This window comes from Mus caroli, unplaced genomic scaffold (genome assembly GCF_978045245.1).
Source record: "Mus caroli unplaced genomic scaffold, Mus_caroli_1 scaffold_2, whole genome shotgun sequence".
Taxonomy (NCBI): domain Eukaryota; kingdom Metazoa; phylum Chordata; class Mammalia; order Rodentia; family Muridae; genus Mus; species Mus caroli.
The window spans coordinates 156,532,120-156,596,705 of NW_028227257.1; the positions used below are offsets into that span (position 1 = coordinate 156,532,120).

Sequence of the window (64,586 nt, forward strand, 5' to 3'; positions counted from 1 at the left end):
TCAGCCCAAACTACCCTTTTCTAAGGCAGAGGATGAAGTGAAATCTAAGCTGTAAGGCTTCCTTTAAACTCATCTTTCAAGGTCCTCACTGCAAAGAATGAGAACAAGAACTGAATTGATGCCTGTGTGTGTTTGAGAAGAGAGAAAAGTCCCTATGGCCTTAGTAGTAGCCAACCGCTTTCCTTACTCTAGTCCTGGCTAAGCCTCTATGGCCCAAAGAAAATGGTTTGGTGTTAATCTGCTCTAGAGAGGGTCACATCAGCAAGTAAAGCCATCTTGCTGCAGCCTCATGGGCAAAGACCCACACCCTCAGACCAAAGTTCTCACTCAGAAAAGAAAAGGTCCCTTTCCCATGAGCAGGGGAAGAGAAGGGTTGCAGGTTGTCATAGAGTGACCTTGAGCTCACTCTGGTGGTCAGCGATCCAAGAGTTTCCAGAGAACCACATCCCCAGACCCCAGGCTTTCATCTCCCACTCCCCAGTACTTCCTGGCCTGCTGAGTTAGGATTCTGTGGCCGCCCTCTCTTCCCTCCTCCAGAAACAGAAGCTCCAGCGAATGTTTCTAACTCCTGAGTCCACTCAGCCATGTCCCCCTTGCAAAATCCTCCCCTTCCCTCACCCCCCTGCACCCAGCCAGCCAATCCGAGGCCTGAGAGCCTCGCCAGACACATCTCCCAGGGCCTCGGCGGGATAAAACTGGCTGGCGATGCCAGGTGGATGGGAGCAAACTTCAGAAGGAAGAGACGCCTGGGCCTTGGGCACCCTCAGGGGCAGACCCAGGCAGAAAGGGCCTGAGGCCAGCCGGCCAGGTATGTCACCTAGGGGCTAGAAGGGAGCTGGTCGGGAAACAGCTGGGTAAGAAAGGAGATGGTCCTAAGAAGACTAGCAGCCTTTTTCCTCTCAAGTTAAGTGGGATGAGGCAGGATCTATGGAGGGACAGGGCTGGAGTTTGGGGCTTCCTTGGTGCACCCCTAACCGTGGATCCTCCCAACAGGCACATTTGCTAGGCCAGGCTGAGGTTGGCCTCACTTCACCTCACTCTGGACACTCAGTGGGAGTCAAAAGACCTGGCTTGGGGAGGGGATGTGGGTTTGAGGCCTCGATTCTCATGCCCTTCGCCCTGGGTCTATATGCAGGGTAGCTGCGTGGCAGCCCGAGCTGCCAGGACCTGCGTAGGAAAGCTGCGAGTGTCCCTCAGTCTGTGAGCGACTCCCGGCGATGCCTCACAACTCGATCAGATCCGGTAAGGACCGCGGAGGGGTCAGGACCCCCGAGCCCTCTCGCCACCCGTGCATTGCTGTGCTGTGTGCGCTTGGGCGGGTAGGGTGAGAGAACTCTAAGCTGGCAGGACCCACCTGTGTGGGGACATAGTTGGGGGTGCCTAGGGCCTGGATCTCCATTGCCTCGCTGCTCTCCAGTTCTTGGGTCCCCCTCTGTTCGACTGAGCTGTCCTTTTCCGGCCTTGGCTTCTGAGAACTACAGGAAGCAGTGAGGGATTATTTGTGGGGTCACAGGGCTGTCCTTTTGCACCCCCAAACATTTTGCACAGTCTATTAGGGTGAACATCTTGTACGCTCACGGGCCTTAGGCCAAGTAGATTCTAGACTTGCCGCGACCAGAGACCAGAGATCTCTGGGTGCTCTTAGTTCTTCCCAGGACTCCCCTACGGCTCCATATACCGCCCTCCACCTCCTTTCATCTCTACCCAAGGGAAAAGGAGTCTGGGGTCTGTGGATCTGGGGATGTGGGATCGGTGGCGCACTAGATTCTTTCCTACCTGGTTTGAGCCAGGCGGGGGCCCAAGATCAGGGCTTCCACTAGCACAGATTAGTCGCGAAAAGATCCCCATTTTCCTCCCCACCTGCGCCCCAGCTCTGGGCCTTCAGAGCTCCTGAGCTTCCTGCAGCGGTGCCCGATCTGCTCACTCGCGGCCCGGGCCGGGGTGTACCGAGGGAAGGACTTCTAGAGTGCGAGTGCGGCGGACGCCCGCCACAAAGTCGCACGGTCAGGGAGGACAGCGGGCGGAGGCGCGCCTCGGCCTGCCGGTGATGGATGGAGCCAGGTCGGGCGCGAGGAAAGCGATTTATGGGGCCAGGGCGCATCGTGATCGATTTGGGCCGGCCGAGTGAGAGGAAATCAATATTTCAGATGAATTCTCTGCAAATATGAAGTCGCGCTTAGCAAACGGGACATTTGTTATAATAAGGAGGGTCGGATCCCGCGCGCCGCTTGGCTGAGATCTCTATTTAGCCTCCAGGGTCGGACTGTGTGGAGCAGTCTCCGTTTGGAGGGCCCACACCGCACTGGAAGGGACACCGGCAATCCCCCTACCCTCAAGGGCGCGGAAAGGTTTCCTAACCATTTCTCTGTAAAGAAGTGGTAAAGCAGTGGGGGGTTCAGCAGGATGCTCACTCCCCAGGAAAGTGGAATCCCAGCGGTCTTAGCTCCTGGCTGACTTGGGGCTTTAGGGACTGCGACGTGGAGAAGTCCCAGCTCTTCCCTGGTGCCACCAATGAAGCTGCCCGGTACTCCTGTTCTGGCAGGTCCTAGCGCGCCCCTGTGCCACTTTCTAAGGGCAGGGCAAATTTTTAGCCCTTTAGTCAAACTAGCACATGCATCGCCCGGCCCCAGGAGCTGGGAGGTTTTCCAGTGAGGTCCATAACTTCCCTAGCTAGGCTCCCTTCGTCCCCAACCTCCCCCCCACCCCCGGTGTTACTCTGCTTTGACCTCCTCTTGAGAGGAGTGGGAACTCACAGACCTTAAAATCATGAGAATGAGCGAGATTCTTCTTAAATGCTGCTAAAGAAAAAAAAGAGTGTCAGAATTTCTCCTGACTGGCTTGTTTTCGTTCTAAAAACACTCATTAGAATAATAAAAAATAAAAGACTAAAGGCACAGTGTACTTATATTCTTAATCAACAACTGCCCCAGTTGCTGAAAGAAAGGCACTTTTTCCTACCAGCTCGGACGAGATCACTCTTGGGGTTGAGTGGCTCCTCGGCTGTCTCCTGCCCTGCCAGGTAATTTTCTGTCTGAAGAAGCTGAAGGAGTCTCTTCTCCCTCCTCCTAACAAAAGAAGAAATAAAACCGCAAAAGAGGAGAAGAGGGACTTTCTACATCCATACACTGATTTTAAAAAGGATGAAAATACCTAAAGGAATCCCTATAGTTCAAATCTGTCCCGCATTTCTCTCCTGGTCCCTGTGTTGAGCTGGAGATGCTCTGACTTTCTATTTATTTGATGCCCTGTCCCATATTTAGAGAGGAATTCGTAGCTAGCCCCTCTTGGTTTTTTGTTTGTTTGTTTGTTGTTGTTGTTTTGAAAACCCATTCTTTGAGTTCACAGACTGGTCCACAAGTCCGTTGTCATCCCAATTTCTGTAGTGATGCCACATGGAGTGTGCGGGTGTAAGTTTTCTGTGGCGCATATACCAGAGTGTCCTCTCGGGTTTTCGCCAAAGCCAGGCCGCCTAGTATCCCCTGGTACAGCCATCCCAGCCGCCCCAGCAAAAGTTTCCTTTGCACTGGGGCCTGGGCGGAGGCAGCTCACCCTTCACCTTCCAACCTTCCACCCATCCCCGGGTTAATCTAGTCTTGTAGAAAGGTCTGAACATCTTTACAGCTTTATTCTCAAGAATGGTTCGTGTTTGAGTGAATTATTTTGACATCTGTAGGTCAGCGTTGGGCTGAGCGGTCTGTAAACCAGCAGATTTTTTTTTTTTTTTTTTGTTGCACCGGGGACAAACTTCTCTAAAAGCAGAAATTTAAAAAAAATTTTTTTTAAAGATGCGTGAGAATTTATTGGTGCCACTTAAATATTAAAATGTAAATAATACTGTTTCTATGACGAAGAGAGTATGGCAAAAAGCAAGCAGATTGTCATTAACAGTAACACTGAAAAACCTGCGGAGAACCTGTCTCTCCATACATTCTGAAAAACCTGTCATTCTAGCAGCCGATGAGAAGATCAAAGAACGCATTTGATTTGCCTGCCATCAAACACCTAAAACCGGGTGCCTCCTGAGAAAGAGGGGGAAGTTCAGCTGGAAAAGATCTATTTCTTGCCAGGTTCCTTGCTCGGCTTTGAGGGGTTGAGGAGGAGAGGCTCTTGGGAGGCGAACTGGTGTCCAGAAATATAAAGAGGTATTGGGGTTCCTCAATTCATCTTTGTTTCAGGACAGTCTCTCTTCCCACCGTCTGCAAGTTAATTAGGAGATAATTTAGTTGCCTTGTGAATTAGTTTTAAGATAAGTATCTTTTCAGGCGTTGTCACTTTAATTGCCCCGCTGATTGATAAGAAGTAATTATTTCTAATTGACACTTTTTTGATGTCTATTGGAAGCATTTATTTGAGACCTTTTTAAAATAAAAGGAAAGTTAATTAATTTTATCAATCTATATCCAAAAGGACTTTGCCATTTTTTTTTCTGAACAGAACAAAGGAAATAAATGAAACAAAATAAAAAATCAATACCATGGAATTTTAATTATTAAGAATTATTTTGGTTCAAAGGAGATCATCTAATACTACAGCAAATCAAAACATTTTATGACAGCCCCAAATCTCCAACTTCAGCAAGTGTATCTATTTAGGGCACACACTTTCCATGAATATATTCATTAGCCTGTTCTGCATCCACTTCATTTGGGTCAGGTTCCCTCTGCTTGGTAGTTGTGGGTTTGCTGTTGTTGTTGTTGCTGTTGTTGTTGTTTTGTAAAATCAATGAAACTTGGAATGCTCTGAACAGATAAAATCAGTTTTTTTTTCTGTTGTTGTTAAGAGCCAATTTAAGTATGATTTACTATCAGTCGTTCTTGCTCTCTGTAACTGTTGACGGAGCTGGGTGTAAAGGTGAAACTTTACTTATGGTGGGTGACAATGCTTTCTCATACCTAAACCTTTGGAGTAAACAGTTTATTTATTGACCATCAGACTATTTTACTGTGAGAGAGAAAGAGGCAGGAAAGAAGAAAAGGAAATGAAAGTGAAAAGAAAAGGGGATGGGGTGGAGGGGAGGAGAAGGGGAGAATAGTACAGCAGTTACCTGGGAAAGAAGGGGATGGGGGGGGATAGAAGTTCCGCATTTACTCAGAAAAGAAGGGGATGGGAGCAGAGGGGAGGAGGAGGCTAGGGAAGAAGGCATTTGCTTGGGAAAGAAGGCAGCCCAGTGCGGTGGGGGTCTAGGATCTTTGAGTTAAAAAAATGGAAATCCTAATTTCAGAACACATTCTTTTGAACATGACATCTCCACCACAGCCCCTGAGCCATCCCGTGACACCAGCTTAAGTTCCCCTTTTTCTTAAAAAGAAGCAAACTCTGGGAAGCCAACCTGTTAGGATGCTGGGCATCTAGTTATCAAAGTTTTCATTTGAAAAAAAAATCTATGAAAAGAAATCAGTAAAATATAGCCTGTTTTCTAGGGAAATACAAAAAGATTGGATGCTGTTTTTATTTTGTTCTTAAAGCCCCATCTGTTTGGCTACGAGCACATCTCATGGGCACACTTGTGACTTATTGACATAAGAAGATATTCCTGAATAAACCCAACACACTCTTTCCCTTCCTTCCTCCCTCCCCCTCACACACACACACACACACACACCACTCGTGCGCAAACACACATGCACACACAATTGTGCACTTCAGGAAGAGAGGAACTGATTATAATCATGTAAAATATGCTCATGTCAAGTTAACTTCAGCCAGTATCTTTTTCAATAATTTATATAAAAAAATCAAATCTTGTCTACTTTTAATTCCGTTTTTCCAAGATTATGTCTAGCTGCAAGAATGAGGAAATGTTTCAAATGAAAATGAAATCTACAACGTTCAAACAGCAGATAATATCACATACCAACCCTACTATTAGTGAAACTGGAAAAATATATAAATAATGCAAAAAAAATCAGCCAGGGAGAGTTTAGTAATGGAAAATTCCCGTGCAATTAAATGAAACAGTAATTTAGTGGAGATATGCTTGAATGGATTAGCATTTATTAATTGGCTTTCATAAAAACAATGTGTGTGTGCGTTCACACATGCACACACACAAGGTAGTGTAGAAATTATAGATTCCCTGCAGGAAAAGTTGCTCAAATGTTCATATCAAATTATGTCCTTATCACATTTTCTCTTTTGTGTGTGTGAAAAATTTCAGTTCTTTTGCTGGCAAGTTTCACCTGCACATACAGAGCTTGCAGTACACAGAGCACATAGAGAGCTTGTAGTAAGGGGAACGAAGCTGCTCACCCTCTTTTTATTAGTACATTTCTAAACATGAAACCATGTGTAGTTGATTTCACTTTGCTTAGGGACATGGGAACCAGGTCTAAAAAGGTGACCTGCCTACTGAGGTGGGGGTGGGGCTGAGGGTGGGATAGCTAACCAAGGTAGAGAAGGTCGCTTTGTGGTTTTGGTCCTCACCCAGACTGCCTGAGCATCCTCCCTGGCTCTCAGGCAGGAACAATAATTTGTAATATCAAGGAGTTTGCCAGTGTTGACTGGCACAGTGTTTACTTTCTTTCTTTCACCAGTTGCTCTGTCTTCATTCAGGGCTGAGCATTTTAAAGCCACTCAGTCCAAGGAAGGCTGGAGCTCTCAGCTGAGCTTTGAGGCTTTGAGTTTTGAGAATCTGAGAATAAGAGAGCCAAAAGAAAGGACACACACACACACACACACACACACACACACACACACACACACACGTTGGGGTGAGAGAGAGGGAGGGAGGGAGAGAGGGAGAGAGAGAGAGAGAGAGAGAGAGAGAGTGTGTTTTAAAAGGAGGAAGCAGGGAATGAATCCCTATTCAAGGCTGAGGAATATTTTGCCCTTAGTTGATACACTGGTCTAAGCTTCCCCACCTGAGCTCTGAGCGTCTCCTTCCTTCAGAGGTAGAACTTCAGGGTCTAAAGCATGTACCCCACATACCACGGATGTTTCTTTCTGGAGTCAGGTGGTAATGCCTTACTTAACCCAGGTTCCTTTGGGAGAAGGGAGTCTAAAGCATACAAAACTGTTCAAAGGCTGTTTCTAAGGCAATGCTAGATGGGTCATCTTGAGGTGAAAAGTACAAAGAGCAGCTGTCCGAGGGTTCTGGGATCTGGAAAGCTGAGCCAATCCCATCTTACTCAGCCCACTAGAGCAATCCTGGAATGGACTACCTGAAGCCAAGCAGGTGGGAGGAGGCTTTAAACCTTTTGGTTTTTTTTAATCTGCACTAACTTTCAAGTACATCTGTGAGGAGAGATGATTATTTTTTCATGTACACAAGCTAGTAGGCCTTCTTGACTTTCCAAAAGCCCTTCAGTCCACTCCCATGGCTTCATAGGGACCTGAAAATAAAATTTTTATCTTACAGAGGTCAGAAAACAAAATTTTTTCATGTCAAGGTATTTGGGTAAACTGTCCATTCATGTCACTGAGCACCAGCTTTGCCTGGACTGAAGATCCTGAATGATCTGGGTGGAAACCAGCAAGCATCTTTGTTCCAAGATAATGGTAGAGAAGTTCAGGTGTTCCTCAGGAACTCTCAGGTTAATTTCTAAGGATCTTACTCCATAATCCCCAGTGGCATGTAAGATGCCAAGTATGTCTAGGCCTGTCCTTGCCTCCCTAACCCTCCCCTGTCCAGCAATGCTGCTTTTAGGGCCAAAGAAGAACCAGACCCAAGAGCCAAGCTCACCCTGGCACTTCCTGCCAGGAAGCTGAGATTCTCATCTCTGAGGGCTGTTATAGGTGTGGTATTGTACTGCCAGCAGGCACATCCATCACTTAACTCTCCGGACTTGGCCTGACTGGCATGCATGGATGTTTCTATAGAAATGAAAGGAATTCAGCCAAAGAGGCAAACCTCAATCACTCCCTTTCCACCCTAAATGGAGCTCATCAGAACTCAGTAGTACTAGATGGATGGTTCACACTTGCACACTTGATAGAAACTCAACCAGCAGGCTGAGTAAGAAGGCTGCAGTGCCTGTGCCCGCGGGCACTGCTAGAGCCTTCACTCTGTCAGCTTGTTCTCCTCATCCCCCAGTCTCTAGGAATTAAATAAAATGTGTTTGTCTGCAGCATGGTTGTATGTCTTTCCATTTGTGAAGAGAGGCCAGTGTTTTATTTCTCTGGGCATCTCTTGAGAGTTGCTGTAGGGAGAAGGAGGTATCAAACATTAGCCAATACAAAGGGAGGGGCCTTTAAAAACATTTCTCCAAAACTATCACCACACCTCCATCCATACCAGAAGAAGTGCCATCCTTTGGCACCTTAGAAAGTTCAAAACTCACAGAAAAGTTAATTCCCTTCCTTGGCATCTCAAAACCACATTTAGTCTGAGTGCTTGGGTTTATTTCAGAAATAACAAGCAAGTGCATGGAATAGAAATAGCTTTGGTGTATCCAGGAAGGCTTCCCTATTTTGCCAGGGGCCAGTACTAGCTATCCAATCTCCTGGTCATGTAAAAGCCAGGGGTGGTGGAGGTGCTGGGATGCTGGGTGCCTGGACACTGGGCTCTAGAATGCTGGGTGCCAGGCACTTTCTCCAAGTTTAGTTTTTCTTCCTCTGCAGCTTCCTCAGGGTCTGACTCTCAGGGGATCAAAGCCAGACTTCAGCTCCTTTGAAGCCTCTACAGAGGTTCCCTTATAAGTCAGCTCAAAATGGGGTTCATTTTAGGGTCCTCATTTAGCTGCTGAGCTGGCTATGAAAAAACATAGTGAGGGTTTGGCTTAAGCAGAGAAACTGAAAGAAAGTATATCCTCCATTTTTTAGCTCCTACCCTTTCTCTCCCCCTCTCTCCTCCTCCCACCCACTCTTACTGTCTTCAGCCACAATGAAGGGTTTTCTCTTTTTCACTTGTTTTTCTAAGTGGCCTTGGAGTGACCTGGCAGTTAGTGTTAATTACTCTGCTGGGACATATTGTCACTGTCAGAATAGGACAGGAGACTGGTCTGGCTGAATGATGCATCTAAGAAGGAAATGGCTTAATCTGCTGTCATCCTGTGAATTGTGTGTTTGGACACACCCAGCCTCTGTTTGTGTTGTAATTTTTATTTTTAGTGTCCCTAACATCTGAGGAAGACCAGCAGAACTATTATCCCTGGGATAAGCTCAGGGCCTGAGAGGTGTCAAGAGGGTGAGGGACTTCCAAAATGGCTGTGAAGCCAGTGTTATATCCCAGCATGGACCACCAAAGACCCTGTTCTGCAAGCAGAAGGAGGGGGCTAAGCCCTGGAAGCTTTGTTCTTGACCTGGGGCTGGTTGTTGTTTTCTGTCTGTGTGACCTTAGACAAGTCAGTTGTCTCTTTGGGGTTGATTATTTTATCTGTATGAACTGTGGGATACTCCAGGGCTTCTAGAAAACAGTGTATGTAAAACTAGTGTCCAAATGAATATACATCTATATATTTTCAAAAGAAATTATTATCCTCACTATGGCACTTAGTGGCTACTCAAGATCTTTCTCTCTCTCTCTCTCTCTCTCTCTCTCTCTTTCTTTCTTTCTTTCTTTCTTTCTTTCTTTCTTCCTTCCTTCCTTCCTTCCTTCCTTCCTTCCTTCCTTCCTTTCTCTCTCTCTCTCTCTTTCTTTCCTTCTTTCCTTCTTTCTCTTTTACTTTATGTTTTAAGGGACTTAAGTAGCCCAGGTAACAGAGGATAGCATAAACTTCTCTATCTCTTGCCTCTACTTCCTGAATGTTAAAACTGTAACCATGATCCTGAATTATAAGGTGCTGGGGATCAAACCTGAGGATTCCTGCATGCCAGGCAAACATTCTAAAACTAGAACTGTATCATTAGCCTAGTTTTAAAAAAAACAACAACAAAAAACAACAAAACAAAACAACAACAACAACAAAAACTCTTCCATATTATGGTCACCAGGGGATGGAGTATCCAGGACACATTTCCAGATATCCTATTGTCTCAGAAGATTATCCAGAGCTGAAACTTTGTTTTTTGTAGATTTAGGAGAGACCTTTTCATATTGCAAGTAGACAAAGCTCATCCCACAGCTGCTGAGATAAGTAAAAGAAAACTTGGGAAATGTCCACTAAGGTCCCCACAGTCACTGTGAGCTGTTAGACTGTCCTAGCTAAAAACCTATTTCACAACAGAACCCAGTAGTAGCAGGAACAGTAAGCTTTTAATAGAATGAATGTGGACTTTAGGTCGGAATCCAGAACATTCAAGGGCAGTGGTTTTCAACCTGTGGGTCCCAACCCCTTCGGAAAACCCCTGTCTCCAAAAATATTTGCATTACAATTCATAGCAGTAGAAAAATTACAGTTATGAAGTAGCAACACAAGTAATTTTATGGTTGGGGGTCACCACAACATGAGGGACTGTGTTAAAGGGTCGCAGCATGAGGAAGGTGGAGAACAGCTGCTGTAGGACTTAATGAATCTGCCAGAGCGCTCTTGTGGGTTTGCAGTTGCACTGTGTATGCAGCTAAGACAGGACATGTAAACACTTGCCATAGAAATTCGTTTTTAAATTCAGATCCATACCACTTAGTTTTTACCAGTGAAAAATCACCGGTTTTCTGATTTCTTCTCTTCTTTCCCTCTCTCCTTCTCTCTTTACCCCTGTCTTCCATTTCCCTGCTTTGTGTACTAATAACTCAGTATCAGCCTGATGGCAAAGCCTGGTTGACATTTCAGTCGTGGTAACTGAGCACTAATTGCAGACTTCAGCTCAGCTTTGCTCCTTCATCCTAATGCTGACTTGATTCTTGAGAAGTCTCAAAATGGAGGTGGCCATTGTGGGTGACCTCTCCATACTCACAGACTCATCTTAACATGAGTGTCTGTTTTGATTCTGAGGTAGAAGCAAGGGGGAGACTGTAGGCAAGAAACAATGCTAGAGTCAATCTAGAAGCAGCTGGAATCTGAGAGGCAGTAGTTTATTTCAGCTTAACTAGCCTACATGAAGTGCCACCTACCATATTCAGGGCACCACGCCAGGGATGCTAACACTTGTGGCCAGAACAAAAAAAGGTGAGTGGCTGGGCTTCCATCATGAAGAGTTGAGAGGCACCAGCTCAGGGCAGGAAAGTGGATTCCTGTGTATCCTTTTAAAGGGACCAGACCCAGAGTAACAGCACTGGCAATGAGCGGACAAAACAGTTCCGGGGCAGGATGAAGACAAACACAGACAGACAGGTCATTTGGGAGCACCAGGAAGCTGAGGTCATTTGCCTTGAACCGCTACTAGAAAGAAACCACATCATCATGGCTGACATATAAACCTCCTGTGGCCATCTGTGGTCTGGTGGATCCTAGAAGCATTCTGCTCCAGAGAGATATCCTGGGATTCTGGATAGGAACGGCAATCTCCTGGAGATTCATCTCCATATGGCTGGACAACTCAAAATGAGGCAGAATTATAGGTGTCAGTATCATGAACAGATGCACATTTCTGCAGAGCTGAAATGCTAGGCTCCATCAGATGGAAGGGGTCCTCTGCCTGGGAATACCCGAGGCTCAGCAGCACATCAGCGCCAGCCCAGGATGTACTGTTTGGATTCCATCTCTCTAGGAGTTGTTCTCTGTATCATGCAGTGTAGACACAATTGTCTCAGCCTTTCACTGTTTGCAGACTACTTTTTTCTGTTTGTCGATCTGCCCCACATAGACAGCATCCACCTTGAGCCCAGAGAACCTAAGGTTCCCGTTGGTAGAGGATTAAAAGGGGGTCTTGAAAGGCTGCCTTTAGGATCATGCACGCCCAGCTCTGAAGCTCTTCTGACTGTTTATACTGTGTGAGTTCAGGAGCTGTTGATTTTGTCAGTGGTTGGGACTCACTGGTCCTGCCTCAAAGCGTTGATGTCATGTGTGTGAAGCGCTTGCTGCCTGTATCGGAACTATTCTCAGCAGACCCACCCATCTCTTGTAAAGTTTTCTACCTTTTCCTCTTCCTCGTTTTCTCAAGAAATCTTACTGCTGTGATTTTATGGCTGTTTGTAGTCTACTTGCATAGGGGTATTTATCTTTATAGCTCCTATACTCTAGGCTTGAGCTATGTATGGGTCTGTCAGGATACTCAAACACAAACACCAAGAGCCTCTTCGTATTTAATAACACTAAATAGTCTAACTGTCCCAGAAGTGTTAAGGTCAAGGGGAGTCGCAGATGAGGCCCTGTCATCACACCGTACTGACAGGAGACTGGGAGTTTGCACATCTGGATCCAGGTCTTGCAGTTCTGTGTTAGACCAGGGACGTCTTCTTAAAAACCAGAGCTTTCTCAGTCACTTTGTGGTACATCCCAAAGTGTGGGGAGGGTAGATTAAGAAGCTCTAAGATGAGAGAGAGAGAGAGAGAGAGAGAGAGAGAGAGAGAGAGAGAGAGAGAGAGAGAGAGATGTCTGTGGTCTTTTCTGAATGTGCAGGATTTAGAAAATGGAAGAAAAGGCCTCCTTCACAGGCTAAAGTCCACTGAGAGCTGCTGCTGAGACACACCTAGATGCACACACATCAACACACACGCACACACACACACACACACACATGGCTGAAACTAGAGAGAAGTATAAAGGTTCTTGTGAGCTCATGCAAGAGCATGGCCAGTTCTGAGAATGAGTGAGTGGCTTCTTAAATTTTATAGTCTGGACACCTGGCCATTTTCAGTTTAGTTCTCTATCTCATACATATACCACATATACTGGCAGACATAAGTTTGCATACACTACCTTCTTACACTCATAAACACACTGGGAATAAAGCTTTCACTGCTTTGAAATTGCCCTGGAACTAGAGGTGATAAATGGGAAGAGAAGCCCCTCTGTTCCCAGAGACTCCTAGAGACTCAGGTAGGAAGTTACAGGTGTGACTGGTTGAATCCACAGTTGCAAGAAAGTGATAATAGACCTAGTGGGGATGTAGAAACCAAGCTCCCTGGGTCTCTGCTCCAGATTGTGAGATCATTTTTGAATGGGGAAACAGCCCATACCATCTTGGTTTTGTAGCGTATGGTTTCAGATCTGAATAAGGGAATATGCTGTATCCAGCCATGCCCTGTTTCCCTGACCCCAGGACCTTATAAAATCAAAGAACATGGATGGTCATGGAGGTTCATTAGACATTCTTGGGTCCAGCATTGTTCTCATAAGCTGAGGCACAGGGACAGGTGATCATTTGCTAGTAGCTGCGTCAAATATTACTGGGTCCCTGGAGGTCATGGTGGATCTTCCTTGAGCTGGGTAGTTACTAGTGGCAATTTTAAGGACTTATTCCTCCCAGAGTTCAGCCTTTTGTATCCTGAGGATGAGACATTGAGGGCACATTATTCAGGCAGGACCCACTGCTCAGAAGACAATGCCATCCCTCCCATTCTGCTCTGCTTTAGAATTTTGGAGCAATTCTTCTCCTTGGGGCCTTTGGCATCTGTCCCAAGCTACCTCCAATCTTACACAGGTGTCTATTGGCCAAAACCTGAAGGGAACAGGGAGAGTTGACAAAACCCATGAATATATGAAGCCATGCTTGTTTCAACACCCACAAGAATGGTGTTTATGGTTATTGTAAACAATATGGTTTATTCAGTGACCAAATAGTTACCAATCTCAAAAGTCTGTGATTCTCAAACACCATTGTCTTGTAGGTGAGCAGAGGTGCACAGCCATACAGCAAAGTCTGAAGTGCTAGTAGGAAACAGGGCATTTATAGACAAAATGCCTTCAAGTTGATGCTGTAAGCTTTTCTACTTATGACCTTCTATGTCTGCTCTTTGGGACCCAGGACCTAGGATCTGATTCGGTAGTCCATTAAACTCACTGCTCCAAGATGTTTGTTGCAGAGCAATCTGACCATTCTGGCCTAATAATACATGTCAGAAAGGCTGGTATTGCTGCAAAGGGGCACTGTCTGATGTCCACACAGACATGCTTCTCTAGTAACATGAAATAATGGGATCACATGCCTTCCTCCATCAGAGGGCATCTCTCAGATTTGATTTAACTTTTCCTAATTGTGCCTCTTCTTTCCACATACATGATATAGTTCATGTATGTTCATGTATGTTGGACACTTATGGCACCCAGATGCTTTGAAGCAGTGTGGTGGCTAGTGGAGCAGGCATCCCATTGCTCAGCTTTCCAGGCATGCACACACTCAACTATTATTATATCTGTCCAAGCTGCTGTGGTCTCATTTTCTCATCTCCCTTGGTAAATACCTGTTTTAGCTTCCTTTCCCTTAACTGTGATAAAATATCCTGATGAAAGCAACTTAAAGGAGAAAGGGTTTGTTTGCCTCACATTCTATTGCAGGGAGATCAAGGTGGCCGTTGCTTGATGCTGTAAGTCACATGACACTCACAGGCAAGAGCAAAGAGCGATGAACGCCTGTTACTATGTAGCCTACATTCTCTACTCATACAATCCAGAATCCAGGCAATGGTGCCACTTGTACTGGGTGGGTGTTCCCACCTCAATTAGTGTAATCAAGATACTGGAATCCTTTCACAAACACAAGGCCACTGTGCTAGACATTCCTTATTGAAGCTCTCTTCCCAAGTGATTCTGCATTGTGTCAAGTTGACAAATTCAAACTGATCGTCACAATTCCCGAGGTTAGGACGCCTCTCCTCGAGATTTCCTCTGAAGGTCTTGCTATCCCTGAAGATAACCGTCTAGAAACCCATAGATATGGTTTCTTTTGCTACCCTCTGTAATGCACACATTTCTCTGGGAAGGCTCCTAGTCCCAGCCCTCCATTCTCCCATAGTGGCCTCTCACTGGCTCATTTCTCTGCCAGTTCTTATAAAAGCATCTCCACGCCTCTTCACTCTCTAACTCTGACTCCTTTTCCCTCTGCATTGTTCCCTCGGCCGCCCATGGCAAGCTTGCATCCATCAGCATCATCTGTTGGTTGCCTTTACCTGATTTTTATATTCCCTGGCTAAGCAAGTCCTAGGTTTTAATTCTAAATTATTTTAAGCAGGATTAGCATTAACTGGTCAGTTAAATAAGTAAATACTTACTACTAAGCCCTTCAGTGTGGTGGGCAATGAAGTTGGGCTTAATGGCCCTTGCTGGGTCAGGACAAAGCTATGGGGAACAGCAACAGCAGCAGGCCTCATCCTTTCCATGAAGCATTGGGGACAGAGAGTCTCAGGGCCACCACAGGCAATATTCTTAAGCCTGGTTACCTCTGCCATTATGCTGACATTCCAGAGGCAGAAAAGCAAAGTGGACTTTCACCTACAGCCAAAGAAAGGAGAAACTTCAGTCAAAGCAGATGCAAAATGCTAAGCAAGGAGGGAGGGCGGGGCTGTGACTTGTAGGTGTAGCTAAACAAGGAAGGAGGGCGGGGCTTGGGCTTGTGGGTGTAGCTGAGGAAGGGCTGAAGGTGAAGTCTCACTAGGTAGCCCAAGCAGCTGTGGGGGATTCTATGACGTGTGCCCTCCTGAAGGAGCTAGCAATGAGAAGAGGAAAGAGGGATGAGGTCCTGCGAGGCTGTGGGGAACTTAACAAAGCCTGGCTGAGATAGTCGTTCTAGGCCGCTTTCAGACAATCTGCATACAGAGCTTGTGCCTGACCTGTTCGCAGAGCTTCCGTCCTGCCTGGTTGACTTCGTGCTTCTGTGTTTGCCACTTTTCATGTACTTTTTCTTCTCTCTTGCCAGAGTCTGTCAGACTTTGTGATGTTTTTATTGAGGGAACAGCTATGGCAGTAAGTTTTGATAGCTCGATTATTCACATTATCAAAATGTTTTGATTTCTCTCCTCTCCTGGCCCCATTCCAGAAAAAACTTAGCCTGGTGATTTTCCAAAATTATCTCGGATTCTTGTGTGGGCTTCCTTTTAATCCAATCATTAACAGTTTTCTGTTTAAGTCAAGTGCTGTGTGAGTTGAGGACTCCCCAACACTGTTTCTGTACACAAGCCCAGGTTTCAGCAAATTAGTTACTGTTTACAAAACAGGCACGTGTACATTCCCACTTGGGGACCTTTGCCCATTTGGTGCCAGACTCTGGTCACCATCCCACCTCCCACAACCTTGCTCAAGTTCCACCCCTTTCAATGACACTCTCTCAGATACCTGAAAGCTTTAGTGACCATCGAATCTAGCTTCCCTCTCTTCAGGACTCAGCGCCCTCCCTCCCCCATTACTAATATCTTTTAACTTTTTATTATAGTGTCCTCTCTCTGAGATAGATAAAAGTTAAAATCCCTTCAAAGCCCAGTGCATTGTCCAGAATCCTCTGAGGAGTGAGACCCAGTAGGTAACAGCTGTGCGGGTCACTTCTGCTTACTTCACCAATAACATGTTTTATTGTTTGAGTAACTGACTGAAGTTTCTCCAGTGTGAAGCACACCTGATTCTTTCCACATGATATGATGTAATTACATCTCAATTTTCTTTATTATAAATGACAACCAGGACCCTGAAGAAACAAGGAGTGTAGCCTTCTGGAGAACCTGTGGCAGCTACCAAAGATGGCTCTGCCCCAATGGCATGCCTCCCCAGTCCTGGGAATGTCAAATGCTGGGTAACCAGGTTGGACTACAAATCCAACTACAAGTTGCAAACATGGTCAGACATGGGTAGTTCTGACCTAGGGATCAGCCTGGTGGACACAGGCTGCTTGGCCAGATGGCTGGTTAAAGACCAGCACTTCTGTGAGAATAGAGGTTTTCTAGATTCTTGCAAGCTAAGACTAAAAAAAACTAACCAACCAACCAACCAAACAAAAAAACCCTCCAGTTGATACCCAGCACAGAGATGTGTATCAATTGCTAACAAGAATTTTTCAAGAAGCTGCACCCTCCTTCTTTTCCCTCCTCCTCTCCTTCCCCCTCCTCCCTTTTTCCTCCTCCCACGTCCTTCCCTTCCCTTCCCTCCTCTTCCTTCCTCCTTCTCCTCTTCCTGTCTCCTCCCTTTCTCTCTTCCTCATCTTCCTTTTTCCCTCCTCCCTTTTCTCAATCCCTTTCCTTCCATTCTCCTCATCTCTGTGTCCTGTGGACACAGTATGGTCAGACACCTCAGATCCCTGCCTTCTTCACCATGATGGATTATAGCTTCTAACTGTGAGCCAAAATAAACTCTTCTCCTTCTCTGTCTCCTCTCTTTTTCCTCCTCCTCCTCTCTTCTCTTCCTCTTCCTCCTTTGTCCTCACAGCAATTGTGCTCACAGCGATGAAAAAATAAGTAATACAATCCCAAGTATAATGGCATTGCATACTGATAGAACCATTGGAGATGGAGCCTAAGGGCAGTAATTAGCTCATATATGCCCATCCATGCTTGTGTTAGAATAGTGGGTTAGTGTTTCAAGAATGGCTTGCTTATATGATAGCTGTTACAGCCGGAGACTATTCTATGAGTTTGGCAACTTCCATATGTACACTGACAGGGACCCTGTCTAATGCAAAGCACAGGAAGAGAGGCATACTGGGGCTTTGCTGTGCCCTGGTACTCTTCTGTGAATTAAAGAGATCCCACCACAAGAGGGAAGGATTGAAATGAAGAACAGAGTGCTGGCTTGACAGGGAGATATCGTTGGCAGGAGATATGGGTGTCATGTTTAAAGGAGTTTTCCCTCAAGAGTCTTGCTTGAACCTGCCTTGTACTGGAGGGCCCTTTAGAGGGAAGCCACAAGACAGGCAAACATCTCTGAAGAGTATATCAGCCTTCCCATCTGCTGTGTAGCTCAAAACCCACTAAAGAGGCTGGACAAATGGCTCAGCAGTGGAGAGAACTAGCTTCTAGAGGACACAGATTCCATTCCTAAGACCTGCATGATGGCTCACAACCTTCTGTAACTTCAGCTTCAAGGCAAATGTCACCCTCTTCTGGACTCAGCAAGCACAAGGCACACACATGGTGCACAGAAATACCTTCAGGCAAAATCCATCTATAATCCCAGCACTCAGGATGCTGAGACAAGAGGAGTTCAAGGCTGGCCTGAGTCACATAGCAAGACACACACATACCTATACACACTCAGACTAAGCAAGAACAAAACAATAAGCTCCTAGTAGTTTGTGTACTAGTTTTCTAGGGCTTTGGTGACAAAATACACAGGCAAGATGGCATAGACATCATACATTTCTCAGAGTTCTAGAGGCCAGAAATAATTTCAGACCTAGGAAGTCAGAGTTACCTCCAGTGTGTGGGCAATCTCTGCCACCCCTTGGCTCATGCAATCTCCACATTGTTTTCCTGTCTACCTATCCCTTCATCCTACATTATACTTTTGTCTATATCATGGATGTACGAGATTAGGGCCCATCCCAGTGACCTCATTTCAACCTCACTATCTACAAAGATCTCGTTTCCAAATAAAGCCACACTCTGAAACATTGAGGGTTAGGACCTCAGCATATGGGTTTGATGAGTGGGACACATTTCAACTCTTAACAATATAAGCACGATGTGTGGGCTTGCTTGCTCAGCACCCCTTCTCTAACCTCAGCTTCACCTGTAGCTAAGTAGAGTCCTTGTGACACCAAGCACAGGAATCCAGGTTTGAGACTGATGGAGTAGGGTAAATTAATGCCTGTTGTCTAAAATCTTTTTAGACACTAGAGTGGAAGGGATTTCATCCTTGATGCCCAGCACTGAACTTCTTATGAGGGTACAGATTTAAACTAAAAAAGATGGAAACGGCAAGCAAACAAGCTGATTAGAGAAGATACAGTCTTTCAGGGCACTCCTTGGTTCTGAGTACATTCTACCCAAACTCTGGTCTCTCTCTCTCTTCTCTATTGAAACAGCACCAATGATCTCAAAGGGCTTCCAGCAATAGAAAATGAACAAGTCAGAAAACATCAGTTCTGTCCTGGCTCTGCAAGAAAGAGTGTGGACATCAGGTCATCTCTTCTTTGCTGCCAGCTACACTCTGAGTGCCCTGCACAGACACATGTCCCCTTCCACAGAGTGATGGTCACAGTAGCCTACTCCATCGCCATGGAAGCTACACAGGAGCTCTTGTAGTCCTCGATGTACCATTTTTCATCTTACAGCAGCCTCAGAATCACTGTGCTGGTGTGCTATGGAGGGGGTTCAACCTTTTTATTCTTCTGGGGAGCCTTCTGCCCTCAGGCCTCCCACTTTCTTCTGCAACCTTGAGTCAGGCCTTAGAGCAAATAATTCCCTTCAGAATAGTGCCAGGTGGTGGAAACCACAGATGGGAATTTTGTTGAAGATTTTGCTGGGTATGCTGCACTTAGAAAGATGGATCTTCATGTGTTCCTCCCTGTGCAGCACAGAGTGACCACGCCTCCTATGTCCTGCCTTGAGGATCCAATTCCAATCTTCTTTTCTCTCCCTTTCCCTCTCTCCCCCTCCCCCTCTCCCTCTCTCTCCCATCCCCCCTCACCCTCTCCCTTTCCTTCTCTCTCTCCCTCTCCCCCCTCTCTCTCTCTGCCCCCCCACATATACATAGTTTCTAATTGTGTCTCTGATTCTTACTCTAGCCAAAGCATACCCTCTCCTCCTCTCTAAGCTTGTCAATCATATCTTATCTTAGTTAAGAACCAAACAACAAAGAAACCTAGAGCTGCAGAGAAGCAGCGGTGGTTTAGTTAGGGAAGCATAGCTTTTTCCTACTTTGTGATTGCATTCTATTAAAGACTCACTCACCTGTCCTCTGAGTCACTAAAGTTACACCAACTACAGTTGTTTGTCCCCCCCCCCCCCCACCTCCTGCTGTCCTCTCCCTCTCCTCTCATGACTTTGTCTGTCTCTACTAGAGGTTCTTCTAGCCTATATCTCTATTTCCCTTATTACCCATCTTAAAGTAATTTTTAAATGAGTGTTCATTAAACTCAGATATATATAACCTCATAGCAGAGCTACAGAACCTAGTGCTTGAGCACTAGGTGACTAACTTGGATTGTTTACTATGCACTAGCCCCAAACAGAGGCATACACACACACACACACACACACACACACACACACACACACACACACATCCCACACATACATGTGGATCTCCTACAGAACTTCTTGGAGGAAGAAAGGTGAATCATAACCTACAGTGATTGGATCAAAAAGCCTTAAGGTTTGGTAACATAGTAAAAGTTATTAACGTGTGTGCTTCTCAAGGCAAAGCCTAGCATCTCTTCAGAAGCCACCTCGTCATGTTACATGTCTCCCAGAATTGAATATTGTTTTACTATCAACCCATTTTCTTAAAAAGCAGCATTAATAACCTCTGATCCTAGGGGAAACGTGGGGTGACTTGGGAGGGAACTAGAAGTCAAAACGTATACTTAGCAGATATATTCACCTGCAGGAAGACAGACCTCTGACTCCTGGTGTGGATATTTCTACTACCCTCAGGCAGTTTTGTAGCAGAAATCTGCCGGCCTCTGGAAGCTCAGGGGGAGGAGCCAGAAGAAAGACCTCTCGCATACCTTCTAGGACCTGGGGAGGCTTCTCTAACATACCTTCCAGGACCCGGGAGTTGCAAGTTTATGTTTAATCAACTAATTAATAGTTTGGGTTCATAGTTATTTCAGTTTTACAGAGTGGCTATAAAGTCTAAGAAATCACCAGAAGATCTTTTTAAGGATCCAGGAGCAGGGACATTATGCTGAAATCTTTTCTTGAAGCTGTAATAAGTGAAAAGTGCCAGGCTTCTCAAGGTAGTCTAGTGAGCATTTAGGTAGGAAGTACTCTGCTCTCCAGAAAGGAGCTTACACAGTCAGAGGAAGAGTTACAGCTGCCTCTGAGGTCTTGGTATCCAGGAAGAAATCTACATCATGAGAGACAGACAGAGGCCTCTGGACAGGCAAGGCTGGCGAGAAAGAGAAAGTTTCTGAACCTTGCTCCTGGTAGGCCTCTTTCCTTAGGTTTATGGAAGCCAGGGTGCAGGGTGTACACCAGTCACACTCAGAGCCCAGCCACAGAGGGCCTTTAGATAGGAAAAACGAGGGCATGGTAGCTTTCAGGTTCAACACAGCTCATGTGACCCAGGTTTGCAGCACTCTGGTCTCTGTAGGTTCTGGAAACCTACTGACTGGCTTTAGGAAATAACCTGATGTTAAGATCACCAGTGCCTTCCCCCAGACATTTAGAGGCTTATTGACATTTACAGCAGCTTCATCCTTGAAAATACAGACATTGGGGTCCCTTTTTGGGAGGGAGGTGACAGGGTTAATCTAAGGGCTGAGGGAGACAGAGAGAAAAGGCCTTGGAACAACAGTGAAGCCAACCAGATTAATAGAGGAAGAGAGAGGGGGGTACACCATTAGGAAGACAAAGAGAAAATCATGCTGGAGCAATAGAAAGGGAAATCTAATATCAACCAGGGAAAAATAAATGGAGATTAGGGCAAACAAATTAGCTTTAATGGGTTCAATGCTAATACAAGGATAACAGCAGAGCTGTGAATGCCTTTGAGGGAAGATGGGATACAGAACTTGGGCAGTCATGCAGGCAGTGGAGATTATGCAGGGGGTGGCCAAAGGGGCCAGGGGAGGGGGAGAGAGGAGAGACAGAGGTGAGGAAGCACAAGGGAAAGGGGGCCTAGAAGGGCCTGCTGTCTTTGATAGGAAGGGGCTGGGGCACTAGTGACAGTAGGGTCAGAGGAATAATTAACACTGGGTAGAAATAAGGGAAAACGGCTGAAGGAGACAGAGGACAGGGGGACCTACAGCTCGACAGACAGAAGGAAAGAAGTACAAGCAGACTTAAGAACAGAGGAAAACAAACCAATATGGAAGAGTAGGGGACAGAAAAAAATTGCATTTTTTTCTCACTAAAAAGAAAATCAAATAGTGAAGACATAGATAGACACTGATCTATGGGAAACCTGGGAATAATTTTAAATTGGGTTTGGGAACCACATACACTTGGTAGATGGTGTTGAAGTCATGGTCACTCTTAGATAGGGTCCGACTAAATGTGGGATGACCATCTTACTGCCAGGGGTGGCAGAGGTCACAAAGTGCAGAGTATTTGTGTAGGTGTTGCATGTAGAGACTCCAGCTTGAGGGTCAATTTGAGCCCTGCTGTACTGTGCAGCCTTGGGCGAATTCCTTACAATTTCTGCTCCCCACCCTGCTGTATGTAAAATGGAGGTGAGGTGCTTTCTACCTCAAGGGCTGTGAAGCTAATTTAATGAAAAGATGCACTTCTGCTTGGCTCAGGAAGAAGCATGTTTCTTGATGTTGCTTGCAGCCATAATTCCTAAGCAGTAACTAACTCAGGAAAGGGGGTGGATACAGAACACAACCCACCTCCCTTCTTCCTTCTAAAAGGAGAAAAGCTCCTTTTAAAGGCCAATACTGGTAAAACACGGGTCACCTTTGGTTCATGTTCAGTTATTACCCTTTTGTCCACCATTTGTCTCCTGCATCTGCATTTATGTCACCCCCTCCATACCAGAGATGAAGATAGTACTAACCCTTCTCGGCCACACCACTCTCTGGGCTAATCTCAGCAAGGGCATCTTCCCCTGCTTCTAGGCGAAGCCTTCTACTCCTATAAGGAGATAATATTTGATCTGGCTGAGCTTCAGACCATAGGAGATCTAGAATTGCTGCTGGTTCTCCCAACTGCCTTAACGCTTATGGAGAAGCAGAGCAGGCCAGATCAGAGGATGGCATCCGAAAGAATTCCCAGGAGTCAATGAGTAACCACCCAGTCATGCAATTCAGGAGGGAAAGGAGCACGGTGGTTATTCTTGACCCCCACGGCATCCAGAACCAAGCTTCTCTCATCACTAAGGATTGTAAAATACTAACATCCAAAAACAGCCCAGACAGGAGGCCCAGAGTTGCAGGAGGATTTGCTATTTGCTGAGATGTGAAAAATTAAATTGGAACCATTTCAGGAAGAACCATCCATGAATCCATAACCCCAAAAGGATGGATATCAAGACGGATACAGTAATGGTAAATGGGCCTACTGAGCCCAGGTTCCATGCTAAGTTCATAGGTGTCTCATATCAAAACAACATACCTACACAGAGGGCAGTGAAGGTCATAACTTAGAGGTCAAGTACAAGTTTTCTGGCCTCCACCCTATTCAGCTTCAGAGAAGGAGGTTCGTATATTCATTAACATATGAATCACTGCCAAAACACATGAGATGAAGCTGCTTCTCCACTGGAGTGTCTATGGTGAACTACTAAATGGAGAAGTCAGGTCAGGAACATTTTTACTTGTTGGTACTAAAGAAGTTTTGGTTTTTGAAAAAATCTTCATATTTTGGAAATTTGGATTAGCGATGACCAACCCAGATCTCAGTGACTCTCAAATTCTTCCTTTGTGCTTTTATATTCTTTGACACCCAGGAAATTTTGTTTAAATCCAGCTGCTGAAATTCCTAGGAACAGGTTTACATCTTCTGACCACACTCCAAGTGATGCTACCGGAAGAACTCCAAGGAAACAAGGTTCTAGGATTTGGATCGATTTAGTCATGGTACTTGAAGGTAGTATTGTGCTTCTAGGCAGTGAGTTGCAGGAAGCAGTTTCATTTCTTTTTACGGAATGAACTATGAAAGACACAAAGTGGCACTGCCCACGCAGTCATGGGTCAAAAATTTCTTCTCAAGCTGGTGTCTGAGCTCTCAGGAAAGGCAACTTCTACTACTAATCCTATCTCCCTAGCTTGAGCTGGGACTCACGGGTCTTCTCCCCAACAGAACTGCAAGCTTCCCAAGGCCAGAGCTGTGTAGTCACTCCAACATTCTTCATGAAAACTTTGTGACCAGAGTTAGCAGTAAAAGGTTTCATAGCTAGGAATTTTAACACCCACACTGATGACAATTTCCTCATTGGTGGAAAACTGTAACAATAAAACAGCACTTCTTTTTCCATAAGTTCCTCATAACATGTGGCCACATTCATGCATAAAGCTGGCTCCTCACAGAGGTATGAAGCCCAGGAGGGCTCATCCACTTAATGGGACCATCTGAGGCTTGGGTACGCGCCAGCAGAAAGGCCACTGCATCCATTCTGTGCGTTCTTCAGAAGCAATGCAAACCTCTTTTTTCCTGGGCTGTTATATGTGGACCTCCTTCTTTAAATACTTACATCTAAGAATGTGGGAAATAGAATTCTCCTGAAGGCAAAATATATGTAGCTTCCTCTCAGCCTCCTCGGGCCTTCTTTCCTCCATCTTTGTCTTTGAACTTCCTGCCTTCCCTCACTTTCTCTTTTCCCTCCTTCCATTTACATTCCTTCTTTCCTTCCAATTTAGTGTCACAGTGTTCCAAGCACTACTTTGGATGCTAGGGTTTCAGTAAATCACAACAACAACAATAACAGCAACAACAGCAACAACCAACAACAACAACAACTGTTAAACCCAGTTTCTTGAGGGGTTCCTCAAGAAGTTTATCCATCTCAATAGTTGGACACTTATAGCCTGATAAATGTGGTAGTAGAGCCTGGGAATTGACTTCTTTAGGTGAAAGAACCAGAGGGAGCAGGCAAGAAAAAAATTTGGAGGACTTCCTGTAAGAGGCTAACTTTTAAGATATAAATGAAATGAAAATAAAGTAATGGTATTCCAGGCATAGGTGAGGACCCACGACAGGACTTAGGCACTTTGACAAAAATGGTACTAAAGTAGTGATTTTAAGGCACAGATGGTAGAAATGAGTCAAGAGAGAAAAGAAAGGTCATGGTGGGTCTTGTCTGCTAAATTTAGATGCTTGGACTTACCATGAATAAAAGGATGCCGTGTCTTTCTTTAAACATTATTTACCATGGGGGCGTTACATCCAGATACAGGTTTGGATGCACTTATTTCCAGCTGCAAAACAAAGAGTTACATGGGGAAGGTTACATGGGGGGCTGGGGGGGAGGCGCTCAGTGAGTTCAGGGAACCACTCCTACCTGTCTAGATTCTGTTACCTCTGGGGGTTTCCTCTTGTCCTTCTTGAAAGGATTCTACTTCTCTTGTCCCCCATCAGTACTCTAATTCCACATCCATTGTCTCCTTGTAGAGATGTTAACTATTAAGCATTCATTTGAGTCTTGATTTGCCGAATGTGTAACTCCTCCTAGACTGTCACTGGAATAAAAGCTCCAGGGAGGTGAAGATCAGATTTGTGTACTCACTTCTGCTAAAGGATTTGGTATGTCATAGTGCATAAGAAAATGTTGAGTACATGGGTTTTTAAATGCTGAAGACAGTTAGAAGATATTGGTATAAACGTTTAGAGATAGAAATGATGTGTGGTCTGCTGAATATAGGAGAATGGAAGATGCTAGAAGTGGTTGGCTAATTCATATGGGATATATTTATTTAACGTGTTACATAATTTAACCGAAAGTGAACAAATATTTTTGACCTCACATGGCTTCAATCTGATAACAGACAAAACCCCAGACACCCTTCTCCGAGTTCATATTTTTTCCTGACTATGAAAATTTCCCTTCTTATTTTCAAACAAGTTTCTCAAAAACAGCCATACTTGTTGCTAGGGAGAGCATAGATGAATTTTATTTCATTTTATACCCCGAGTGTGGGCCTAGTAGAAAGTGAGTGGTAAAAATTAATTTTTGAAATAGGACAACAAATTATATAGTGAGTTTCAAGAACATTCTAAACATGAGCAGTATATGAGAAGTGAATGAGAAAGGTAAACAGTCGCTTTCAAAGGTAAAGATAGACACTGTCTCTTCTGGAGCCTCCCTTAGTAGGACAAGTAGTCAGCACAAAGACACCAAAGGTCATGAAGAGAGGCTGGGGGCGGTGGCGGGAGGGGGAGGCAGAGTGGATCCGTGATGCAGCTCTCCAGAGGGACATCTCAGGATGCGATGAGCTCACAGATTGAAGTGATCTGCTCTACTGACGTGAGACAGTGATAGTCCATGGTCCCAGAACACTTTCTTTAGGCACAGTTTGAGACAAAGTCCTTGGATTTTTGTTCCATAAAGGTATAAAGTCAAGATGGAGATGTTGCAAGGTTGTGGGCATTGCAGACGTGAAAGCCAGTGTCCTAGGGAAAGGCAACACTAGAGTGAGAGCCCCAAGACATTAGCGTTAGCAAGGCTTATTCTTTACAGAAGAGGGGAGATAGCATGATTTGAAGGGCACCTCAAGGCAGTCACTGCACATCTAACTATACCTTGCCAAGGGTTGCCCACTCTTGGAGCAAAAACAAAAACCAAAAATCCATGGATAGTAAAATTTAGTTTTGTTTTGTTTTTACAGCACAGCATGGCACACTGAGCAATTGTTATTTGGGGCTGAGCTTTAAGGAATCAAGAAGATGAGAAAAGAAAAAAGAGTACTGTGGAATGGGATGTGAGGGTCCCACAGTAGGGACTCTGAGTTGGGTGCTAAGACTTGACCTCTCCCCTCGAGGAATCCATAAAGGGGACCAAATAGATAATGTTGTTGGTTAAAGTCATTGACATGATAGTGCTACAGAAGATCGTGGGGTAGCAGAAAAGGTGTGCTTCTATCTTAAATGTTTGTGTGATGAGTTTTAAGTGATGTCTCTGTCTCATTCTTTCATCCTTACTTCTCAGAAAGTTCTGAGTGGAGAAGAAATTACCAAACAATATCTTTGGGTCTCCCACAGTGGTCATTTCCCCCAAAGGATGCTTCTAGACAGCAAACATCACCTAAAGCTTTACAGACCTGCAAATTCATTTCACCTAAGTCCTCCCTGCCCTGTATAACTTGCATTTCCCCATCTGAAGAGTCATACTCAAGAACTTCCTTTTATCCGGCCAGGATTCCTCTTACATCACCACCTGTCTCCACCCACAGCTCTCTAGACAAGGTCTTTTGAGACCTTTGCTTATGAAGCTTCAAACCTCTTCCTGATTTACATTTTCCCCAGCCCTACCTCTGGACCAAGTATAGAGCTCCTACTGATCACTGGCTTCCGGCCGTAAGGCCCACCTGCCCATAAAGTACAAAGCAGCACGGAGACAGTGGCCATCAGTCCCTTGCAGAGGGCAGGAAGGAAGCCTGCACCCACCTCTGGGCATTTGGTGGTGAATCACCTAGAGAAGTCCACTCCCCCACACCGGACACAGAAACTCAAAAGCCCTTCCATCACAGAACTCAGTTCAGCCCATAGAGGCCATTCTCATAAGCAGCCATTTGGCCTTTCCCAATCTTTCATACATAATCTATAGAGGCAGTAAATAGCATTCAATTTGGTCAAGACTTTATGCAAGGAATTTTTTACTTCCTACAGCTTCTTTCTTTCTTTCTTTCTTTCTTTCTTTCTTTCTTTCTTTCTTTCTTTCTTTCTTTCTTTCTTTCTATCTTCCTTCCTTCCTTCCTTCCTTTCCTTCCATCTTTCTTTCTTTCTTTCTTTCTTTCCATCTTTCTTTCTTTCTTTCTTTCTTTCTTTCTTTCTTTCCATCTTTCTTTCTTTCTTTCTTTCTTTTCATCTTTCTTTCTTTCTTTCTTTCCATCTTTCTTTCTTTCTTTCTTTCTTTCTTTCTTTCTTTCTTTCTCTTTCTTTCTTTCCATCTTTCTTTCTTTCTTTCTTTCTTTCTTTCTTTCTTTCTTTCTTTCTTTCTTTCTTTCTTTCTTCCTTCCTTCCTTCCTTCCTTCCTTCCTTCCTTCCTTCCTTCCTTCCTTCCTTTCTTTCTTTCTTTCTTTCTTTCTTTCTTTCTTTCTTTCTCCATCCATCCATCCATCCATCCATCCATCCATCCATCCATTCCACTCATTCTTATTTGATTTCTCTTTGACTGCCTGTATGCTTCTCCAAGCGACTTCTACCTTGACATGAAGATTTTCAATTAATCTGGCTGTGTCTCCGAAAAGGATTTAAACATTCATTTCTTGTTCCAGGTTACATACCCAATGCTTTGTGCTTGAGTCACTATTAGCATTTTGTTAATATGTGTGGAATTGAAATGAAAGTCATTAAATACACATAATAATTATAACTCTTGAAAAATGATTGGAGAAAGAAAGATATCATCTTGTTCGTTTGTTTTGCCAGCCATTACTCAACACACATCCTAAACCAGTGGTTCCAAAGTCATACAATCTAGAAGGTTCTCCAAAACAAACTTTTAAAACAGCTTTTGTTAATTCTTTGAGAATTTCCTACAATGTATTTGATCATATTCATCCATCCCCCCCAACTCTTCACAGATCATCCTCCACCTCCCTATCCACTGAATCCCCCCACCTTGTGTGTGTGTGGCGGGGTGTACACACACACACACACACACACATTAATCCATGGAGTCAAGTTTTTGTTGGCCCACTACTTCTGAGAGTAGAACCAGATGTTGCACCATTAAAGAACTAACATTTCCTTTCTTATCAGCAATCAAATACCAATAGATCCTCAGCTTCAAGTGCTTTTCTGTTTTCCACGATGGGCTCTTGCCTGGCATGAGCTTGTGCAGGTCTTGTGCATACTGTCACAGTCCTTGTAAGCTTGCATGTGCACCTGCTTTGTTGTGCCCCCAAACACTGTGTCCTTGAATTCACCCACCACCTCTGGCTCTTATAATCTTCTTACCCCCTTTTCTACGTAGTCCTCTGACCTTGAGGGGAGGATGTAATATTTATATTCCATTTAGGGCTAAGCATTCCAAAGTCACTTCCTCTCTTCACAGTGAATGGCTATGGGACTCTGACAAACAAATATTTTTGGTTCCATCCTAGATTAACTGATTTAAAAACTTAAGGTATTGTACTCAATAGGTCTTTATTCAATAAACCCTACAATTGCCCCTGGTGTGTATTTCAATTTGAGAACTCCTTGGTCTTAGGGCCAAGTCAGAGTTACCACCATGTTATATCAACCACATTATTGCTACAATGGAAATCTTTACATTTATATCAAGACTTTTAGCTAATGAGACGATTCTTTTATCTTCATCCCAACATTGCTGTTGCTATTGTCAGTAGCAGGTACAATTAAAAATGCTGTCAAACTCTATGTCATGCCTACAGCTAGAAGCAACCAAATCTACTCAAATGATATAGCTAAAACACATAGAATCAAGGCAGAAATATGACCCAAGCTCTTCCCCAATAAAATAATACCTTAGAGAACTCAGAGTTCAGGGTCCAGAGTTGTGATTGTCTGCTGTGTATGTAGTGAGCTTCAGTAGGGTTCTGAGCATGCGGATATCCAAGGATTTTGAGTCAGCCCTTAGGATAATTTAGTACTCTAGTTTGTACCATCTCTATTGGAGAACCACATGAGTAAATTGTGCTTTTTGGTTTTGTTTTGTTTTCAGGAAAAATGTTCAATTTGTGCCACCTCTATAACTAACTAACTAACTAACTAACTAACTAACTAACTAACACACACACACACACACACACACACACACACACACACACACACACAATCTGACTTCTAGATAGACTCTAGCACAAAGATCTATACTCCATGCAGCAAAGGTTCTGGAAAATAGTGACAAAGTAGAGCTGCCTAATGTCTTGTACATTTGGATAGCCATCTGATGTGCCTCGGTGTTCAGAGTGTAGATCCCAAAGAATCAAAAGGCAACCATGAGAAAGTGGGAGGTAATTTTTCCACAAAGAGTAGCATGGCCAGTGAGGGGTCAGAGGAAATGAGTTTAAAGAGCCACATTGGTTATCGCCTGTGCTGGACTGAAAGTCCCTGAGACATCATCTAACTCATGGAAAAACATTCATCAGGACAGGTGATGTAGAACAGGACAGCAGAAGCTGTCCTGGAAGATGGACCATCCTGTCCCTCATACTTGGTGCATAGCCAGTGGGTTTTTCCTCCTAACTTATTGCTCAGGAGAGAGGCTGATGACCTTGTTCGTTCATTTTAAGGGAAATTATCTGTTCTGTTGAAGACATCTTGGGCCCCAAGGAGAATTGGGAGGTGGTTCTGAATGTGCTAAGTCAGTGGGGATAATGGGTACAGTGTGTCCTGCAAAGGCGCTTCCCACCCTTGCCCATTAATATTGTTAATTGGTCACAATGGCCTGGTATTAACTTTCCCTTCTTACTGGCTGATTCTCTACGACTCCCACCTCATGTACAATCCTGGCTGCTATGCAGTAAGTTTCAGGACGGTCCTAAGTGTTTGAGATCAGACCATTCTGTTCCCCACCCTAAGCTAGATCACCAGATTCAGTTCTTGGTGTGAAAAGATGCTAGTCATGCCTAGGCAATGACACTGTCATCACAAGTTCGAATTGACAGGATCCTCTCCAGCCATCAATCAAGGGCCCACAAAGAAGCAGCAATCATTGGATCCCTAGCCATTGTTTGGATCCTGGCTGCTCTTCACAAGAGCTGAGTCATTTGAGTGAAGCCACAGAAATGCTCTTTATGGTCTTCTCTTTGGAAATTGTATATCTCAGACCTGAAATTAACACACACATTAATTGAAAAGCAGTTGCAAGTAGTGCAAATCTAAGAGACACCTACCCTCTTAACCCCCAAACCTTTGCATGTACTATTCCCATGGCTCACACAGGATCCCCTTTCTCTCATCTAGCACTTCTTTGCTTTGAGTCTCAGCTTGCACTTTAAAAAGAACTCTTCTGTGCTTCTCTGACCAGGGGCAGGTCTACTGATTCAATAATTACCTGTCTAAGTCTGAGATTCCAGAAAAGATCATGAGGGATGCTAATTAGCTGGCTTAGGCTCCTACTGCGATAAGCCCTGTGAGGTGGGTGCAAGTATGCAGGTGGCTTTATTCACCTTGGGGCTTCAGAACCTGGGAAAACACCTGACATGTACTAGGCACTCAGCAGGTATGGGTCTGACTAGATATGTATGGTCAGAATGAAGTACAGAATCAGTCCAGAGGGTCAAGTCAGGGAAGCAGCTAAGGCTTGGTTTGTCATACACTGTACTGTACTGTACTGTACTGTACTGTACTGTACTGTACTGTACTGTACCACTCTGTCCCCAGTCTGAAACAGTGCTACAAAACTCATGGGCTGTCTCCTAGTTAATTCTCAGCCTGGTATTTTAGTTCTCTAATCTGTCAAAAAGAGATACGAATTTGGGATTGCTTAGGCAAGACAGCCGCAGACAGGGCTCAGCCCATTCTGACCTACCTCAACCAGAGGCTCTCCTTCCCTTCTTTGGTGTTTGTGTTATAAAATATGGTTCTGTGGTTTAAGTGGAGCAAGACAAATGGAAAGACCACCCGTCTCATCTTGTACCTTCATGTCAATGAGAAGAAAAGAAAGTCCAGGGGGTAGGGAGATATTTTCTTCTCTGTCACTCAGCTCAGTTTCAGCTTAAGAAAACCCTGACTTCTCCACTCCACTATGTCTGCATATGGAAGGAAATGGGGAAATGGAGGCATTGATGTTATGTGGCATAAAGGGCTGGGCTCCCGAATGTGATGGAACAGATATAAAGGGCTCTCAGATAGCCATGTATATCTTTCGAACGCTCACATAGACAGATGGGCTGAGCAGTTTATATTACTTGTGCCAACCTCCTAGGGGAGTGTTTCTGATAAGACAGGGTGCAAGTAGAGGGATCACTGAAAGACCTGACCATGGAGTATCCTGCCATGCCCTCAGACCTACTCATACTCAAGACTAATTCTCACCTGACATTTATCTCCTGGTTCTGACACTTGTCCCTGACAATTCTGTCTTTTTTTTTTTTTAGGCCATGGAGGGCTGAATCAACTAGGAGGGGCCTTTGTGAATGGCAGGCCTCTGCCGGAAGTTGTACGTCAACGCATTGTGGACTTGGCCCACCAGGGCGTGAGGCCCTGTGATATTTCTCGACAGCTCCGTGTCAGCCATGGCTGTGTAAGCAAGATCCTTGGCAGGTAAGCACGAAATTCACCATATACCACTTTTCCCTGCAAGGTTTGTCTTCTGTCATCAACCTCATAGCTGCTGGCCCATGTACCATCAGATTTTGTGTTTTTCAAGGCAAAACTTTCAGAATTATCCTTTACAAGAAGCAATTAAAGTGTTTGATGAAATCCATAGCCCCACTGAACAAACCTCTCAGGTAGACCTGTGGCTCTTGTAGGATGACCAGGAAGCATGAAACTCAGACACACGGAGGACTGAGAACCGCCCATCTGTAAGACTCAACGTGGTGGTTCACTGCCCTGGCTGTGCCAGGAAACTCTAAACAATCAATCAGAGGGCCAGGATCTAGGCTCCAGCACAAGCCAATAAAAGGGAGTGGACTCGAATTTATGGACATCATTGGCCTCCACCTCACTGAAGTGATTTTGATTATATCAGTCGGTTGGGGCTGAGAGCTGCAGGGCACAGGTTCAGAAGGACAAGGCACACAAAGCCTCTGACATGTCCATCAGAAATATTATTTAAGTAGAGAGTTTGAAAATCCCAGAGTTCCATGTCCTGTCCACCTTACTCTCCAACCCACCACACAGACCCACATGTAGGTTCAAGGTTTCCCTTGAAGGGGCTGCTCTGCAAAGAAGGATAGAGAACCCTGGCTCTGCCTGAAATCGCTAGAGGGAAAGTGGCCTTTTCTTAGGGCCAAGGAAAGAAGAGTATTGTTAAGAAAATTGTAGAGTCCCAGAGAGAAGAACTTTGAATGGCAAAGACAATGGCCTTTTAAAAGACTCATGCTTTGTTTTATTCATTGGTGGAAGAGACCAGAGGAGACAAGGAAGACCAGAGTCTTGATCAAGCCACTCATCTGTCAGCTAGTTGTGGGTTAGATGGGCTCTGAAGGAGGGAGCTCATGTTTAGGGGTTGACTCAGGTCAGGGATTCTAAGTGAGGCTGGACTTCAGAAGCAGCTTTAACTTGGACCATGGAACTTGGTAGAAAACCAGAGAGCAAAGGGTGAAGGAGATGGCTCAGATTTGGACAAGGCAAAGGTGACGCAGCAAGACAGCAGCTGGCTTTCCTGAGTTAGGCCGGGAGAACAAAGCAGGGGAGTCAGGGAGTCAGTCATGCTAAGGGAAGGTGGATGAGAGAAACAGTCACTGCAAGCCTGAGATTCCCCAGCGTCAATACTGAAACATCCTTTCTCACAAAGGAGATCTTTGTGGGCTTTCTGGTGCAAATACAGAGAGTTGGTCTGGGGAGAAGCCTTTGCAGAGGGGTCTTGCTTTGGCAGTAGCATAAATCTACCCAAATAAATGAATTGTTGGAGAGAAATCCAGTGTTAAGATGAGCAGGAGTCAGGGGAGGGACATGTCTCAGTTCCACACCTCTCCTCAGGAGACTCAGAGGGGACAGAGGCTCTGGCCAGGTCCATGTTCAAAGGCCCCACCTGCTTATTGGGTAATTTTGGGGGGTTCTCTATTGGAGTAGGTACTACGAGACTGGCAGCATCCGGCCTGGAGTGATAGGGGGCTCCAAGCCCAAGGTGGCCACCCCCAAGGTGGTGGAGAAGATAGGAGACTACAAGCGGCAGAACCCTACCATGTTTGCTTGGGAGATCCGGGACCGGCTCCTGGCAGAAGGCGTTTGTGACAATGACACTGTCCCCAGTGTCAGCTCCATCAACAGGTGAGAGACAGCAGTTTATGGCACCCTCCTGGGCCCTAGGGTTCTGGAAGAGTCCTGTAAGGAACACGAAGGGCCTGGCCTGGGTGGAGTATCGTTATTTGGATGAGGCTTTAATTTGAAGAATCAGGCAGGAGTTCCTCGGCCTGGCACAGGCCACCCCTTCCAGCCTTCTCTTGTTCCTGCTGTGGCACCTCCCTCTCTCCCCACACTGTGTTGTGCTTCCTCAGACACCACATGCTCTTTCATTCTGTGAAAGAAGTTCCTGGCCCCCATTGACTGACTACATGGTCACATGTGCACTTTTGCTCACTACCTTTTCATCACAGTTGCTCACTCATTCATTCACACATCATTCATTCACTTATTTTGTATTAGTTCCCAGAACACAGAATCCCTGTCCTTGTAGAATTCACAGTCTAACGGTAACACAGATACAGAGTACCCACAAAGACGGGAAAATGCAGCTACTGGTCCTGCTGAGGCTAGGAGTCTGAAAACAGCAGGGGTAGCCTATGGTAACTTGTCTTAAGGAAGTCATGAAAGCTTTTCCTTAAGTAAGAAGCAGTGAATGGGAATTAGATGAAGAGGGATACCACGGAATTTTGACATAGCATATAAAGGCCCTGTGGTTAATGAGAGTTTGCACAAGGAGAGGAAAGAGAATCATTTGGGAGACAAGAAAGGCCTGAGTACACTGACTATAAGATGCCAGAAGAAACTACCCCCAAGAAGCCTGTGGGCACTGGAACATATTCCTGCCTTTGATGACTGTGCAGCAGGCAGCCATTAGAGCCATTAGAGTATGTTCGGCAGGAAGCTGATTTGTATTTGAAAACACTTAGTCGGGCTGAAAAGGGCAGAATCAATTAAAGTAAGTGGGGTTCAGGAAGGGCCACTTGAGGAGCAGAGCAGCTGGTGGGTGGCACACATTCAGATGTTAACAGTGAGATACAAAGCAGGATCAATCCTGGGGTCTAGCAAAGTTAAATCTACAGATCCCTGTTAATCTGCAGCTAGCTATATTTGTGCCTTGAGACAGCCATGTTTCTAGTCTTGATATGGGACTTGAGCAATCAGGTATGAGAACGAGGTAAGGCCAGTTTGATAGTAAACTCAGTGAGTTGAAGACACATTTAAGATCTCCAAGTGGGTTGTCATGAAGGTGAGTGGACTCAGGGCAACCACAGCTCCTGTTTCATCTTCTTTCTCTAACAGTCCTTCTGCTTCCTCACAGAATCATCCGGACCAAAGTGCAGCAGCCATTCAACCTCCCCATGGATAGCTGTGTGGCCACCAAGTCTCTGAGCCCAGGACACACACTGAGTGAGTGTTTAGGGATTTGGCTGTCTCCATACCTTTGAATGTAAACCCGATCTACACAGCCATACAGACATAGACATCGCCACATACAGACACAGCCACACAGAGCATATGACTGCTCATATGCCTGTACATGGACTGAGCTTTTACCCTGAGGCACAGTCTATTTCAATGCTCATGGGATACTCATAGGAACATGGTGAAATGGATACACGTCAGACAAATGTCATTCTAGGAAGCCTTCCTACCAGCAGGTCCTTGAAGGGCTGTAGCTCTCCAGGGCCTCTGTCCACAGCATAGCCTGCTGCTCTGCATCCATGGTGGTGATAGTGGCTATGTAGAGTATCACACCTATTTCTGATCCTCTCCTTATTCCTTTGCAGTCCCCAGCTCAGCTGTAACACCCCCAGAGTCACCCCAGTCGGATTCCTTGGGCTCTACCTACTCTATCAACGGGCTCCTAGGAATTGCTCAGCCTGGCAATGACAACAAGAGAAAGATGGATGATAGTGAGTGCTCAGGGGACCTGTGGGTGGCATGAGACACAGGAGAGCACTTGGCTCAAGCTTTGATAGGAAGACAAACCTTTCCTTCCATGGCCCTGGCTTAGTAGGGCTCTGAGACTCCCTTTCACAGGAGCCTTGGTCCTTTCCCTTAGCTTGTTCTGCCCCAACCTCTTCAGCCCATCTGCTCCTCTGCTTTGGAGCACTTTGGCCTGGTGGCTTGGTTGAGGAGTCTCCTGAAAGTTTTCTTCCTGCCTGGGGGCACTAGGTGACCAGGACAGCTGTCGGCTAAGCATCGACTCACAGAGCAGCAGCAGTGGTCCTCGAAAGCACCTTCGTACGGACACCTTCAGCCAGCACCATCTCGAGGCCCTTGAGTGCCCGTTTGAGCGGCAGCATTACCCGGAGGCCTATGCCTCCCCCAGCCACACCAAAGGGGAGCAGGTAAGAAGCTGGGGTACAAGAGATAGATAGGGTAGGCAAGCGCCAGAGCAAAACATGTCCTCTAGCCATCAAAACAACTTCAAATTGCTCCCACAGGCTTCACGCACACACTTTCCAGCTTCACGCATGCGTGCCTTACTCACCATATGCCTCCATACCTCTCTCTTCTCACAACCCATATCTGAACTTTGAACCTAGTTTTGCTTTCAGGGCCATCCTTTTTCCTTCAGTGGCTTTCTCCAACAATAGAATTGGGCTCACAATTGTAGTTAAAGCTCACACCCTTCTTATGATGACCTCAACACCATTCCTAGCCCTTTGCATAATCTAGGATTCTGTGTGACTCATGTGCTCAAGCTCACCAGCCTCATTCACACCCCTCTGCCCTTGTACATCATGTGCCCTCCTTGTAGAATGCCTTTCTTCTCACTATTCTGCCTGGAAAAATACCAGCTGGCTGTGACTCAGGTCAGTCACACACTCTACGAATTTGTCCCTGCCCCTCACCTACGATTCACTCCTTGGGACCCTGTCATCCTTCCTGTCTCACACATGATTTCTATTGACTTCTCACAGTATTTCCTAATAATCTAATGGGGTTGGGTGGGGGGTAAAGGCAACCGACTTAGGGGCAAGGTGGCCTCTTGAGACACCTCCCCCATCTCTAGACTCTTATTACTATTATTACCTACTACCTTATTATTATTATTATTATTACTACTACTACTTTTTGTGGTGATGGAAGTTCAAACCTAGGGTTTCACACACACACTAGACAAGCCCTCTCCCTTTGAAGACTATCCCAAGCCCAGTATTTTAATAGCTTTTCAATGAAGGTATATTGAATGAATGAACCAATGACTCAGTTGAGAAATCAAGAATGATAAGATACAACCTACAGGGAGATTTCCTCTCCAGACCTTAGGAAAGGCGAAAGAAATAGGTTGGGGCTGGTGAGATGGCTCAGTGGGTAAGAGCACCCGACTGCTCTTCCAAAGGTCCAGAGTTCAAATCCCAGCAACCACATGGTGGCTCACAACCATCCGTAACGAGATCTGGCGCCCTCTTCTGGAGTGTCTGAAGACAGCTACAGTGTACTTACATATAATAAATAAATAAATCTTAAAAAAAAAAAAAGAAATAGGTTATAATGGAATGGCTTCTGTAAAAAGCAGGCAATGAACATTCCCCTACTGAGGTTGACAAATATCCCAAAATGCAAACAACTACTAAGTGACATTTTCTATGATCTGTCAATGGTCCCAGTGTCTGCCTCTTTTATTCCATCTAGTCAAACACTCCAGGAAACTCTTTGGGGTATGGCCAGCCTATCACTGCTCTTGGCTTGAGGCAAGCCTATAGGTACACCTTGAAGCCCTGAGGGAGACAATGATGATGATGATGCTAACGAGCAGCTGAAACATTGCCAGCAAATGGCTGGGCTCCTGGCCTTGTGCCAACCCCCACAACTGGGCAGGCAATATGCGTCAGTGATTTTTATCAGCTTTGGCCATGATAGCTGTGAATGTTGTAGACAAAGTTGGCTATTAGCAGACCCAGGGAGAGGCCTGGGCATACTTCTGATAGTCAGAGCATGGTTCCAGAAGGCAAGGGTTGAGTCTGCAGAAAGCTTATTCTATGGTAGCATGCAAAATGCAATATGCATATACTAGCTATCCTTAGAGAATAATGAATCCCTTCTGAGGAGACCCTGGGCATCTGCTGGGTCCCAGAGCCATTTACTGGCTTCATCCGTAAGTCCTCCAACAGACCTTGTTTGGTTAGAGAGAGCCCCTGTGCTATGCTGGAGGATATGCAAGGAGGATGTTAGGATGGGAGACTTTAGAACTATAGGAGACTTGGTGGCCACCTTTTCAATTTGTATAAGGATAACTCAGTGCCTGGAGCATGGGAGGACTTGGAAACAGATGTTGCAGAGTTTATGGCTGCCAGCTCTAGTTTTATTCACAAGGATCATTCCACCCTTGCCTATTTTTGACATGGCGATCCCATGGATTTTTTTTTTTTTTTTTTTGGCAGGGGGAGTCCAGACATGGTTTCTGTGTGTAGCCTTAGCTGTTCTAAAAGTCACTTTGTAGACCTGGTTGGCCTAGAAATCACAGAGATCCATCTGCCTCTGCCTCCCAGTGCTGGGATTAAAGGAGTAGCTCAGGACATTCTTATATAAAAACTAAATGAAACCAGAATACTTGAAAATCATTAAGCTTCTCCAACCCTCAACCTAGAGGAGTAAGCTGTCCCCCAGCTATTCCTTCCCCCATTCAGTCATCAGGATGGGTTGTGAGCAGCAGATAATCCTACCTTGAACCTTGCTCTTCTGCCTACTATGTCTGATTGTGCCACCCAAAAGGAACATGTCCTCCTGTCCAGGCACAGAGGCTTGGCGTCTTTGGGAGGCAAGATAAAACAGATATTTATACAAGATCTTAGCATGGAAAATCAACAAGGGTTAGAGTGACCTCATTTCTTATTGCAGACTCACCCCCAGGCAAGATTAGAAATCTGTGTATCCTTCCTCTATATTTTAAACTCACCACCATGTGGATCAACAGAATGAGAGAGAAGGTTATGAAGACAGACCAGGAATGTAGCAGTTACTAACTCTTCCGTAGTAACAATACACCTATTATCACTTCTAGCTGAAAATCTGTGCTTGCTGAGTATTCTGTGCCATGTAAAAATTTATTTAAAATCACAGTTAATATTTAATCAGTCCTGTGCGGTAGATTCTAGGACTCCTATTCTTAAAGGTAGGAAGAAAAATCAAGGCTCAGAGAGCTCAAATAAATTACAGCTTCCTGTTGTATAATCAAAACTGTGATTTCACCTCTGAATCATTATGCTCTCCTGTCCACAAATCACGTTTAAGCCCAGAAAAAAAATCCATTCATCACTGGCATGTTTAAGACATTGAACATAACATCATCTGGTTCTCTAACTTTTTCTTTGGGCTGAGTTTGGACCGGAAACTTGATTTTTTTTTAGTATGTATTTTGTTGTCAAGTCAACACATTCACAAGGCATTTCAAACTTTTCTTACACTCTCTAGAAATTAGGTATTTTTTTCAGTTTCACTAGAGCAACTTCGCCTTGCCTCTAAGTAGGCCCCTCAGAAGAATGGAACCAGAGTGCCACTTAGTCAGTAATTGCTGCTACAAGCTGATGGTGCCCTGGTGGCCTCCAGAATTGACTGCAGCTTCCAAAAGTGCCCTGCATGCAATCAGAAAGCATTGTGACTCCTTGGAGAACTGAGCTCAGTGGAAATGACTGAAAACAATTGTCTTCAGCAGGGCTATTATATAAGCATGGACTGACCAGTCCTGCAATCCAGTCTTGTACAACAGTTCACATAATACTTTGTGAAATATCCGGCCCGTATGTGGGGAGTGGATGTGTGCTGTCTTTCCTTGGGAAGGACAGCAGAGAGCCAATCGTGCCTGTAGCCTAACAAATTATCTTCTCAAGGAGTATCCTTCGGCCATAAGCATGCTCACATCACGGAGTACCAGTAGGAGATGGAACGACTACTGCTGCTGAACATAAACCCCAAGTGCTTGATAGAATTTTTAAAACACAACGAATCCTATATATCTTTCAAGGTGAAACTAAATGTTTCTATTTGCATGGGTCATGCAAATCTGACATAGTCTTCCAGGTTGTATCAGTGGGTTATTCAATAAGCATGGTAGCAGCACAGGCAGATCGTGAGCTCTCTGCAAGTGGAAGAAGAATCACTGTACTCAGAGTCGGTGTACCTGAGCCTACATCCTCGCATCACCTTACAGGAGACGGGCTGCACTTCCTTCAGCTCTGCACTTGCATTTCCTAAGTGGGGGAATCAAGTATTAGTAGAGTCAAAGACTGAGCAGCCTCTCCTGCAACCGATTTCAGCTCTCTCTGGGCAATGTCCTGTGTTTGGGGTCTAAGCTATGTGAAAAACTAGGAATGAGACCAGCACCCTGTCAGGACATGGTCCTCTGATGGCCAGTCTATCACATACCTGGACTTCTATGGCAACAGTGGGCCTTGAATTCTGGAATTTGGAACGGGGAGCCATTAGCCAAGTCCTGGGGCTCTGAGTGGGAGAGCATGCTATGTGGAGCTAAGAGAAAACAAGAGGACCGAGTCAGGGAGCTTTTCTTAGGAAGACTAGCATCTCCCACTGCAGAGACAGACAGGAGGGTCAGTAGGAAGCCAGGCTTGCTCTACCCCTGCTGACTTCCCTTTGTTCTCCAGGGGCTGTACCCACTGCCCTTACTCAACAGTGCCCTGGATGATGGGAAGGCCACCCTGACATCTTCCAATACACCTCTGGGACGCAACCTCTCGACTCACCAGACCTACCCTGTGGTGGCAGGTAGGATGCCCAGAGGCTCCTGAACCATCTGGACTCTACTGTGAGGGTCAGCATGGGTTTTGGGGCAGGAGGAGGCTGAGGCGTCTGGCTGGCAGGAGGAAGAAGGTGTTTGGGGTACTGGCCTGGAAAGGAGAAATAGGCTCTGCTGACTGGGCCTCAAAGTGGAGCAAGGGGTGGTGCTTTCAGTCTTTGGACCCCCTGGATCTCTCCAATCCTTCTAACAAGGAGAGGCTGAGCACACACAGACTTCAGTCTCTCATCCATCTACACTGGCAGAATGCACATCAGAGAGGTAGAGCCTGCAGCTCCTCCATTTCATTCCATCCAAGGAACTCTAGCCATGGCTCTCCATCCTAGACTCCTCCTACAGCAGCCAGGCCTGCCTCTCCCCATACCCTTGCCCCATCTCATGGCTTGGTTTGTGCATGTTCCCACCCCATCATCTCACACCCCTCTCTCCTTGTTGTCTCCCTCCCTCCGGCAGATCCTCATTCACCCTTCGCCATAAAGCAGGAAACCCCAGAGCTCTCCAGTTCTAGCTCCACCCCTTCCTCTTTATCTAGCTCCGCCTTTTTGGATCTGCAGCAAGTCGGCTCTGGGGGCCCAGCAGGTGCCTCGGTCCCACCCTTCAATGCCTTTCCCCATGCTGCCTCCGTGTATGGGCAGTTCACGGGCCAGGCCCTCCTCTCAGGTACGACAGGGAGGTCCCGGGACTCTGTAGGTGTCGTGGGGTGGGAGGGAGGTCAAGTCCTCTGGTCTGAGGCTAATCTCATCTTTAGGCTAAACATCATCACCTTGTTCTCCAACTTATCAAGCACATGGTTCTTTCCCTATGGGAGAAGTCAGGAGTCAGAAATAGCCACTTGGCGGGTACCAGCAAGTGGAATATACCACTGCATCTTCCAAGCAGAACATTATCCCAACCAGTCAGGACCTGAGCTATATCTGAAGGAGTCAAGGCTTGGTTTGGGCACAGGCAGAGACACTTCAAAGTCTTCAGAGAACTGACTGATTATTAACACAGGGATTCTGGGATGGGGGTAGGGGTGTCCCAGAACCAAGAAGGGGAGTAATTAGTTTCCAGTTGATCATTGGAAGTCTCCTGTGTGCGAGAGCTGTCTCCATTGCATATGAACAGTAAGTGACAGCGGTGACAGAGAGCATGCCTCCCTGTCTCCTGCTCCCTGGCCCTGTCACCTTGAGAGGTTAAAGCAGACACTGGGAGACTTGGCAGAGACAACCCAGGTTGGACAGTCTCAGCCCTCGGGCCCAGCTGCATTCCGATATTCTAGGCCTGTCTTGAAACTTAAAATGAAAGCCTTCAGCATGCCAGGTGTCCCAGCCAGGACAGCAGAGTAGTTCTGACGGAAGCTGGAGCACTGGCTTGAGAAACTCAGCAGTGCGACTTTGCCTCCCACTGGATCAGGGGTCTAAAGGCCCTGGGACATAAACCCAGGCATGCTTTCTTATAAATGACAGCATTTTCTGTTTGTCTGACTACTGGTATTTCCCCTTTTCTGCACATCCATGCAACTTTGCCATGGAGATGGGCAGGGCGAGGGCAGAGGCGGTGGCCAAGGGTCTGATGAAAGGAAAGAATGGTTCACTTGGAGTGTGAGATTTCAAGAGGGTGAAGTCAGCAGAGATGGGTCATTTGTTTTGAGCAAAGTGATGAAAATGCACAAACCTGTGAGCAGAGTGATGTCAGCCAGAGACTATGGAATGGGGAGTGGAGAGGGAAAGAGATGGCTTGTGTCTGCTGTGGGAGCACTCAGGGCACACTTGTCTGTCTTGTGAGAAAGAGAGGCTGAGAAGCAGCTAAGGGACATAAGAGGAACACAGGGTGACCAGACTTGTGAGATCTGGGGGTCCATGTATTCAAGAACAAGAAGCAAGTTAAGACTACAGTTTGGAGAGCCAAGCCCAGATCTGCAGCTTAAGGACAAGGCAGACGTATGCCAGTGCTTAAGTTGGTTTAAGGATCAGTGCGATGTCCTCAGAGACTTCCCACCTAAGGCCTGGACAAGCTTGGACCTAAACACTCATCTCTTGGCTGAGCTCTCATGGGGTTGAGAGAGCATAGTAGGAAGGAGGAATTCTAGAAATGGAATGAGCTTAAGGAAGCAGAGAGCAAATCATTTCTGTGATATGCTGCAGGAAGAGAGGGCGGAGGGGAAGGTCAGGAAATCTGAAATTAGCCCAGCTCAATCCTCCGTGGATCATCCTAGTTCCCTCCTCTGTTCGACTTTGCCTAAGAACCCCCTGTCACCTGCTGAAACTATTACCTGCTCCACAGACTTTCTCTCTGAGATTCTGTGAGTATCATTTTCAGAAGACCGCTTCTGAGCATCAGCTTTTTTTTTTTTTTTTTTTTTTTGGTCAGCCAAGAAAGGGACAACATTAGGACTTGGGAAATAATGAGACTTACCTACAATTCAGCTAGTCCCCTTTAGAACACCCCTACACACACACACACACACACACACACACACACACACACACACACACCCTATGGATTCCAGCCCACTGGCCATGACAGTGACATCAAGGACACCCTTGTCCTTGCTATTGCAAGGCTGACTACAGCTCAGATGATGGGAAGGCTGCCATTAGCCTTTCATCATCAAGGAGCCCAGTATCCTCCTCCATTCTTCTGTACAAGATATATTTAGTCTTGCCAAAGAGATTTCTGGGTTGCCATAAATTCTCCTTGCTATCAGAACAAGATAAGGCATTGAAAAGGGGTTACACAGAGGGCAGACATCAAAGAGGTGAAATGAAATAGTCTCAAATCACCTCCACCCTCTGGATTCCTTCCTCTAGCTAATGGCTTTCTATTCCTTCTCGCTGCCTCTAATTAGAATATTTACCAAGAGTTCTGGAACCCTAGGATTTTCCTAGGAATCACACTTTGTAGCCAGCCAACCTATGTTGATGCTTCTGTCCACAATTTTAAAAGAGGCTCTTGTTGGAAGTCTACTGGAGTGCAGAGAGACCGAATTAGACAGTAGGGAGAAGTTGAAGAGCCTTTAAAATAGAGTAAGTTCGAGGGTATCTGACCAGAGGGGAACATCTCAATCTCAGGTTGGCAGCATCCGTCCTTGTTTCCTAGATTAAGATTCTTTGTTGTTGTTGTTGTTTGTTTGTTTGGTTTTGGTTTTGAGACCTCATTATGTAGCTCAGGCTGCCCTGGAATTTACTATAGACCAGGCTGGCCTGGAACTCATAGAAATTTACTTGCCTCTGCTTCCTGAGTGCTGGGATTAAAGATGCGCACCATCACACCTGTCATAGTTTAAGGTTCTTGACTCTGAAAGACTTTTTTTTTTTTCCCCAATGCTGTCATTAAGTCCAAACCACACAAATGCTCTGCTACTGAGCTACAGCCCCACCTTACAAAACTATGTTCCTCAAGACATTCTGGAAGGATGGCTCAGCGATTAGAAGCTTTCTTAGAGGTTCTAAGCTCAATTCCTAGTGCCCACATAGTGAGTGGCTCACCACCCTCTGTAACTACTCCCATGGGATTTGATTCCTTCTTATGGTGTGAGGGTGCACATACAGATAAATCTCCCAAATACATAAGATACATAAGTAAATTCATATTTTTTAAATAAAAGAAATGAGAGTTTTGTGGAGCTGTTGAGACAATATATGAAGGTACAGTTTAGATAGGGTGGCGTCCTGGAAATTTTTTTTTTGTCTTTCCAGAAGGGCCAGGTTTTATTAGGAGAAGTCTTTGGGGCTCTGTTTGGGCCATTGATTCAGAAATCTTTTTTGCTGAGAGAAAACTAGGTAGCTGAAGAGAAATGAAGATTAACATTCCTGCATAGAGGGGCAGAGACCAATGAATGTTTTTTCAAGAGCTATTGTTCATGGGCTGAGGCCCCATGGAGAGAGATCATGGGTTACACTGTGACCTGAGGTATGTGCTCAGGAACTCTGCGCAGTAGACAGACTATATAAAGAAGCTATAGGTTCAGGTGACAGGAGGTGACTTAGGAGGGCAGGGGACCACAGGCTGCCAGTGGCAGGAAGGCACCCAGAACAACTGACATTAGCAAATAGATGGCCAGAGAGCAAAAGTAATTGTGATCCATGGAAGACGTGGGCCCTGCCTCAAAATCGTCCACACTGTGTGCAAAGAAACCCCACCAGCCAGGAAGTAGGGTGAACCTAAGTTCTAGGCCTCCTGTGAAGACTGTAATTTGGAGAAGTTAAGTAGTTTGTTCATAGTCTTGCATGGATGTAGTATTCAGTCTAGTTTTAAACTCTCTCTCCCCTTCTCCCTTTCCATCCCCCTTTTCCTCTCCCCCTCTCCCTCTTCCTCTCTCCCTTGCTCCTCCCTCCCTCTAGCTCTTCTTCCTCTCTCTCCCTTTCTTTCTTCTCCCTCCCTCCCTCCCTCCCTCCCTCCCTCCCTCCCTCCCTCCCTCCCTCCCTCCCTTCCTCCCTCCCTCCCTCCCTCCCTCTAATAAATAAGAAAGAAGAAAGGCAAAATCATGAAGCCTGGGTCAGCCACCCTCTCCCATCTCTTTCTACTGTGTTAGCCACTGCCCGGCACCCTGCTTCCCTTCCTTTACAGACCCACATCCTCACACTCACTGTCTGCAGCTTGGCCAGGTACTTCACACAAGGAGGGCCAAGGGGACAGCAGTGATCACATTGTTGGCTCCTTTACATGAAACTCAAGACTATTTTGGGTAAATCTTCTGTTTATTCCTCATTCTAAATATGTCTAATCCTCGCCACAACTTTTGTTTTAAGCAGCATCTCCCTCCCTTCCTTTGTTCTCCTGATGCCTTTATGTCAGAGATCACTTGTGTAGTCCAGGACCATCCAGATCTAGGTACTCAATAAAGACGGATCAATTTGAGACAGATGTTCAGGTGTCTAAAAAATCCTAAAGCTATTTTAAATAACGAATACTAACAGCTTATTTCTGACAGGATGATTTTCTGTAAGAACTTCACTGATACATTTCTAGAATGTGACCATCGCACTAATCCGTGTCCACCTGGACCATGAGGCAACAGGTTGAATTATGTAGGACTAGTGTATCTAAGGTCACACCTCCCCCGCCCCTTTGCATGCAAAGTCACAGGTTTAGGAGCAGAGTGGCTGGTCTAAGGGCAGACAGAGAGCCATCAAAGTAGGGTGAGTATTGTAGCCCTCTGATTCCTAGCCTGTTCTCTTTGGGAAAAGGGACACACTTGAATGTGCAGGTATTGTTTGTTGAGTTGGCCCTAAAGCCTGTCTTAGTATAAGATCCATTAAACTCCTTCCCACCTCTTTCTCTCTCCCCTAAGTCCCCAAGTGCCTAGTCCTTAGAACCATCTCAAAAGTACTTCTTGAATGAAAAAAATGTTCTCATGGGTAAAGAAGAATTAGTCACGGTGGGGCTGACAATCTATAGGGTTTCATGATGTGTTCCTCCCTTCAGGAGGTTTAGGTATGAAGGATCTAGGAGGGCATGGGGAAGGAAGAAGGGACAATCTGTGACACAGAGAAGATATGTCTGGAGAGTTGTTTGACAGAGGTTCACAGGCAGCCTCAGAAAGGTGACAGAAAGCATTTGACCCAAATGCCTATCATCTAACAGAGTGGTTTCTCTACCAGGAGTGATTTTTATCCCCTGCTTCCTTCACACTGGGACATACAGCAATGTCTGGAGATACTTTGGGTTGTCACACTGGGTGGGAACTTGTACTGGAATCTGTTGGGTAGTGGCCAGGGATCCCGCCCAATACCCAACACATACTTTACCAGTCAATAATGTCAATGGAATTCTATAAATATCACTAAGAACTAGTTTGTCCAAATAATTCATTATTCACATTGGAGCATTTTAAGAGTTGAACGGGCATTGTTAATAAATATTCTGAGTCAGTGGACATCACATGGACGGACCTCGGAAAACTAGGCTATGTAGATTCTGGTCTGAACCTAGAGAGCAGGGTAGTGAGGAGGCAAGCGGTGCTTCTGGTTATTGGGTAGGGGTGGATGGGGAGAGCACTGGGGTCCTGCAAAAGGAGAGCTTTTACTCCTTGATGTGAAGGAAGTACACATCCAATGAGACAGGAATGCCTTGGTGTCACTAGGATGTAGGCATGACACAAATCACAGTTAAGTAGAGATTGATCAGGGATGAAACATACTGAAATGGATATTTAAAGAAGTATAATATGACCATGTGTAAATGTTAGCAGTCTCTCAGTGATGTTTTCTTTTACATCAGGAACAGTCCTGTTTCGTTTCATGTCCCTTTCTATTCTGATTAATTATATCCACCTGGAAGTCCAGGCCAACTAGTGGGAGCTTCCTCTGTGGTTGATTATCAATGTCTACCACATGTCCCCAAAAGACAGTGATGGATCGTCCATCTGCCTTTATTTCACAAGACCTGATTTCTCCATCCTTTTGAAAGCGGGAAGGAAGTGGTGTGTGGCTTCTTGTGTATTTATTTAGTCCATTGGTGCCAAACACTATGCTGGAGGGAGATAAAGACCAAGAAGACACCACCCTTGGCACCCAGCACCTTGATATTTTTGTGGAGCAATAAAGCAATATTTGTGAAAATAAAGCTACTAGGGAACGGGGAACAGAGAAGGACTGCAGTTGCCTGGGCCCCTGCTTGGTGAGCCTCTACCCTTCAGAGAAAACAAGAGAGAAGAGTCTGGAGAATGGCTGTGGCTGAGGAGAGACGTGCTGAGCCTCAGGAGGGGGGGTGGTAAGAATGGGAGCCACCCGTACACCAACCAATGACTCTTTGGTGTCTTTTACCAGGGCGAGAGATGGTGGGGCCCACGCTGCCTGGATACCCACCCCACATCCCCACAAGTGGACAGGGCAGCTATGCCTCTTCTGCTATCGCAGGCATGGTGGCAGGTAAGGGTTGAGGGGCTGGGCATAAGCATTGCAAAAGGGAAGGAAGCATTGGAGAAGTTGAGAGACCATAGGTGATAAAAGACAGGCTATGTCTCACTCATAGGCATCCCAGAGGACACTGGCTCAATGGGCTACCTTCATAGAAGCACCTAAAGAGAACCTCCAATACCGTCTTGGCTCCTTGACTCCTCTTAGCTTAGCATTCTGCTTCCCAGACCTTCCACACAGACAGACCTATGCTTACATTCAAGCACCCCTGTCTCCTCTTCAATGCATTAAAGTGGAAGAGTAAGCAGCCAGCACTGAGATAAGCATGGGCCTAAGCCCTGGTCTCTTGGAGTTTAAATCAAATAAGATGAATTTCAGTTTACCTCTGCATTAAAATATGAATTTGAATGATGATGATGGTGATGATGATGATGGTGACGGTGATAATGGTGATAATGAACATGATGATGATGATGACGAGATACATCTTCCTTTGCATTCCACACTCAACAATGAGTGGGGCTCAGGTTTTAACTACCCTGTGGATACCACAGAGTATGAACAGTCCTTCTTCACACTCATTTGGAATGTCCTTTACAGCCCATTTGATGTCTGTCTGCCAATCATGAGCTATTGATATCCCAGGATGCCCAGGGTCTGGACAAACGGGTAGAGTAATGACAGTTTTTTGGTGGGGGAAAGTGCCAGTCTTTAGAAGCCATGTCAGAAAGCTCCAGGATGGGTGGGTAGTTATAGTGGAACCATTTCTACTGCCCACAGAGGTTAAAGGGCCTGAAGCTTTTGGGAAGGGCTTTGAACTCAGGCCATGTGTGACCTCCTAATACAAACCATCTACCAACCTTCCTGGCTCTGACCCTAAAGACCAAGCCCCATTCCACTAAGCATGCTTCCCCCTGGCAGGGGTTAATCTTTGCCAGCCACCCACCCACTCTGGGCACCCTGAGCACAGGCAGGTGGGCTGTGTTCTCTTAGACAGAGAGAGGGAGGGAGCAAGGAGAGGAGGCTTCGCTCCCTGGGAACCTGCTGAGCTGGCACTTGTTGCTGCCCAGTTACTGTGGCAATGTGCTTAATGCAGCGTTGAAAATACAGCATACTGACTCCTCTCTCCCGCCTGGCCCGGACTCCCTCTCTCCCTCCCTGCCTTCCTCTTGTGGAGCGTGAAATGAGATTGGTCAAGATAAAAAAGGAAAAGATTCGGTTATTTTTTTGAGTGTGGATAATGGGGTCTCTCAATCAAAATCCTAGGCTCCAGTCTGCTCTCCACCTCCCTTTTCCAAGCCCTCCACATTCCCTGCTGCCTGTTTAGAGGAGAAGGAAGTAACACAAGGCACAATGACAATTACTCTCTTAATTATGAATGATTCTTGGGAGCAGGCTCAGGGCAAGGGGTTCCTGGGACCTGAATGTGACCTGGAACATAGCTGCCCTGAGTGGAAGGCAGGGGAAGGGTGGTATCCAGGAAGACCTCACTTAGAGCGGGTGCTGTGAAGAAGTACTCTCTCACACAGTAGCATACTGTGAGTACACACACATTCATTCACTCACAACACCCGTCACATGGATTGCAAGTGAATTGCAAAAGGGAAGGGTCTCCCCATCCCATGAATGGGTTTCTGGTAAGCTGTGTACACGTTAGTTTCAGGAACTGCAATGCCATTAAAGTGAACCACCTGGTTCTTGAGAGCACTCCTATGTCAAGGGCTTCTGAAGGAATGGCTTTTGGGGAAAGATAACATCATATCTGTCTCTTACCACCACCTAAGATGTCTCAGTTGACTGGATGAGGATTCTTCCCATTAAAGTCAGTTAACTCATTAATCACCTCCTGCATACATGTAAGACACGTGTAAGGCACACTAATAAGGGCTTCAAATAAGGCATGTCAGCACATTCCTCAGTCAGTTTTGTAAAGGAATATTTTCTGAACACCTGGCCATTTATATGCATAATTTTATTTCTCTTTAGTCCTTAATTGGTGGCTTATAATACAACTTGGTAGAACCCAAGTTTTATAGCTAGGAAACCAAGGTTTACGAGAACCAAATGGTGTGCTCAGGCATGAAACTAAGGGACTAAGATTTTCAAACACAAACTTATTGATTTAACGTCTGTGCCTCTTTCCACCTTCCCTCACTGTATTCCATCATGCCATAAATAAAGATGCAACCTGTGGTCTCGCCCTACAAACAGTTAATGGCTTTCATATCAGTTATAAAACAGAACCAGCAGATTAGATGGTTAGAGTCATCCTGACATCTATCCATGCTTTCTTCTATGCTTCTTTTTTCTCTTTCCATTCAACTATTTCCTTTTTATCCATCCATCCATCTGCTTATTCTTATTTATCTATCCTTATAAATACATGTTTATCATCTATGCATCTTTCTATCCACCAGTCTATCCATCCATCCATCCATGTATGTCTTTTCCTTCTTCCACTGTAACCACACTTTTACCTGCCTTCTCTTCCAGCCATCCCTGATCCATTCTCTCATTATTAATATTTCTATTATCCTCACCTTTCTATTATTCTAGCCAACCTTGAACCCTACTCTATGATCACTTTGTCAGTTAACAAATACTGATGGATTAACACATTTCTGGGCCTGCGGAAATGCACAAAGCACGCTTTGCTATTTGTGGTGATGGACAAGCAGTGGACAAACAAGTTAATGGATGAGTAAGCATGTTATCACAAAAAGATAAGTAGGAAAAGGCAAAAAAATGTGGTGATGCAGTGAGGAGCCATGGGGAGAGGAGATAACTATTTCAGATCGAATATACAGGAAGCCTTCCTGAAGAGATTTTCAAAGTGGCCAGTCAAGTGATAAACTGAGGCTGACCATCCCTTGCCCCAAAGAAGACCAAGTGCAAAGGCCCGGAGGCAGGAAGAGCTAATTTAGCATGACAGTGTACGGAAAGAAGGTGAGCACTGAGCACTGGAGGGAGCACTGTCGAGCAGGGGGTTGGGTCGGGGACTGGGTAGCAGCAGGGACAGGTTTTAGAACACTTCTCAGATGCTTGGGGAAATAGATTGTAGATACAGAGGCAAGTCAGGGGGCCATTGCTGATGTTTTTTGTAAGGGACAACAGTTGCTTTAGCTAGGAAAGTAGCCTTGAAGGATAAGATAGGCACTCAGTATGCAACCTGCCAGCAAGTTGACGACAGAGATGAGAAGGAGAGATGAGAACATGGAATGGGTGTCTGTAGAGTGAGCTTGGGAGCCTGGCGGGTGGTGGTGAATGGGAAAGCAGGAGAGGACAGGGTGTGATGGAAAGCAAGAGTTCTAGCTTCGGCCGTAACAGAGTTGAGACAATTAACCAAATGCCAAGCTTCATCTCTCAGAGGCTTTAATATGTAGCTGCTCCAAACATCATTTGGAGTTTTGAAGAGACCAGGAGAGAGTGAGTAAAAAAAAAAAAAAAAAGCAGACATGCTACAAAGCAATCTGGGTGACTGAATACCACAGATCCCAAAGGGAGTGAGGGACAGAGGCTGGGAGTTGCTGCTATTGAAGAGATCCTTGGAAAGATCAGATTTGGCTCTAAGGCGCTAGGTCTAAGCACCTACATCATGGCCTGATTGTGATAGAATGTGAAGAACACAGGCAGAAAAAGAGGAAGTGGCATCTGACTTTCCTAGGCACAATGGCTTTTCATTATCTGTGGTTATATACAGACAGAGCCACACTGCAAGGTGTACGTACTATCTACCCAGGCGCTGCCTCTCTATCTTGGCGTCCCAGAGACTGAGGCAAAGAAGCATGTAGTGTACATTAAATAAATAAGTGGTGGGTGACTAAAGGCATAGAGTTTTTGCAACCTACTTTTAATAAGGGTTCAACCTCTTCTCTGGTCCACCACCCAGCAGAGGTAGTGGAAGAGAAAAGTTACTAGGATATGGGGGAAGTGGGCCTGTTCAGCAATAGTTCTTTTGGGGCAAGCTCCGTCTTCTTTGGAAGCAGTTCAGGCCTGTAGCAAACACCAAATACAATTCAGCAGCTGCAGACCAGTCCTCTAGGCAGGCCGGCACCAGGCACACACCAGGTACAGACCAGCAGCCACAATCCATTCCCTTCAGCAAGCAGACATCAGACAGCTGTAATTCAATCCTGAAGAAACTTCCAGCCTCACCAACAGGTCTGAGACGAGGCCTCAGCAGCAGGAAGCTGCTGCAGGAACCTCACAAGCAGTTCTTAGGGGAGTTTTCTCTCAGTGACAAATTATCACAATTGAGCTCAACAATGCTATATAAGGCAAACCAATACACGTGAGCCTTTAGTGAAGAATAGCTAGGCGGAGCAATCCAAATCAAAGCTCAGTGCTCATCTCCCACGGTCTGTGGGGTCATATTTATAGTCCTTCATCACAAGTCCTTCTATATCAAAACATCCTCTCACCTGTGTCTGCTTCAGGAAAACAGTCTTTCACATGTTTGCTTTAGCAAGACGTCCTTTCACTTGTATACCCCAGAAAAACATCATTTGGCATAACTAACTCTCCAAAGAGACTCGAAATTTCCACTTCAGGTGACTGGATGCATGGACAGGTGACAGAAAGAGAGGCTAAGACACTGCATTTCTCAACACCCTCCTGTGTCCTTTAGAGATTGCAGTGTTCAGCACTGGGAGGCTAGACAAAGGGCATAGGATAGGGCCCTTAGTGTATGGCCAGAACAGAACTGGCCTCCTCCAAGAGAATTCTGAGAGCAGGGAAACATCTGTACACCAACAGTAGACAGGCTCAGTTCCCACTGTAGGCTACAGGGGCAAGCACTGGGAGAGGAACACGGTAGCTAGGCTTCATTCAATTCAGGCTCCTCTTTAGTGTCTTGGCCTTGGAGGAAAAGCCTGGAGCCTTCTGCATACAAGTTTCTCCAATACTAAGTAAATGATTGGATTTGATCATTTCTTAGTTTTCCTTTCTTCTCTATTCTCAGCCTTCCTTCTTGGACATGTATTTTCCTCCAGTTCTGTGTTTAGATCTGCCCCTAACCCAAACACTGTAAGCTTGCTGGCTAATATGGAGCCCTTAGACACAGTGAGGATTCATCAACCTTCCCCTATCTCAGGCTTCCATTCCTCATATACATATGACTACTCCTCCACAAGGAAGCAGTATTGCTGGCCCAGTCCAGGCTTTAAGATTTGTTGTGTGACTGAGCTGAGTGCCCATTGAATTATTTTATATTTTTTGCACCTGTTTCAGGAGAAAAATAAAAAGAAACCAACATTTATTGATAATGCCTTTATCAAGAGCATGATTCTAAGCATTTAATATTCACTATCTCACTTAATCTTCTCCAAAGTCCTATGAGATAGGGACAAGAGTTTGCCTTATATGATAAGCAAAGTCACTAAGGCTTGGGAGAAAGACACACACACACACACACACACACACACACACACACACACACACACACAGAGAGAGAGAGAGAGAGAGAGAGAGAGAGAGAGAGAGATCCAGCCCAGAGCTGAGGAGTTTTAAATCTTTATTCCAATTCTGAAGGAAGGAGTTAAGAAGTCATGTAAAAAGCCAAGTTACTTAGCTCACAATCACAGATGAGTTTCTAAAAGACTGAACATTTTTTGAATATAAAATTGTCTAGAATCTGGCTGGGTTTGTAAATGACGTTACATAGCAAGTACGTGAAGGAATTACCTGGAATTTATGACCAAGAGTTCTAAAATCAAGTCCCTGCTCCACCACTGGTCCAAAGTGCAAGCTGAGACAAATTTCTCCCTCCGTCTTCACTTAAGTCTCCCATTCTATAAATCGCAAGTGTGGGAGACGACGGTTGGGGGAGATGGAAAGGGTGTGCTTTACAGAAACATGCTTTGCAAGCTTTAAACGCTAGGTAAGGCAGTCTGCTCACCTTTTTGCTGTTCTGCAAATACTTTGACAAATGATTCTTTTGGAAAACCCAAAGACTAGCCCAACATCCCTCATATAAACTCATGGTCTGAGTTTGCCTAAAGCAACTTGATTCCCTCTTCCACCACCAGGCCCCCCTTCCTGCCGTGGGCCCCTCAGGTAAGTCCCTTCTGTAGAAAGTCCAAGCAGCTGAGAAATTAACATTTGAACCCGGCTTCTAGAGTTTTGGCAGTTTCCACACTACCTCAGATTTTCAACTGGTGTGAGTTTCTGGAGCCTCACTTTCTTTACCTGGAAAAGAGAGAGTATGATGTCAGCTCCTCTTACGAAGGAGCTGCCCAAAGTGACCCATACTGTTGGACCTCCTGAGCTCCACTGTCCAGTGCCACCCATTTTTGGACTCAGCCCTGTCAGTCCCACAGATCTGTCTCCCTGTCCCAATCCCCTGCACTGGTGTCATGAACCTCACAGGTCTCTTGCCTGTGTGCTCCAACAGGAAGTGAATATTCTGGCAATGCCTACAGCCACACCCCGTACTCCTCCTACAGTGAGGCCTGGCGCTTCCCCAACTCCAGCCTGCTGAGTAAGTTCCTGGGGTTGTCCAGACCCTCTGATGGGCAGGGGAGGGTTGGGGGAGGGGAATGGAGCCAGATCAAATTGTTGGGAGACTCCAGGTTAAATGGAATGTCTAGAGAGATGGCAGTTGTTTGTCACAGAAGAAATCAGTGACAGGTCACCATATCTGATAGGTTTAAGGGCGACAACAGAAGGTTAAACATTCTACCTCTTTTATATCTGTCTTCTCCATAGCCATGTCTGTTCAAATTTTGTTTTATGTAAAATTCAGGAATCAAGCCTTGAACGTCAAAGGTAGAGAAGGGCTAAGTTACACTCAAGCAAAGCCCATGAGGGGCTGTCCTGCCTGTAGGGACTTACAGCCCTGCCAGGAGATAATATTCAGGAGTTCTCTGCACACTGTCAGCTGCCCATCTAGATAGGTTGAAAACAGTTATGAGTAACCCTCCACAAAGGCTTTGTTCCATTTGGTTCCTTGTATTTGGCTTGAGAAATGAGTATAAATTCAGGGTTTATACCTTAAAAGTGAGTTTCAGCAAGTTTTGAGACTACATTTTTTTTAACCCCTGGGTCCCTGAATTGTTTGGGGACGATTCTGAGGAAAATATGACCACAATGGAGTTCTTTTAGAGCCTTCTTGAGTGGTAGCCCTATCAGTTGTCAGAGCAAGTCTGAACCAGAGAGAAGCAGTGGTCTCAAAGATCTACAGTTTTACAGATACTTTGACAAACTGGCTGGAGCATCTGCTCCCTAAAATCCCTTCCCCTCTTCTTACATCTTACAGTCCCAGAAGTGACCCACAGGGGACTTCCTTGTGCTGTTAGACAGATACCTTCAATTCCAAGCCAGATGTGTTCAACTCCACATTTAGTCAGAAAGGGCAAAGACAATGATGCTGATGGTGTTAAGAGGTCCTTCATGTAGAGCTTGGTGGGAGTCCCTCAGAACCCCTCTGGCCGGCCAGGAGTACAGTTCTTTTGGGTGCTCGGAAGAGAATGGTTTGGCCTGCCATTATTTAGGTGGGGCCAGAGAGCATCCAAGTCACTCTCGTTGTGCTCAATTTTTGAGGTTCCACACATAAATGTTCTCTATTGCCTACTTTTAAAAGCAAAAGCTCAAAGCAGTCATGAGAAGTAGGGGGCAAGAAGCCGTCATTTTTCTGGCTAGAAACTCAAAGGTGAGGCCAAAGAGGGAGGAAGGGCTGGAGAGGAGTGAATCTTTGATGAGCAGATGGGCGGGGGGATAAATGATTAACTCGTGCCGTCTTAAAGGTCAGCAGATGTAGAGGAACACTATGGTACAACTTTCCCTCTGACCAGCATTGCTGTCGTTGTTTTAATGTGTCCAGGTTCTCCATATTATTACAGCTCTACATCAAGGCCAAGCGCACCACCCACCTCTGCCACAGCCTTTGACCATCTGTAGTTGTCATGGGAACAGTGGGAAGAACCAGGCAACAGGAGGACTTGGCCTGAGACAGGCCCCAGAGAGTCACACAAAGGAATCTTTATTTATTACATGAAAAATAACCACAATTCCAGCATTGCCGCTCACTCCCTGTGTGGTCAATTAAATGAACCATGAAAGTCAGGATGACCTTGGAGAAGGCCAAACTGTCCTCCAGGATTCATTTTGTGAGTGACAGGAGTTCCAGGAAACAAGAACCACCCATTTCAAAAGAGACACAGAGGAGAAATGTACTGAAGCTGGCACCCACCAAAGGAGAGAAAAAGGCTTCACAAAGAACTTAGAGGGAGATGAGTCTGAGGGTGTACAGGTCCACCTGTGTGATCTTCATCTACACAACTCCAGCTATTATGAACAGTATGCAAGTCCTTCTGGCCTACAATCACAGCCTAGGGCCAAAGCTCTACGTATCAGTCATCCTAGGAGTTACCACCTTGAGCCTCTACCACCTGCATCTTTCTGGGGATTCAGCTGACCTTCTATTTCCAGTTGCTGTGCATTTACAAGCACCCCTTAGCCTCTCAACCAGTGGCTACCCCTTTGGCAGCAGCAAACCTGTCCCCTGGAAAGTTCAGTGAGGCTCTATGTAGAACACAGGAAGACACGACGGATGGGACCAGCCATGTCCTCTCCTCAACAACCCTGCCAATTCAAGTGTGCTTTCTGCAGTTCCAGCCCACACAGCCACCGAAGAGACCCCCAAGGGCAGCAACAAGATTCCCTCTCTGGCTCCTCAGCTCTTTCCCCACATACAACCTCACTGTAAATACCGTAAATGAAACTCTGTTTCGGTCAAGCTTTCCTCTTTCCATCCCCCAGTCTTTGGTCTCTGAAATATCTCCCTACTATGTTGGGTTTTTCTCCTTCATACCTTTTTTTTTTTTTTTTAAAGACAACCCACCATTACCACATGACTCAATAAACCATTACTCTTGGTCTCAGGTTTTATCTTGGGATGGACTTCCGCTAAGCACAGAACCAGGTGAATAACAAACTCACTTTGAATAGATTAGAAGGGAAATTTTAGATGTCCAGGCTTAGCATTCTCTTCTGGCTCTTAATAGATGTCCAGTGCTGGGTAAACCAAGTTTTGAGTTGATCCATGAAGTAGATGCCAGCATAAAGCAATCATGTACCACAGAGCCATGCCAGTCATTCACTTTCCATAAATGGTTCGTGTTAAGTGAAATCCAGAGTATCAGGAATGAATTGGAAAGGTTCCCCAAATAACTACAAGTGGCTCCCACATAAACAGCAGTTTTGAGCTTCATAGTGCTAAAGGAAGCAAGCAAGGAGCTAAACTTCTCTTTTGTGTCAGGCACAGTGTGTGGGGCATCTAGGAAGACAAGTTCAGATTAGCCTGATTTTACATAGAGAAAACCCAGCTTAGGAAGACATTGGGATGGTGTGGTCCAAGTGAGAAGTCTTGGGTTCAACGAAGTCTTCTTATCCTAAATCCAGCCCATTTAGACAATACCACTGCACCCTCTCTAGGAGTCCCAGAGGTTCTCATTCAAGAAAGGGTTGGATAGGGAGCTTGCCACCAAGGGTTTATTTTCTTTTGCTGTTCACAGGTGTCTGTTCCCCCATTTGGGAGATGAGCTATCTGGCATCTATGTCAACCCTTCCTTTCGTTCTGGACCCAGATGATTCAGCATGCCTGGAAAGAGAGCAGGATAGAGTTTGGTGGAATTCGTCATCCCAACTTGGGGCTCCACGGTTCAGAGGACAGAAATAGCTAAAGCTGTCATTTTTTTCAGGTCTAGCTCAGAGGAGGTTCTAGGAACATTCAAGGGGCAAGGATGGGATGAGCCTAATTGTGTTACAAGGGGAAACTACCGAAGAAGAAACCCTGTCCCCATCTGTTCATGGGGGATCTGGAATGAAGTTCATTTTTCAATAACAGTATCCGCAACTCAGTTGAGAACAGATGCTGGAAGACTGTGTGGTGTGAGCCAGCATCAACACGTACTCCCCAGGACCTAGTGAGACACTATCCAGTGCCAGTCTCAGGGCTCAGAAAACATTGGGAGAGATAGAATATTCAAAGTACCTCAACACTAGGGTGGTTCTGGGAGAGGTTTGCTTGTGGCCCATGCATGGATCCAAAGAAGCAATGATGGGAAGAGGCTGCTGTGACTGAGCTAGAAGGCCATGCCCATCGAGGGGTGAAGTGAGAGGAACATTGATGCATGACTGCAAGTTGAGAGGACTAGTTTCCTCTTCAAGGGGAGTTCTGTGGGCGATGGAGGAATAGCCTAGGTTAGCAGGAAGACGTGGGATGGGGTGTTTTCCTGAGAGATCACCAAAGCACAGAGGACCTACCTTACTCTTCTCTTCACTGCATCAGAGACAGCTGTTTTCATTGGTTTTGTAAAGAAGCCTCAGCTTTAAAGGCAGACATCCCTGTCCACGCTGCACTCTCCCCCCTCCCCGAGCCCCAGGCCTCTCTGCTTCCTAGGACCTTCTAGCAGGGTGCCAGGTCACCAGGAGCTTGTAGCAAGCCCAAAACAGTAAAACTATAGGGGCAGAGCTGCCATAGACTCTTTGCTGGATGACCCCAAATTCCAAGTTCGGAAGGTGGTTGGGGAAGGGAAGAAGCTTAGCTTTCCCTCTCCAAAGTGAGCCCTTGGCTTGTCTGCAAGCCCCTCCCCCCTTCCGTCTGCAAGCCCCTTTCCCCCCCCCCCCCCTTCCCTGGGCTGTGTGTAAGAACTCCCCACCCCCATCCCCTGCTTCCCACCTTCCTTGACTTCTCCAGAATTCTTGCCCCAAGTCATTACTAAGAAATAGTAAGTGACCTCTTGTGCTCCAGGAACACAAAGCTCAAGGAACAGTGCCCAGTGGCCACAGTCCATGATTCCTGAGCCAAAAACGGGGAGAGAGAGAGAGAGAGTGATAGGCACGATGGTTTCCTCATTCCCATATGCCTCCATTTTTCTGATGTCTTATTTTCCCCAAATATATCATCACTCAGTTTACAATGAAATCACTCTTGTCATTCCCTTGGGAGTGGGCACGGGAAAGACTAAAGATCTTGCTGGGTGTCTACCAATCTACCATTGGCATGACTGCGCGTCAGCACACACAGGTTGGGGTTGCGGACCTTGCTTGGTCTCAGGATCTCTTTGAGCCTCAGGATTTATGGTGACCTCCCCCACCCCCACCCCCCGCAGCGGCCACTCTCATTTGCTTTGCTTACAGAGCATACTCATGTCCTCTGCTGTTCCTCATTTGGAACCCTGGTGCCATGTTGCACTTGGAGAAATTGAGACTGAGAGCTGCTTTAACAAGGTCATCATGTAATTCGCTGAGAGCATGACTGACCTCCTGTTAGCGGCTGAATATTCTCTGTTTTAAGGCTGTAGGAGTCTGGGCATGACCATGCTTCTGAGAGGCCTCATATGCCCTTCTCCTCATGGAGAGGTTACTGGGTCAGTCACAGCAACTTGCTTCTGGTTAAAAGGCCCAAGTGGCAGTAGAAGGAACTATGGAATCTGCAGAGGCAAGGTTGCACCAGGCTAGTCTCTGGTTCCCTTCTGCCCTTGGCCTCAGGTTCTCCCAGCTACCTTCCCTTTAGAACCAGAAGGTGTTCCCTCTGTGGAGGAGCTGACTGTTCCGCCATAATTACCTTCTGAGGTAATTATGAGCCCAGGCATCTTTGTGATACTGGAGAAAGTCCCCTCCTTCCCATAATGGCTCCTGCCATTTCTCTCTCTCTTTTTTCTCTCTCCCCTTGTACCTTTCTCTTCCTGTTCTGTTTCTTCTGCTGAGTTCCAATGCCGAGTCAATCTTTTTCTTTGTGAAAGACTTGGCATCTTAAGGGGTGTGGATTCGTGTTTTACAAGGTCTTGCCAGTCCTGTGTAGGCTCAGGAAATGCCAGGAGGCCTCTCCTCCATCCCCTCCCACAGCCCTGGCCTTTGCAAACCCTCTCTAGGGCATCCTGTCCTCATTGCTATGGTCTGCAACACTGCCCCTGAGATGGGTACTACCTCCGTGGCAGGCTCCTGTTGCTGGGCTCTGGGCAGACTCACAGCATGCTACCCATTAAGCTCAGCACAACAACTACTCCTCATACACAGAGTCCAGGTGCCCAGTCTTCCCCTAGGAGGCAGGCAGCACAGGTCTCCCTTCCTCTGGACAGCTTTCCCTGGGCAACCTCCTTCTCTGCTTGAGCCACCAAGTCATGAAGCAGCTTTGAGAGATTTGGGGTGCAGGATTCAGACCCCCAGGAAGGAGGTTCAGTGGAGGAGGAGCAGCGGTTCCTCCACATCTGTGCCCTGTGGCAGTGGGCCAGGCTGGGGAGTGAAGCGCTGCCTGCGACTCCCAGGGAAATGTGATTTCCCTTGAGTGAAGCGGACTGTGCAGCGTGGAAATTGGCTCTTTTCTGAGTGAGCAGCCGCTGTTGCTGTGAAGTCGGGGCGGGCTCTGCCCACAGGAGGCCGAGCTGGCCCCTGGAGTGAGCCAGGAGCAGCCATGTGCTGAGAACTCATTAGGGATAAATCAAACTAGTAACAGCATGAAGCCTACACCCTCCCTCTCATCATGCCTCCCTCCCACCCTCTCCCCTCTCTGAGACCCCTGCTGCCTCCTTTTCTTCCACAGCCCTCTACCATGGACTTCTCCCCAGAGCCAGGTCACCCTTCCCCAGCTAAGACATTGTCCTCCCTCCCCACACCAAGGCACCCACAACTAGCACATACCCTCACAAACAGGGCACCTCCCCTAGCCATGGCTGTCCTCACCCAGTCCAGGGACCCTGACTCCCTTGCTAAGGATGCCTTTCCCACAACCCTGTTCTTTCAAATCCTCCCTAGGGCATCCCTTCCTCAACTAAGACACCTTATCTCCTAGTTTCAGAGCCAAAGTCCACATCATATCCACAACCACCTGGTACTAAAACTCCAGAAACTGTTCTTAAATGAGAAAGTTGTTCATTTAGAAATACAGCATTTTTGAGTTTTTCTTTTATTTACTTACTTTTTCAATAGATGCCAAGATACTGATCACAAACATCTGGGACAGACCCAGGTCTCACTAGAAGCACAGACAGGAAACTTTCATCTCAGACTGCATCTCTTTCCACCACCAAGGTGACTTTGCCCCATCTCTTTCAGCCCTCATCCCAACTGTATTCCTGGGGGTCCAGAGCCAAGGCCCCCAGCTGTGGGCAGCATTAGTCCCTCTGACACTCATGCCCCTGGGGAGGTGAGAGAACCCAGAAAACTTGCTGCCAGAGGGAAGAAGTTGTCTATAAAATGAAAGGGTTTGATCAGAAAAGAAACACCAGAAAAGGAACAGGGATGGGGGTGGGGGTGGGGGTGAGACGTGAGAGTGTAGCTCTGGTCTTCTAGCTCTGTAATAGTGAGGACAGAAAGATGTTCTCTGTAACTGCAAGACAGTTTCTTTCCTCACTTGCCTCTGGCTGATGAGGGGACAGAGTCTGTCCTGTGTATCATTTCTGGGTGTCATAAGAACCTGTTAGCGACTGTTTTAAGAGGCCCTTGCTCCTTACTTACTGTCTCCTGGCCAAAGGATGTTGTTGTGAGCCTGGGAATGGAGCATAGAGCCATGGCTGGCTCTGTCCCCTCTGGATGGCATCCTTTCTCAGTTTCTTGAGGGTGAAAATTGTGACTTGAAATTCTCCTTGAACTCTTGCTGGGATTGCTGTCAAGTTGGTGAACTCTCTGAAGGGTCTCACCTGATCTTCTTCACTAAGAAGCCTCTTCTAAATTCTCAGATACTTTCCTGACTATCAAGTAAATGAACACCATATTTCTATATCTGGGTGTCTGCTTCCTCCCTCCCTCCCTCCCTCCCTCCCTCCCTCCCTCCCTCCCTCCCTCCCTTTTTTCTTTCTTTTTCTTGGTTCTTTCTTCTCTTCTCTCTCTCTCTTTTTTTAAAACTTTTTCGAGACAGAGTCTCTGACGTTGAACTTGTGTAACCTAGGATAGCCTTGACTTTTCATCTTCCTGCCTCCCACTCCTGGTTCTACGTGTGGTGACATATCTAGATATCCATATTTGGAATGTGGATTGTGTCTTTGGTTGAGGTTGCTTCTTTTGCTCAACCTACCCAGATTTGGACTCTGGCTCAATTTGTGTGACGATATCCAGATTTCTAAAGGAGCTGGGATGGGGCAGAGGCTGGGGGACACTGGCTTGACAAGGTCAATGCGAATAGGGACTTAAGGATTCTGCTTCCACTCTTTAACTTCACAGTCTATTTATTCAGAAGTCTTCCCTGAAACACCTGCCATGGAGTCATTCCTTTGTGTGTTTAGCAAACATAAGAAACAAACAAGATAAGTTGAATAGGAATCACCCCCCTCCAAAGAACACAAATCTTAGTGTTTAGAAATGGGATTTTGCACAAATGGGAATCGCTAAACAGGAAAGGACTGAAAATCACAAGAGAATACACATGGAATAGGGAGTGATTGAAACTCTCAGGCCGCTCTCAGCCTCTGGCAAGGCTGGCCTTTTTCTGCAGCCGGCCATCAGGAGCACTGCCTGCAAAGTGTCCTCTGTCTGTGACCTAGAGAGGAACTGGGATCATCAGGCAAGGAAGACTTAACTTGTCAATGCCAAGCTAAGGCTGTAGCATGGTGGAAGAATGTTCGCCTACCATACAGGACTTCTTGAACTCAATCCTCCATATCAGAATAATAAAATAATGCCATTGCTTTTTTCCCAAATTCTCACCTGGCTATTCTAACCATCCTTTTTGGTCTTGTCTTGATTCTAGCTCATGGGAAAGACTGGCCCCTGCAGGGGCCCTTCACCTCTCAGACTTGCCTCTTTTTTCTTGCACCTGGATAGGGAAATGGGAGGTGCAAACAAAACACAACACAGATGGATGTACCTTCCTGCATGTCTTTACTGGTACACTGTCTCCTACCTTTCCTGGCCACAGGCCCACTTAGCTGGAGAGAACACTGAGAGGTTAAGCGAGCTGGTAGGGAATGGGAAATGACAAGATCAGCAAGGGAGAAAATGTATGGTATGGAGTGCAGATGTCACCTAGCAGTGAGGTTTAGGAGTCCTGGGGATGGAGACAGTGACAGGCCCTACCTCCATGGTCCTCTATCCCTCTCATGTGTTTCATCAGGGCTCCACAGGAGAATGGAGCAAGGTTACTGGAACACAAGATGCAGAGAGTTGCAGCCCCCAGATGCCCTGGGTGAGAGAGCAAAGGAGCTAGAGGAGGGGAGCAGGTGCCTTCTCTCAGAAGCCAGCCAAGGAGGGGCTAAGTGGGATGGGGGTAGCCAGACCCAGGCCAAGGCTTAGGACCCATCTGAGCATGTCGCCTGCTAAAGAGGAGTGGAGGCGGGGGAGGGGAATGCGGGGAGGTGAATAAATAATAGGAAATAAAACTTCATGAAGCAGAAAATAAAAGGCAGATTATACAGATGTGGCAATTTGCAGGATCATTGCCTCTGTCCTCTTTTTAACTGCTGCATCTGGAGTTTTGAAGGCAGCTTATCCTCTCCCTCCCTCTGTCAGGCCCCTGCCTGGCTGGAGACCCCCACAGGGCCAAGGTGTGGGGACAGGACCCTCAAACACCTCTGCTTGTGGCATTTCTTAGGAAATGTGTAGCCATATTGAGCAAGCATGATAGGCCACAGCAATGTGCTAGGTGGGTTGTTTAGGGGTAAAGCTCTGAACCAGGCATGGATGTGGCTTGTCTGGGAATGAAAAGCAGCATTGGTGAGTTCAGTATGTGCAAGGATCAGGTAGGTTATGGCCAGTATGGGGACAGATGAGGTTGATTGGCCAAACCTGTATGGCCAGAAGCAGCCTGAGAATTCGTGGTCAGCATGAGGACCTTTAACAAAGAGGGTGTTTGGAAGACTGAGGCCGAGAGTTTCTGCTGCTTTTTCTTTTTTCATCTAAATTCATTTGTTAAGCCTTAATTTGACACTGTGCCAGGTGCTATATAAACAGACATGGCCCTGCCCTTAAGGAATTTTCAAACTAAGACACACACACACACACACACACACACACACACACACACACACACACACACCACACCACCCACCCACCCACCCACACACACACACACTGGCACTTTGTTTTATTTTAAATATTAATCTATTCCTCACCTTGTTCCGAGGAGAACTTGAGACAACTCACAGGAAATGCATGTAATAATTTAGTTAGATATGAATATTTAGGAAAAAAAGCACCGAGACCATAGAAAATATTCCGTGGGTAAGAAAGTGCATCCCGAGTGGTAGCAGAGCTGGTGTAGGCCTTGAGGGTTCCAGCTGTGGAATGAAACTATGGCTATTCTAACACACTTGGCTCTAAGTCAGTGTGCGGGGTTTTAGGAGCACGATTCTGATAGCACCTGGGGCTCTGATAAAAGAAAACTAAGGGTAGAGACTGAGTCAGGCTCAGTCTCCCCCAGGACGGCCTAGGGCAGCATCCACTAGGGACAGCCAAGATGGACACTCCCAGGCTCTGCCCAGCCGGAATAGAGAGATTTGGGATGTCATGAGCAAAGAAGGTCTCAGTGCTCTCACTCCTGGGCTTCACCACTAGGACATTATTTTCAGTGAGTTTTGGAGCACATAAGAGACAGACAAGGTCAGGGTCTCAAGGGAAATACTGGCAGATGAAATCAAGGTTTCAAGGCAGACCTGCCCCAGGGTGAGAGTGGTGGAGGAATATAAGAAGGGAGAGAGGTAAGACCATGCGAGGCACATTCTGTTGACTCTCGGGGAAGGAGGAATCTCTTCCCTACCCACCCCACATTAGGTCTCAGAGGGAAACAGTGAGATTAGTGAGGCAGAGTCTGTCTGAGTAAAATATGTCTGTGTCCCATGGGATTGCGTTTCAAAGCAAGGGAAGAATTAGCTCAGAATAATTCCCAGTATTGGGAGTTGAAGAAAAATTGTGGGGAGATGAATGAGTGGCATATGTAGAGTATTTTACACTTCAAGGATGCTGTACTAAATAGGCAGGCTGTGGAGTCAGAACTCCAGGTCTGAAGTTCAGGTGAAAAGTCTGGGCTAGTGGCTGTCTTGAGGCACTCTTCCCTGGAGATCTTTTGGAAATCCAGAGTCAGCAGCAAGGACCCCTATGGGTGCTGGGTTTAAAGAACAGAAAGAAGGGCAGCACAAACATAGAAAAGCACCAGGCAAGGAAAAAGCCCTAAGGGGTGCTACCCTGCCTTCGAAGGAAACAGACCCAGGGTATCAAAAGGGGAAAGATAAAGAAAGGGAATACTTTTATTTCAGAGCAAATATAGGAGACCCTAGGACAGCTTCACAGGAGGTGGGGTGAGGGGGTGGGGGAGGAGTTCCATGTCAGTTATCACTTGCTTTGTGTCATCATGCATTCCTCCTAATGTGTTCTTCCAAGGTTCAGACATCCTCAGTGCCTGTCTGGTCCCAGACCCTGGCTATTGCATGATCCTAGCCTCACTCACACCATTTCCTAAGGTGGAATTGATTTAAATGACTGACTCAGGTGTGGAGCCATGACTGCAAGCTCAGACAGGTTCATGGATTTGAGGTGGAGTCTTCCAAGGAGAAGATGAGTCTTATCTATTAGATTTGTACTGACAGTATCTATGGGGGCCTCCTTGTACCCCAACAGTTGCTCCCACATTCTAAGTCAGGATACGGAGCCCCCAGAAGAATAAGAGAAAAACTTCATCTGTGTTCCAAACATGGGCAATTGCTGTTAAAGCCTATTTGAGCCAATATTCACTGCCTGGAACCTCTGGGCAAGAGGGAGAGTCAGGTGCAGAGGCCTAGCTCCAAACAAG

The 64,586-nt window shown here is 46.0% G+C and overlaps 1 protein-coding gene across 4 annotated transcripts; it reads left to right on the plus strand.

Moving 5' to 3' along the window:
- Window positions 1-722: 722 nt before the first annotated feature.
- Window positions 723-55,761, plus strand: Pax8 (paired box 8). Of its 4 annotated transcripts, none has more exons than XM_029474565.2 (12): window positions 723-808; window positions 1,136-1,242; window positions 31,513-31,678; window positions 33,152-33,352; window positions 34,587-34,675; window positions 35,056-35,181; window positions 35,444-35,619; window positions 39,877-39,997; window positions 40,482-40,688; window positions 46,781-46,882; window positions 53,262-53,348; window positions 54,690-55,761. In XM_029474565.2, the coding sequence occupies exons 2-12, from the start codon at window positions 1,218-1,220 to the stop codon at window positions 54,764-54,766; spliced, it is 1,377 nt and encodes a 458-aa protein (XP_029330425.1). In that variant the 5' UTR covers window positions 723-808; window positions 1,136-1,217; the 3' UTR covers window positions 54,767-55,761. The 4 variants fall into 4 exon arrangements, with proteins under 4 accessions (XP_029330425.1, XP_021010519.1, XP_029330426.1 ...); XM_021154860.2 differs by having other exon boundaries at window positions 33,155-33,352; window positions 54,690-55,757; XM_029474566.2 differs by lacking the exon at window positions 40,482-40,688.
- Window positions 55,762-64,586: the final 8,825 nt, after the last annotated feature.

What these genes read in the sequence shown, in the direction of transcription:
- Pax8 (XM_029474565.2), top strand. Translation starts at nt 1,218, where the DNA reads ATGCCTCACAACTCGATCAGATCCG. An exon ending in AGTGTCAGCTCCATCAACAG is followed by an intron (nt 33,353 to 34,586) that starts GTGAGAGACAGC and finishes GCTTCCTCACAG; the next exon opens with AATCATCCGGACCAAAGTGC. An exon ending in TATCGCAGGCATGGTGGCAG is followed by an intron (nt 46,883 to 53,261) that starts GTAAGGGTTGAG and finishes GTGCTCCAACAG; the next exon opens with GAAGTGAATATTCTGGCAAT.